Genomic DNA, 72,089 nt, shown 5'->3' with positions numbered 1-72,089 from the left:
AGAGGGAGCCTCCGCCGCCTCCGCCCGCCGTCCTAGTCGCGAGGAGCTCGTCGCCTCCGCCGCCTTCGCCCGTCGCAGAAGCTCCGATCGTCGCAGCCCCGCCGCAGCTCGTCGCAGCCCCGCCTCCGGCCCCGACTCCTCCTCCAGCCATTTTTATGGCCCCCTCCCCTCCCTCCTCCTTCCTCCTCCTCCTCCTCCTCCTCCCTCCTCTTTCTCCTACTGAAAACAAAAATCGAGCCACTCTTGAGTCACAAGATTCGAGCTACGAATCACTGCCGAGAACTTAATTATGTTCATATAATAGAAATTAACCTTTTTGAAATATCATAATTAATTTTCTTTCTATTCTTACTTCCCCCTACATATAAGAGAGTTAAAATTTAATTGTTACTTTCTTATGGTAAGATACATGTTACGGACATCTAAAATTTTAAATGAATAATGTTAAAAATTTTAAAAGTTTTATTAAAATTTTTATTAAATTAATTTTCATGTGAGACATTTGGTCATTTATTTGGTAGAAAATTTGGTGTCCCTAGCATTACTTTGGAGCACTAATTAGTGCTCCCACTAATTAGGTGGCAGTGGGTCCCGCCATTAATGATGTGATGTTTTGGCCTTGGAGTTGTATTTTTTTTTTTTACTTTTTTAATGCATTAATACTATTAATGGTGATGTTTTTAGTGGGATGAATCATTGTTGTTAATAAAATATTTAACGAAATTTTTAAAATTTCTAACCTTTTCCATTTAAATCCCGAACATTACTGCTTATGGATAGAACCTTATCAAGATGGGAATGAGTCATGGTTAATTCTTGCTCCCAAACGACCGTGCATTTCTGATGGGGAGGCAGAGCACCTTTTTAAGAGATTGGACAGACTGTTGGGCATCATGTGACTCGTTTCTCTTGTCAGAAGATATTGAATAAAATATGTTGTAAAATTTTAAATTAATCAAATATTAATATCATCAAATTATATTTATATTTAAATTTATACTTAAAATTAAATTTATCATTTAATATTTTAGATACAAATATATCTTGATAAAAAAAATATCAATATTAGTTTAATTTAAACTTTCATAAATATATTTTATCTAATATTTTTTAAAAATTAAACAATTCAAATTGTTAAAATAAGATGAGAAAAAAACACTACTAACAACACAACAGTGACTCCTAAGCATGATGGCAGCAGCCTTCCTAGCGCCCTTTTTAATAGCTTAGGTAGGTAGTCCAATTGAATTTAGAGAAAATATCTTGAATAAGAAAAAAAATTAGAGAAAATATCTATATTTTAATTAGAAAAAAAAAATTAGTCCAATTGAATTTTAATTTTAATTTCTTTAATAAATTTGTAATTATTTTTTCAAAATATCTATATTTTTCTCTTAAATTTATCCAGCCAATGTTGCTTATGTATCCTCTTTTTAATAAAATTAAGTACACAATAATGTGGATTATCAATAGAGCCTAATATTTGGATTTAATTTCCATCAAATCTTATTGAAAATAAGTCCTAGAAAACAAGTCGCTAAAATTAATTTTTTATAACAATTTTTTACATATGTTGCTAAGAATTAACTTTTTTTTGTTACGATTTTTATAAATTGTCACTAAAAATTATAATTAGTGACTTTTTCTGTGATGAATTTTTAAAATTATCTTTGAAAGTTTTTAAACTGTCGCTAAAATTTATAATTAGTGACATTTTTTGTGACAATTTTTAAACTGCATTGAAAATTTACAATTGGTGATTTTTTTTAATAATATTTGATAAAAAAAATGTTATCAATTATCATAGAACATATTGAACAATAAATTTACTTATTAAAATCTACACTAAAATAGATAAAGAACAAATTTGTAGTCCACAATAAAGTTCAGGTCCAGGTCTATAAGTGTCCAAGTCCATAATCTATTGATCGATAGACTTAGGTCTCGTTTGACAACCTTGAGTATAATTTAATTTAATTTATCTTATACATTTTTCTAATATTATTATAGAAAATGATAAGATTCAAATTCGCAGCTATGTTTAGTTGAGTTAAGAAATGAAAAAATAAAAGAGTATAACGTTGTATTTGGTTAAGAGATTTGAATAGGGATTTAGAAAAAGAAAGGGAAGAGGTGTGAAACTAGATGACATTGAAATCTATTTTATTCACATTTCACATATTTTTTTCCATTTTATTTTTCAATTCTCTACTCAAATCTCCCAATCAGACACAACACAAGTGAATCAAAAGACAAAAAATGGGATTGTATCTCCCTCTTACTGCCTTTTCTCATATATATTTTCAATTATAATCAAACAAAAAATAAAATTACATTTTTTTTCTCTCATTAAATTTTCTAATCAAACACACTATTAGGAAAGCTAATTTGACTAGGAGTGTCTCACTTCATACGTACTTGGAATAGTTTTGGTCACGTGGTGATAGAATCAATTTCACTTTTGATGGGGATAGAAATACCAAATTTTTTCACCAAACCACCCTTTCTCATCGCAAGCATAATAAAATCTTCGTCTTGAAAAATTCTAATGATGCCTGGGTGTATGAGGTTGACACCATTAAGACTGATATTGTTTCCCATTTCAAGGATTTGTTCACTTGCTCCCTTCTCTCTTCTCGTCGTGATGACTTGACCTTTCAACTTCTGCCTTCTATTGATTCAGTCCATCACACTGCTCTTGTGGCTACACCTTCTCTGGCTGAAATCAAGAGGGTGTTATGGTCTTTCAAACCTTAGAAGGCTCCTGGGCCTGATGGCCTCCGCCCTATTTCTTTCCAAAATTTTTGGAATACTCTTGCCCTATCGGTTGCCAAAGTGGTTTCGGATGCTTTTGGCTCTGGTCATATTGATCCCGAAATAAATAAGACCTTGATTTGTCTCATTCCTAAGGTCCCCAATCCTGAAGTGATTACTCAGTTTTGCCATATTGGTCTCTGCAACACTATCTATAAACTCATCACTAAAATTCTTGTTACTCGTCTTAGACCCCTTATTGATGATCTCATCAACCCACTTCAAACTAGTTTTATTCCGAGCCGAAGATGAGTGGATAATGTAGTTATTATGCAAAAGGTTGTGCATAGTTTCAAAGGAAAAAAAGGCAGAACGAGTAATATGTTGATCAAGCTTGATCTCAACAAAGCTTATGATCGGTTAGAATGGAGTTTCATTCATACAGTTCTCAGGTCCTTTAATTTCCCGTCCCTCTGGATTGATCTCATCATGTCTTGTGTGACTTCTAGCTTGTTAGCTGTGTTGTTCAATGGGAGAAAAACTGAGGAGTTCACCCCGTCTCGTGGAATCAGACAAAGGGATCCCATCTCTCCCTATATCTTCATTCTTTGTTTAGAGTATTTATCCTCTAGGATCTCCAAAGCTTGTGTCAGTAATAACTGGACTCCTATTCGTGTCTCGCGGAATGGTCCTCTTTTGTCTCATCTCTTCTTTACGAACGATCTCGTTCTATTTGAAGAGGCCTCTGAGGCCAATTGCCATTGCATCTCTCTAATTTTTCAAGAGGTTTGCTTGCTGTCTGGTCAAAAAATTAGTTTTGGTAAATCCAAAGTTCTTTTCTCCTCAAATGTTTCAGATGATAAGCAACAACTTCTTGCATCGTTCCTTAGGATCCCCGTCTCTAGGAATCTAGACAAGTATCTAGGATGTCCTATCCATCATTCCAGACCTAGTAAAGCGTCGTTCCAATTTTTAATTGGCAAGATTCAAGGTAAACTTGCTGGGTGGAAGAGCAAGATGTTATCCTTTGCCAGTCGTTCTACTTTGATTAAAGCAGTGACTGCGACTATCCCTGCCCACATTATGCAGTGTAATTTCATCCCTAAGTCGGTGGCTCATACCATTGATAAACTTAATAGGGACTTTTTGTGGGGATCTTCCTCGGAGCATAGAAAAATTCATAGTATTGCTTGGGACTAAAAATCTTGGTGGACTAGGCATTAAACAAACCTGTTTGGTCGACAAAGTCTCAATGGCCAAGTTGAATTGGCGTTTGTCGAGTGAGGATACTTCTCTTTGGGCTAGAACTCTGAAATCAAAGTATGGTTGGACTGGGCGACCTCGTAGTAAAGCTTCTCCAACTTGGAAGAATCTGCTTAAGGGAGTGGACATCCTTGAAAAAGGGTCGAAAATGCTTCTTCACAATGGTAGAACGACTCGTTTTTGGATAAACGATTGGGCTAAGTGCAGTCCTTTACATGGTTGCATTGTAGGGCCCATGTCCCTTACTGACTCCTCCTTATGTGTGGGTGACTGTTGGGTCGATAACGACTGGGACTTTTCCTGTATCTCTTTCGTCCTACCCCCTGAAATCCTTGCTTCTGTTAAAAGCACCTCCCTATCTTGGTTTAACTATGGTGATGATATCCATGTTTGGAAATATTCTACCAATGGCAACTTCCGTAGCAATTCTGCTTACCTTCTTTCTAAAGAGTTCCGCAGCTCTCCTCCCATTTCCAACTGGAGTTGGGTGTGGGCTATTCCCGCTAACCCACGTATCCTCTACTTTGTTTGGCGTGTTCTTCATCAGAAACTTACCACTAAACCCCATCTGTTCCATAGGAAGATAGTGGATGATTACCTCTGCCCAGTCTATAGGTGCGTTCCTGAAACCATCAACCACGTCCTCCGTGAATGTCCCTCTGCCACCCACTATTGGTCTTGTGTTGGCATTCCCTCTTATGTCATCCCCTCCTCTTCCGTCTCATATTTCTCATTCCTCTTCCGTCCGCTAGGCTATCTTATTTCCCTTTGTTTGTTGGGCCATTTTGTTGAACCAAAGTTATATTTGCTTTCAAACCAACCCAACTCCTTTTCGGGCATCTTTGGTGGTTGCCAAAGCTTTAGATTGGCAACATATTTCTGATCAAGGCAAACCTTGTAAAGACTCTATCCATCTCTATATTGGTTGGAAACCACCTATCCATGGAACCTTCAAGCTCAACATTGATGGTGCAACTAAGGGCTCTCCTGGTTTAGCTGATGGAGGTGGGATTATTTGTGACTGCTTGGGCTGTTGGGTTATAGGTTTTGCTCATAACTTAGGAGTTGCCTCATCTTTGGAGGCAGAGTTTTGGGCTCTCAGAGATGGCTTTGAAACTGGCAGTGGACTTAGGATTATCCGGAATTTGTGTTGAGTCAAATGCCAAAACTGTGTCCGACCTAGTTCTGCAAGAACCTCATTTATATTATCACTTCAGTAACATCATCTTTGACTACAGGCACCTCATGAGTGAGCTTGGGATCAAAACAGTTAATCACATCTTTCAGGTAGCCAACAAGTGTGCGGACATTTTAGCAAATCAAGGCAATATTACCATTGAAGGATTTCATGTTTTTAATTATGCTCCTTCCTTTTTATCCAATTAGTTGTATGACGATGCTAAAAGGGTTTCATACCCTAGAACTTTAACTGTTTAATTTATTTTAGCTCTCAATTTTACAAAAAAAAAAAAAAAAAAAAAAACACCAATTAGGGAAAACCGATCTTATAGGCTTAATAAATATGCCTCATTATAACGATATACACGTGACATTTTCAAATTGGTCAACAGACTAAAAAATTATTCTCTTTACGTGGATTGTTACTGTGAGAGATGGATATACACAAACAAAAATGGTTAAAACTCCCAAATTTGAAAAATTCTATGACTCATAAAATGACTTGGATCATTTATGTATTTGTTTATTTATTTATTTGTTTGTTTTTATCTCTCTCTTCTGTGGTTATCTTCTTCTTCAAGCACTAACTTAATAACCAGTTGATTTCTAGAAGGATTTATTTGTAGGTGCTAGCAGATATTTTTATATTATAATGTGTTCTAGATTATGTTGTGTGTTTGGGCTCCAAGCAACTTGTTCTCCAAGATACCTTTCTTTGCCTCTAAGAAAAGTTTTTTTCCCTCCAAGTTATCTTTTCTTTTCCTCCAAGTTTCTTGCCCGCCAAGTTTCCTCTCCTCCAAGAAAACCCTTTTCTTGCTCACCAAGTTTCTCTTCCAAGAAAACCTTTTTCTAGCCCACCAAGTTTTCCTCTCCTATAAATTGAGCTAACATCTTATCTTGAGTATGAAAAAAAAGAAGAAGTGTTTTGTTATTTTATTATTTTTGTGTGAGATTATCAGGCAAAGAAATAAAAGGTGTATGTGATGAAACTTTGGGTTCAACCAACTGTGCAGTATTGGTGAACCATACGACTTAGTCGGGCTGTTGTATCCTGAGGAGGACAAGTCAAGATTTTTTCTACTACACCGGTGTGAGGTTATGCCTAACCGCAGAGGGCTTGAATCTCCTTAAAGAGAGCGAATTTCTCACGCCTCAGCCCTTTCAATAGTTATTGTAATTTTTATTATTTGTATTTTCTGGTGTTTTATTTGTAATTATTACCAAGTTTCTTGCTCGCCAAGTTTCCTCTTCTCCAAGAAAACCCTTTTCTTGCTCACCAAGTTTCTCTTCCAAGAAAACCTTTTTCTGGCCCACTAAGTTTTCCTCTCCTATAAATTGAGCTAACATCTTATCTTGAGTATGAGAAAAAAGAAGAAGTGTTTTGTTATTTTATTATTTTTGTGTGAGATTATCAGGCAAAGAAATAAAGGGTGTATGTGATGAAACTTTGGGTTCAACCAATTGTGCAGTATTGGTGAACCATACGACTTAGTCGGGCAGTTATATCCTGAGGAGGACAAGTCAAGATTTTTTCTACTACACCGGTGTGAGGTTATGCCTAACCGCAGAGGGCTTGAATCTCCTTAAAGAGAGCGAATTTCTCACGCCTCAGCCCTTTCAATAGTTATTATAATTTTTATTATTTGTATTTTTTGGTGTTTTATTTGTAATTATTACCAACAATTTTAAGGAGATTCAAACAGTAAAATTCATGGAGCCAGTATTGGAGAAGCCCAATGAGAATACTAGCAATCTCAACAAGCCCTTCTGGTTCAATAGAGCCCATTTCAAGAGATGGCAAGGTAAGGTGTTTTTCTTCCTCAGTCTCCTCAAGGTGGCCTATATCCTGACCGAGAAAAATCTGAACAAAGTCCCCACTAAAGAGATGACTGACGAGGAGTATGTCGCTCTTCTTAAAAAAATCAAGAAAAACGACACAGCTAAGTATAAATGTCGATATTATCTTTTGAATTGTCTTTCGGATCAATTTTATGATTATTATGATACTACTTACACCATTACCAAGAAAATTTGGAAAGCCTTGCCAAAAAAAAATATGATACTGAAGAAGCAGATGCTAAAAAATATGCTGTAAGCCATTTTTTCTGCTGTTAGACGATAGATGGAAAATCAGGGGTGGGGCAAGTTCAAAATTTTTCAGATGCTAGTAGCTGAAATTAGATCCGAAGGCATCAAAATTGGAGACAATCTTGTTATTGCAGGTATTATTGACAGACTACCATTATCTTGGAGGGAGTTTCAGAAGTCAATACGTCACAAGCAAAAAGAGATGTCCTTGAAGACTATAATCACACGAATTCAGGTGGAGGAAGAAGCACGAGGACAAAATGCGCTTATGACACAAGAGTATTCCACTGCAAAGGTAAATTTAACTTCTGGAAATACTTTACCTAAAGGTCAATTTCATAAAAATAGTCACTTGAAGCCAATTAAGAAAATCTGAAAAAATACTGGAAGGCCACAAAATAAAAATTACCCGAGGCAAAAGAAATGGAACCAAGAACCCCCTTCACAAGATCTGACAAATGTGACATGTTTTGTGTGTGGCAAAAGTGGGCATATTGCTCAAACTTGCAAATTTCAGAAACAACAGTCTCGACTACAAGCTAATGTTACCGAAGAACCATTTGTGGCTATGATTATAGATATTTTATGGTTCAATCAGTGGAAGGGTGGTGGGTAGACTTTGGTGCCAACAGACGTGTCTGCTATGTTAAAGATTGGTTCAAAGATTTTAATCCTTTTAATGAGGAGATGACCTTTATGCTTGGTGACTCCAATTTAACCAAGGTACTCAGGTATGGAGATGTTGAGCTGAAATTTACTTTTGGACGTGTGCTTATTTTAAAATATGTGTTATGCACATCGTCTATGAGAAAAAATTTGATGTCGAGTTATTTACTCAACAAAACCGGTTTCAAGCAGACTATTGAATCTAACCAATATGTAATCACTAAAAGAGGCATATTTGTGGAAAAAGGATATGCATGTGATGGAATGTTTAAATTAAATGTTGAGAATAAGAAAACACATATTTCTGTTTACATGTTGTCTTCTATGAATTTTTGGCATGCTTGTCTATGTCCTATTAATAGCCGATATGTGGGAGTCATAAGTAGCTTAGGATTAATTTCCAGACTAACAAATAACTTTGAAAAATGTGAAGTTTGCAGTCAAACAAAAATAACAAAAAGGCCTCATAAAAGTGTGGTGAGAAATACTGAATTGTTAAAATTAATTCACACTGATTTATGTGAATTTGAAGGAATTTTAACACATGGTGAAAATAGATATTTTATCACTTTTATTAATGATTTTTCAAAATACACTTATCCATACTTGTTGAAAAATAAAAGTGATGCTTTTGAAAAATTTAAAGAATTCTTTCTTGAAGTTGAAAATCAATTCGATAAAAAGATTAAAAGATATAAAAGTGATAGAGGCCGGGAGTATGAATCTTTTGGATTCAACTCGTTTTCTCAGTCTTTGGGAATTATCTATGAAACTACTCCACCATATTTACCTGCATCTAATGGTGTTGCAGAAAGAAAAAAATATAACTTTAACTGACTTAACAAATGCTATGCTAATTGAAGCAGGTACGCTTTCAAATTTGTGAGGAGAAGCAATTTTAACTGCATGTTATATTATGAATAGAGTACCACATTAAAAAAAAAACAAAAACAAAAACAAAAGTTACACCTTTTAAGTTGTGGAAAAGGCATAAGCCAAATTTGGGATATTTGAGGGTTTGGAATTGTCTAGCTTTTGTTAGACTTGTAAACCCTAAAAGACCTAAATTAGGTGTGAAAACTGCCACTTGTGCTTTTCCTGGATATGCAAGAAATAGTTCAGCCTATAAATTTTTTGATATTGAAAACAAAATAATTTTTTAATCAAGGGATGCAATTTTTCATAAAGAAAAATTTTCTTTTAAATCTAAAAATGGTGGGGGTCAAAATTATCAAGAAAATATTTTATCTGAAACCGGTTCCTCTACTTTTCTTTTACAAAACCAAGACACTATAGTTTTTCAACCTAGGAGTAAAAGAGACAAATTAGAAAAAGATTTTGGCCCTGATTATCATGTTTTTAACGTAGAGGAAACTCCATTAACTTTACAAGAAGCTTTGACATCTCCTGACTCTGTTTTTTGGAATGAGGCTGTAAATAATAAGATGGAATCATTATTATCCAATAAAATTTGGGTATTAGTAGATTTACCGCCAGGTTGTAAAACTATTGGCTGTAAATGGGTTTTGAGGAAAAAACTTAAACCTTATGGAACTATTGATAAATATAAAGTAAGGCTTCTTGCAAAAGGTTTTAAACAAGCATATCTTGACTCTTTTAATACATTAGATTATTAATCATAGTGGTTGCAATTAATGATCTAAAAATTCATCAAATGGATGTTAAAACAGCCTTTTTAAATGGAGACTTAGATGAAAAAATCTATATGGATCAACCTGAGGGTTTTGTGGAACTCGGTCAAGAAAGCAAAGTGTACAAGCTAGTTAAATCCCTATATGCCTTAAAACAAGCCCTTAAACAATGGCATGAGAAATTTGATTCCAGCATGATTAAGAATGGCTATAAAACCAATGAATGTGATAAATGCATCTACTATAAATCTGAAGAAAATTCACATGTTATTATTAGCCTCTATGTGGATGATTTACTTATGTTTGGCTCTAATTTGCATATCATCGTGGAAACTAAAAATATGCTTAGTAGTCATTTTGATATGAAAGATCTTGGTAAGGCTAATTATATTTTGGGAATGAACTTTTGATGGTATATTTCTTAATCAGTCGCATTATGTTGAGAAAATCTTGAAAAAATATAATTTTTATAAGTGCAAACATGTTCTTACTCATTTTGATCCTCATGTGCGTTTATTTCCTGCTGAAAATGTTGAGGATGTAATTAATCAAAAGGAATAGACTAGTATGATTGGTAGCTTGCGTTATGCGACTAACTGTACTAGACTTGACATTACCTATGCAGTTGGAATACTTAGTAAGTTTACTAGCAAGCTCGGTAGTGATCACTGGCTAGCAATTAAGCGGATTATGAAACATTCATCTGATACTATAAAATATAGCTTGTTTTATAATAAGTATCCTGCAGTACTTGAAGGTGACAGTGATGCCGATTGGAATACCTTGTCAGGTGATTCATTATCAACCACTAGTTACTTATTTACATTTGGAGGTGGTGCTATAAGTTAGAAATAATAATTAAAAAAAAACCATTATTACTAATTCAACAATGGAGGTTGAGTTTATTGTTTTAGCTACAGCTAGTGAAGAAGCAAATTGGTTGAGAGATTTGTTAAATAAAATCTCTTGTTGGGAAAAACAGATTCCACCTATATTGATTCATTGTGATAACACCACAGTAATTAGTCGAGTTAATAACCGTTATTATAATGGTAAATCCAGACCTATTAGAAGAAAACACAGTATTGTGAGATCTTATATGAATAATGGCATCATAAATGTGGATTATATTAAATCTGGTGATAATTAAGGCTGCAAATGAACTGAGTTGTTCATGAACAAGCTCGGCTCGTTAAGGACTGGGCTCGGCTTGGCTCGTTTAGTAAACGAGCCGAGCTCGGGCTCGCATAAGCTCGGCTTGTTTATCTTTATTTAAATTAAATAATAAATATATTATTTATATATTAAATAATATATAAATATGTATAAATACATTATTTATATATTAAAAATATATAAATAATAATATAAATAATATTTTTTATTTAAATATTTATATTTAAATAATATAAATAATATTAAAAAAAATTATCGAGCCGAGCCGAGCCGAGCTCGAGCTCGATAAACGAGCTCGATAAGTAAACGAGCCCGATAAGTAAACGAGCCGAGCTCGAGCTTAGCAAAGCTCGGCTCGGCTCGGTTCATTTGCAGCCCAAGTGATAATCTTGCAGATCCATTAACTAAGGCCTCAACAAGAGATAAAGTTTGGAATACATCGAAGGGGATAGGGTTGAAACCCATTGAATATAGCAGGAGCCATGTATGCGAATACTCAACCTAGGACCAGAGATCCTATAACTGGGTTCAATGAGAGGAATGATCATATGATGACTGTGAGAAATGCACTAAATTAATTTTTACCCATCCTTATGATGTAAGTGCATTTATCCTATGACGTTGTAGAGGTTGAGTTATTAAAAAAAACTCTTAATGAATTTCTGTAGCTCTTATTGAATGGGGTGTTATAGTTACAAAAGCACCCTTGGCAGAATTCACTTATGCGAGTGTGGTAGTGGGGCCGCTATCTATGAGATTTGGGCTAATTCTCAAACACACTCATAAATCCTAGGATCGCACAAGGCCGTAATGTGCTGACTGTTAGAACACCTAGAATATTATGTGTGTGCAATAATTATTTATTTCTCTTAAGCAGTCATAGTTCAATGCTGAGCATACTATTGGCTCTAAAGTGGGTATTATTGTTTCACTAATGGAGGTTCAATGCAGAGCACACCTACTATGATGCATAATATCTTTATTTGTCTAATAATCTCAGGTTTTATTACCTATAATATTAAAATAGGTGGGGGAATGTTAACAGATATTTTAATATTATAATGTGTTATAGATTATATTGTGTGTTTGGGCTCCAAGCAACTTATTCTCCAAGCTACCTTTCTTTGCCTCTAAGAAAAGTTTCTTTCCCTCCAAGTTATCTTTTCTTTTCCTACAAGTTTCTTGCCCACCAAGTTTCCTCTCCTCCAAGAAAACCCTTTTCTTGCTCACCAAGTTTCATCTCTTCCAAGAAAACCCTTTTCTTGCCCACCAAGTTTTCCTCTCCTATAAATTAAGCTAACCTCTTATTTTGAGTATGAGAAAAAAAGAAGAAGGGTTTTGTTATTTTATTATTTTTGTGTGAGATTATCAGGTAAAGAAATAAAAGGTGTATGTGATGAAGCTTTGGATTCAACTAATTATGCAAGATTGGTGAACTATACGACTTAGTCAAGCTGTTGTATCCTAGGGGGGACAAGTCACAGTTTTTTCTGCTGCACCGATGTGAGGCTATGCCTAATTGCAGAATTCTTGAATCTCTTTAAAGAGAGCGAATTTTCTGCGCCTCAACCCTTTCAATAGTTATTGTAATTTTTACTATTTGTATTTTTTGGTGTTTTATTTATAATTATCACCAACAATAGGTTTTAGGAGGAAAAAAAAGCTCATCTCAGAATATTTAGAGCTTAATCCATTTTAATCAGGAAAATTATTTAGTATTCCTGGAGCACCATGTTTTCCATCCTAGGTGGTGCTCCGGGCCAATCATAAAATGCCACAAAAGCTTAATGTAAGTGAGCTCCCACATAAGCAATCTTGAATGACACAAATCTCTTGCTTGAATGAATGTTAACAGCGCTTCTTTCCGTTATATCGAAAAAAAAAGAAAAATGTTAATAGCGCTAATGTTATTGTTGAAAGATGAATTTAGCTTTCAATAAAAATTCAAATTCCCGCTTCAAATCCAAATATGAAGAGTTAAAACTTGTTTTAAATTTGAAAGATATAACCAACATAGATCTGGACATTCTCCTCTTGCCTATTTGTTCTTTCTCTCACTGTAAATTGTTCATCACTTATAGCACCACCGAAGGCTGTTGTCGGTACCATTGCAAACACAGCCGCTTTGATGATCACTGACTCCAATCGCCACCATCATCACTCATAGCACCTCCGAAGGCCATTGCTGGCACCATTGCCAACACCGCCTCGGACCACTGGCCCCAATCACCACCATCACTGTAGAGACCCTAATTTTTGGTAGTTACACTTGAAACCCTAAGCCTTAGGTTAATTGCATTTTAGTCCCAAATTTCATAAAATTTTACAAAATGGTCCAATAAAGAATAAATTTTCTATATTTTATTTTGTATTATAGTTAAATGCCAGAACACCACTTTATAATTGGAAATATCCCAAAACTTGGTTTTTATTTATTTACCTCCTAGTTTATAAATTAATTCATACATTTTATTTTTATTTCTATTTTTGTTTTTGTTGTTCTTTCATTTATTATTTATTTGAATATTTATTATTTATTTGAATAGAATATTATTGTTTATTTGAATATGTACATAGGTGTGATAAATAATATTTTGGTAGAAAATTGGTTGAAAAACAAAATAAAAAAATATCTAGATATTTAGACCTTCCTTAGTCATTAAGTTAGGACCCAAGCTTATTTCCTATAAATTGAGAGCCTTGTCTCAATTTCACACATACACACATATCAATAGCCAAGGAGAGGGTGAGAGAAGGAGAGTGTGATTAGGGAGAAGTAGAGAAGAAGAAAAAAAGAAAAGGAAGAAAAAGGGTGTCTTCTTGAGTCAAGGTAAGAACACTTCTTCCCCTTGTCTTCTCCAATTCTTTCACCATCCCATCCTATTGTTAGATGCCCTCTTGTGTTGCATATTAATAGGAAATAGGGTTTTTGATGTATATAAGAGTGGGTTTGATTTAGTGACTTTGCCTTACAAATTTGTAAAATTAGGCACTGCTGTAACTTCTCTAATTTAAAAGAAATATCAAATTTATTTATTTCTTCAATCTGAATTTAATGTAGGCTATTTTGTGTGTTTAGAGCTTGTGGTAATTTTATTAGCCCCTAATTGTGTGTTTTCAGGGCTTGCATACTTTGTTTAAAAATCTGGTCCTAAGTCTCTAAAAAACAGTCCACTTCTTGCAATTTTATAAAATTTCAGAAAAATCATCTCAGGTTGGTTCTTTTATACAAATTTATGATTTTGAGTCCTCTTTTCAATGGAATTTATTTGGGTGAAAATCATTGGATAGATTGAGAGCAAAGCTAGTTTTCTCAACGGGTGACAAATCTGGACAGGTTTTCGAATATAGCTTGTATATGAATTTCTAGAGGTGCTATGCACATTCTGTGAATTGGCATTGCAACTAGACAGGTTAATTATTATTTTTGTGAAATTTCAGCCCCTAATTTGACCTAGAAGTATTTTTCCCAAAGCACTCTTGTTAGCCCTGCAGAACCGAGCAGTGCCGGAAATGGTGTTTTGTTGTGTTGTTTGTCTCTAAGTATTTTAAAGCATGCCTAATGTTATTTGCTTGCCTTACCATACCTATGTATGATTATCATGGGCTATATTTCATTTCTTATGTTTGTCTCGTGCTCTTTTATATTACCGAATTACCGAATGTGACTAACTTGCTTGGCAATAGATCTAATAAATGGGAAATGGAAAGGGGTTGGTAATGGGTGACGTTCACTCCTATGCTTCAGAATGATTTATGTAATATACATGTGAATGGGATTAAAACCAACTGAGTTAAGTCTTGCGCAAGTGGTCTAAGCGAGGCCCTAGGTTGACACGGAAGTATTCAGACTCTATGCGGTGTTTCAGGGTGTAAGCGAGCCCTTTGGTATGGTATGTGCAGGGTGTAAGCGAGCCCTAGACACGATTTGGTATGGTATGTGCAGGGTGTAACCAAGCCCTAGGCACGATTTGGGTGTAAGTGAGCCCACTTGTTTGGCCGTCCCTTTTGAGGTCCATCAATGTCATTGACCGGTAAATAGCTGGGAGGAGGGCATAGATGGTAAGGTCTGCAAAGCAGCAAAAGGGGGAGTTCTGAATAGTCCGGTGTTCAATCCTTGTGGTTGGGTAGAAGGATCTCTTTGGGGGATTCTACTCGTCTAGTCTAACTACTAATTCATAGAACCTTGTTGTAATATTGTAAGTTATGTTACCCAATTTGTTCTGTGTATGGTTGATTGGTTGATAGAAGATATGGGGGTGTATGTGTTTTTACTGGGCATTCCAAGCTCATGGCGTATCATGCCAGGTGATGAAGCAGTTTACAATGGTGAAGGTTATTTTGAAGGCAAATAAGATAAAGTGTTGGAGCTGTGGTCCATTTGAAGACTTAGACTAGTTGTTTTGTTTTTTTTCCTTTTGACCTTTGGTTTGGCAATGTTTTGGTAATCCTGTAATGGAACATAAACGAATTACCTGTGATATTAACTTTGGTTATATATGCATATTAAGATGTTTTGGTTATCTATCTTACTTGTGTTGTATTATTGTACGTATTTAACGGCCCGAAAGTTGGGGCGTTACAATCACACTGTCACCGTCTAGACCACCACTGTGTTTTATGTTGTCCACCAGCAGCACCACTGCGACAACCAGGAATTTCTCCAAGTATCAATCGTAATTTATGCTTATAATTTCTTGAATGTTGTAATAAACTTGAAATTTTCTTTTGCTTGTATGGACTTTATTCACGATATGTTTGTGTAAATGCTTAAGAGATGTTTTTCTCTCACACGACACAAAATATTATTGTATATTTTCATATTTGTCTGATGACATTTCATTTGATTTTGGCTGGGCCCATACTTGATAAAGAAGAACAAGCTTTTCCTCCAACTGAAGCTGATCAATAGATTTGCATTATTTCTAATCCTATCAACATTTTCTAATTGTAACTTACAACTTGAAGTAGCTATCTATAAGGGCTTGGATATAACATTTTCTGATAATGCCAAAGTATTAGCTAGGGATGGGTCGGACTGATCCACGTGCTCCATGGGTCTATTGGTCTTCATCTTCTCGATGTACGCTTGTAAAAGATCCAGTGGGCAGGTACCGAGACTAGAGTGGTTTCTCCCCGTGGACTCTCCGATGATTCAGTTAGACAAGAAATGGTATAAAAAAAATAGAGCAGTGAAAGTTGAGGGTTGAGGGAGAATATTAGCCGTTACCAAACGTACTTTAGAAGCTTCCTTATACCCCTTACTAATCATTTCCTTGTCTATTCCAAATTGTCTCATTAGCTGAAAGTTTATAGTCTGGTTGTCATCGGTCACGGTGATTTTGCATATTTCAGTGTGAGAGGTTTTGCCGCATTTAATGTTATGACAACCTCATTTAATGCCTGATGTGTGAGTTCAATAACTCTGCAGGATCTCTGTCTGTCACATGGCTGACTCCCTATCTGACAGATGTTTAAATGTTACTGGACCTGGGCCAGTATCGGCTTCTCATTGCTATTGGGCTTTAACCATGCAACTATCTAGAAGGCTTAGGATAAAAGTGGGTTGGGCCTTCATGGGCCATGGGATGGGCGCTCCTGGGCTACGCCCATCATTTTCTTTTCTTTTCTTTTCTTTTGTTTAATTTTCTTTTTCTTCTTTTGCTTCGTTAGGAACAAGAATTTGAAAAACAATTGTAGATTAATAATATCTTTCCCTTGTTCGTGAATTTTGAGTGGTGTATAATGTAGGCTCACTGTTGCTTCTATTTAGAAATTGAAGTGCCCTTCTATATATTAAAAAGATTCAGTATATATTTAAGGCATTTTTTATTTTTTGATAAATAGGTAATAATTATTCATTGAAAGAAAAAAATACTTAAACCCACTTCAAAGGACTATTTGTATTGTATTTCATTTGCATCTTGCCCAGTTGAATTACAAATTCAATGTTTCAAAAGATTTTTATATTATATTTGATAAATATTTTATCCAGTCAAATTACAAATTTTAATATTCTAACACTTTTTATATTGTTCCTTATACTTTTGTTGGTGCATTTTCAACTAACAAAAGGTATTTACAAATAAATTTAATGTTCTAACAAGCTCTTTAAATTGAGTCGAATATTCACACAAAAATTAAGATGATCGGATATCGATAACTATAAATTTTAATCACATTTGTTTCAAAAAGATAGGCAACAATTATAATTTTAAGAGTAGTCATACATTTTTTATAATACGAATGTGATATATAGGTCCCGATATTCAATCATCTTAATTTTTTGTATATATATTTTACTCAACGAGCAGAAATAAATTTTGTGTGTATTTTGTACTAAAATATTTTAAAATATATTAAAATCTCAAAACAATGATATAATAGTTTTTCAAAACGTAAGCACTTGAAATCGTCTTTGGCAATTTTGGATGAATAGATATCGAAAAAATACATGAATTAAAAAAATATATCCAAAACGAACCACCGAACATTAAGTTATTGCTTATTGAAATCTTAACTATGATATTTTCAGCTTCAGTCATCTTATGAATTCTGTAGTCTATAAAAAGCAAATATATGATGTTATGTACAAAATGATCTATAATATCATATAAAACTTTGTTATATTATGCATCTGTGGCGGACTGTATATTTGTGGCAAGCATCATCTCTTGGCATATGTTTCAATTTGAGTAATGTCAAGGATTCTGTTTACTCCGCTTGCCATGAGAAACCTGAGAAAATTCAACAATTTTAAATTATCGATGAGAACCATAAATCCATGGAGAGGACTACTATATTTCACCAATTGGATTTTACTCCTTTTTTTTCTTTTAAATTTAGTAATTTTCGGTACTTATAACTGCTATTTAGACTCAAAAAATATTGTCTGATCCAAATTCATTTAAGTGTACAGTGTTGATAAATTTACACCACACTTGTTGATCCATGTGAGGACTATCCGGGTTTGTTTCTATGATCCGAATTATTTATTTTATAAGATCCTTTGTATATATCCTTTATCCAAAAAATTAAATCAATCAAATACTTGTAACTTATTCAATTTATCATATGTGTCTTTAAAAAAATTAACAAAAAGTGCTTTTGAAAATAGATCATTCATATTTTTTTGGTAACAAATTCGATAAATTAAAAAAACTATAATCGATCTAATTTTATATATGAATGTTATACACGTAGCAGGCCGTTTCAAAATATTGTGAGATGGAGAATGTGACATATAATACCTGTCTCTAAGAGTTGTTGTCATGCTTTTGCAGCCACCAGGAATCGTAGACTGCATATTTACAGCGACATTTGGGTTGTGAATACTCTGTCGAATGTGAACCCAACCATATTGCCCATGTTCTTCGTCTGAAACTTTAGCCCTATAAGTGCCACAATAGCCAACTTCATTTAGGATTTAGCAATATATATATATTTATAACTCAATACCCGGCCCATTGGACCAACTAATTTTGGAGAACAATCCCACCACCCACTTATAGAGTAAGCTTAGAACCTTAGAGTAAAGGGGATTCCAATTAAAGCCGGGGCAAAAATCCCGTATAGGCTGGCCTTATGAATTGTTTACACCTAAAAAATTTTGAACTTGAAATTTTGAAAGGAACACACTCCTAAATCCTAAGCCTTAACTACCGGGCCAACCCTTGAAGTTGTAATATATGTAGTTATATGACATAGATACCTGTACATGTGAGCATCAATGGCAGTCGGTTCATCATTTGAGTCTACAAGACAGCCTTCAGTGACCCAACAATCTCCACAGGAGTCCAACTCCCACCCTGGTATCCTTCCTTCCTACATTCAAGTGAATAAATAGTTTCTTAGAAGCTTATTACTACTAATTAAACGTTTAATTCATTTTGAATTTTCTGATTTGGCCAAGTGAATCCACTAATTTGATTGAATTTTGCTTTGAATCTGCCAATTCCTGTAATAGAGCATGATTGACCTCTGTACTTTTAGGCAATGTTTGTTTGGGTGGACACGAGCTTGGATTGGACTAATAGTCCAATAAAATTATTAATCCGATGGTTAGTTAAATAATTGAAGTACGAACTAACAATTCATCCGGATATGGTATTCCATATATGATGGACTATTCAATCCTACAGAGGGGGTGAGATATAAATTGGAAGATTAAGCCAAAGTTTAGACTATTAGTCCATCTTTATAATCCTAACTCAAACCAAATATAAGATAAGATACACAATCCAAAAGAATTCGTAGTCCTAGGACTATTAGTTATGGGAATACTAATCCAACCTAATTCAGTCTGCCCAAACAAACATGGCCTAAGAGGAATTAAGTTGTTCATAAGATTTATTGTTTGCTCTAATATCATATTATTGACCACTGACTCATTTAAAAACTCAAACTATTAGAGAGAAGAACAACTTTATTATTTATATTATATTTTCAAGAGTCTCCCAAGCAACAGTCACTAGTAACTAGAAATTCTCAGCAATAGAATCTGATTTGAAGCACTAGAATTGATAATTGTGTGAATTTTTTGTTTTTTTGTTTTTTAAGAGCTTGATTTACAGGTGTTCAGTGGTGGTAGCTACAGAAAATAGAAAAGATGGAGGTGAGAGTGAAAGGAGAGGTGACCACAGTATATTTGTGAAGAATAAAATTCTGGCAGGGCTCACAAATTAACTGACATGGTCTATTTTTATTGATTGTTTTTATATCTTACATTTACAGGACAGCCATATAAAACTTGTTCTTAAAACTTGTATTTTGTTATTGATGCATACCTCAACGTAGTTTCTAAATACTTCAATAGCCTCAATAGCTTTTGCCTTTGCATGTCTAGGCTCAGAGAGGACATTCATCCTTAGCTCTATAGATTCCAGTGGTTCTTCAAGATCTTTGATCAAACTACCCACGCCTTCAATTGATCCTTCAAGCTTCATGCGTACCATTTCAATGATGATTTTTACCACCATGTAAGCACCTAAAACATATTTTAATTATGCACATTAGGATAATATAAGCAACATGAAAGTAATAATAATAATAATCTACTTGGTTAGAAATGCTAAAATAATCGGTACTTGTACGGCGGACCAACAACTAAAACATTGGGGCCAAAAGAAAAATATGAGATTGTTAGAATAGGACTCTGTAATAATCTCTCTAACAATAATCCTTACAATGCTAGTTTAGGGGGTGTTTAAGGATTGTTTAAAGATGATTTCTAATTAATTGGGTAGTTAAACCGTTGTAAGGAATTTTATAATTTATTGTAAAGATTTTTTTTTTTTTGATTAGCAAAGAAGAGGGAAACTTTATTGATGAATAAAGATATAATTACATCAATAAAGAATAAGGGGAAGGAGAGTGCAAAAAGTATCATAGCGAAAACAAATCAGTCCTAACTAGGTTGGCACCGATAAGACTGCCCAATCATATGCTAGCACACCGCCCAAAGTTGGTGAGTAACCAACCACAAACACCAAACCCAACCCCAACCAAAAAAGCTAAACAGCCAAACCAAAGCCAACAGATACAGAGTCAAAAGCATTAGTAATAGTTGGTAAACTCAATAGCCACAAACAGCATCAAAAAAAAAAAAAAACACAAGCAACAACCGCAGAAGTAGTAGTCTCAACTGGATTTTCTGCCCTCATAGCCTACACTAGCAATCAAAAAAAAAAAAAACTCTTCCCATGTACTCCTTTTGATCTTAGAGACAACTTCTCACCTACTGCATATTGAAAGCAACATCCGTGATAGAAAATGAGTAGCTTGGATCAAAAGATTTCCACCAGATATCTACCCGAACTTTAATAAGATCACATAATTCCACCAGATTAGGTTGTATACTAGAAAATAAGCAATCATTCCTACATTTCCAAATTGGCTATATCACAGCTGCTAGAATAACTCTCCAAACTTGACTTTCCTTTTTCCTAAATTTCTAACTCATCCACCATTGTAGCAACCCTTCCAATGACCCTGGAACTACCCATGGCAACCCCCATCACTGCAGTATATTTGACCAAATTTTCCATACAACATGACAGAAAAGAAGGATGTGATTCAAAGACTCCACTGCCTCCTTACAAAAAACACAAGATAAGGCAACATTGCCCCTCAAGACTCCAATTCTACTTAGAAACTCAGTTGTCTTTAATCTACCTTTCCATGCTAACCAGATAATAAACTTGGGTTTAGGTGGAGCAAAAGTATTCCAAATTAGTCCTGTGGAGATTGATGCTATACCATTTGCCAATTCACACTATTTATAAGCAATATTCACCTTGAACTCCCTAGTTGGATCTGCCTTCCATCTCATAGAATCACCTTGTTCCAGATGCAGACATGGACCAGCACCCAACAGAGCAATAAGCCTTGAAATTTCATCCTCTTCCCAAGCATGAAGAGATCGTCGAAAACTAAAGCACTGTTCATTAGACAAGGCTTTCCTTGATAGCATCATACTCAATGAGATCTCTTTCTCTTCTCTCAACTGGTACAATCTAGGGAACTTAGAGCCAAGGCTAGCTTCTCCCTTCCATACATCAACCCAAAATATTATTCTCCTACCATTGCCAATTGTAATTTCTACATTCTCCCTATGAAAATTAGATAGATCCGGGTTGCTATGTGCTAATCCCACTATATATATCCTTCTAGCTTTTAGATACACTACCTGAATCTGGGATCAGTGGCGGCCACTGTCCTCTAACAGATCCATATATACTACACACAATTGCTTTCCACAATGCACTCTCCCCTAAAGCAAACCTTCACCACCATTTTAATAACATACACTAATTTGCCAATCTTAAATCTCTGATTCCCAAACCCCCTTGTTTCTTATTCATTAATACTTCTTTTCATTGTACCAAATGAACTTTTCTCTAGGTTTCTATATCCCCCCACAAGAATACTACTTGCAATCTATCAATCTCCTTAGCAACACACTCTGGTATCTTAAATAATAACATGTAATAGATGAGCAATGAAGACAACACTGATTTTATCAAAACCATTCTACCTGCAAATGACAATAGTCTTCTTTTCCATCCTGCCAATTTCTTCTTGACCTTGTCAATAATTGGTTTCCAAGTTTGTCTTCGACTAGGATTGGCACCAAGAGGCAGCCCTAAATACTTCAAAGGAGTTGTTGACCTAAACAATTTGGTTTACCTGCATACTCCTGCACCAACTCGTCAACCACACCCACTCCACAAACTACACTTTTATGGAAATTTATTCTTAACCCAGATACGATTTCAAAGCATCGTAATACTTTTTTAATTGCCTCAACTTTTGACTAGGCAGCTTCACAAAGAAATAAAGTATCATCCGCAAACTGAAGATAGGAAACATTAATCCTTCTAGAACCCACTTCCACCCCCTTAATAATTCCCAACTCATTTGCTCTCTTCACTAAAATGTTAAGCCCTTCAGCTACAACATTAAAAAGAAAAAGTGAGAGTGGGTCTCCTTGCCGTAACCCTCTTTGTGGACAAAATTCATCAGATAGAGAACCATTCACAAGCACAGAAACTCTTGCTGAAGAAATACATTCTTTCATCCACTCCTTTCATCTAGAGCCAACCCAAAATTCTCTAACATTTGTAGCAAAAAGTTCCAATTTACCGAATCATATGCCTTTCAAAATCCAACTTTAGAATTAATCCCTTTCTCTTAGACTTTTTCCACCAATCTACAACCTCATTAGCAATGAGAACTGCATCCATGATGTTTCTCCCACCCAAAAAAGCAGACTGTACACTGTCAGTGACAGAAGCCAACACTTGCTTGAACCTATGTGCCAATACCTTGGATAAAATTTTATAACAGAATTTATCAGGCTAATTGGCCTGTAATCACCAAGAGATGATGGGCAGTCCTTTTTAGGGATCAAAGTAATAAAAGAGCAATTAACTCCAAACCGCAATCTACTGTTTTTATGAAATTCACTCATGAACATCATTATATCCTTCTTTATAATTTTCCATCCCTTTTGAAAACATATCATGTTAAACCCATATGGTCCAGGGGCTTTGTTGTCATCACACTCTTTTATTGCTCTCCACATTTTTTACTCAGAAAAATCTTTTTCCAATAGCTCATTTGCTTAATTATAGTCCACCTTCTTGAAGACCCCACCAATTCCAAGTCTGACTCTCCACTTCTCTTCAAAATGCACCTTGAAATGGCTATAAGCTGCTAGTTTAATCTCCCTTGGCTCTTCTAATATATTTTCCCCAACCTTTATTGAATTAATCATATTCCTACTTTGTTTTAATGTTGCCATGACATGAAAGAACCTTGTATTCTTATCTCCTTTTAATGCCTAGTCCACCCTTGATTTTTGTAACCATATCCACTCCTTTCACTTCCTGAGTTTCCAAACCAGACCTAGCACCTCTTTTTTCCTACCAACCTCTTCCTAGTTAAAGGGTCTAGATTCAGCCTGTAGGTCAATTGAATGCAATTCTGATTCAGCATCTTTAATTTGCGACTCCACATTCCCAAACACCTCAGAGTTCCAATTTTTCAAGTGTAATTTCAATGATCTCGGTTTGGCAATGATGATGCACCTAGCCCACCCAACCAATTGTGTGTTTTCCTACACCTTTTGAATTTCCTACAGGAACATGGGATGATGCACCCAAGCATTAATAAACCTAAAGGGTTTGGGCCCCCAATCTCTATCATCCTCCATTAACACTATGGGGGCAATGTTCAGATAGTAATCTAGGTAAACCCCACACCTTAAGTTTGAACCACTCCAACCATTCCGGGTTTACTAAAAATCTGTCGATTCTACTCCAATGCTGTGAATTACCACATGTATACTGCCTCCATAACATTGGCATATTCATTAGCTCTAAGCTGTTAATGAAACTGTTGAAATCTTGCATTCCCCTCCTCCTCCTTAAGCAACCTTTTCTCTCTACTATTGATGAGACTTCATTAAAATCACCACCTAAACACCATGGTTTAGGAAATGATTCTTTCAGCCTGGACAACACTTCCCAAAAATGTCTTAACCTCCTCATTAGGCGCATAAATATTACAAATTACACACTCCAGACTAGAGTAGATCATACCTGCCATTATCACAAACCTCCTAAAGCTACAACAATCTTTTAAAGCAAACACATTAGGTCTCCAAATGCATAATAGACCACCCGCACTGGCTTTCGTATCCACAGGCATGAACTCCATTGAGTCAAATGGCCACAACGACCTCACAACACTTTCATCAACATCTGATTTTTTTGTTTCTTGTAACAACACCATATCCACCATTTTTTCTCTTAAAATCATCTTAATCCTTCTTCTTTTCTCCACTCTTCCAATCCCTCTCACATTCCATGATAAGATCTTCATTAGGAAACTAACAATACTCTTATGCACCCTTTTGATGCTCCACTATGCACCATCGACTTCATGTACACCTGCAACTCTTATCTCATCATCCTCCTCCATCTGAACAATCTTGTTTACTAATTCAGCCTCATATCCCCCAAAATTCAACCCCAAAGCTTTGCCTACCTGAATTGTATCATGTGCTTCCTTTAACATCTTTATCTGGCTAACTGAGTTATTGGTTAATGAGATTGAGGTTGATATTGTTGCTACAGCTCCATGAAGTAAAGCTCCACGTTGAAAACTACCTCGAAACAACATCCATTTCAACCTTGATTTCCATCTGAAGCTTGATTCCTTCTCCCTTCTGATCCCTCTGATGTCCCTATTCCCTTCTAGTAGAATCACTTTACCTCTTCTTCTTTAGAGTGACAATTCATTCTCCTGATTAGAATGGACTTCCGTCAATGATACATTCACCAAATCAGTGGGTTGTTCGGCATTATGACTATAGGAGTTAGCTCACCTTGCTGCCTATTGGTGTGCTTACTAGTCCTCGCCCCATCAATTGTGCCCTTGCTAAGCTCCTCAAGCCTAAATCCTGACATATCAGGCTCAATACAGACATCACGAGGCTTGTCATTATTTAGTACTACTTCCAATATAATATTGGGCCTACATAAATCAGTCACCCCAATACTTCTCAAAAAGCCTATCAGATCCCCTTTTGTCTCTGACTCTTCGTCTCCCCCACTCATCTGCACATTGGTCGGCACAATTAGGCATGCCGCCCTTGGAACTTGTATACTGAATTAGTGTCGTCCCCCCTACAGCTTGAGCTACCATGTTTGTATCTAATTCATTCACCATTGATAATGATGAATAATTGCAAGCATGCCCCTCATTTACCTACCTATCTTCCATTTTGCCCGCTGTCCTCCCTACTATGTCACCTTGACCGTCCAGCTCAGCCTTTTCACTTGCCACATCCTCCTCTTCCACCTCAACCTCTTTGCAAGCCACCTCAACCTTTTTGCAAGCCACGTCCTCATCTTCTTCCTTCTTCCCTTGGTACTACACAGAACTTTGATCAAAACCAGTATTGTGCCCTACCGAGTCCCATTCACGTAGTTTTCCTTTACATATGCAACGGCACTCATGCAACCCATCGCCAAAGATATTTTCCTCTACTACATGAATGGGATGAGTACTGTCCCTCTATTCTAACAGCATCATTTTATCAATTCTTTCCAACTGGTTTGTGCAGATTCTGATTCTACCACATGCCAGGGAATCCATGCTTGTGATAATATTATCCAGCTCTATTGGCTCCCCCCCCCCCAGTTCTCCTATGCATTGGAAATTTTTTGTATTCCATAAATTAGGTGGAATACCAAAACATCGAAGTCAGACTGATCTCTCATTCTCCATTTTCATTCCACATATCTATCTAGTAAAGCTCTCACGCCAGTCATAAATCCATGCTTCCATCTCCTGCATTATAACTTCCATATCAGCTTCAGAAAAAAAGGATAGAAACGCTATCCTCCTTCCACCTTCTCTAACTTTTAAATCCTTCAACCCCCTACTGATGAATTCCAACTTTAGATCCAATAGGTTGCAATGATCTCGCGATTTTAATACTACGCTTGAATACAGCCAGCCATTTCCATACTCCTCTGCTATTATTCTGTAGTCATTACCTTCGCCGCCTTTGATACCTTTCACCACCTCAGCGTGGGAGCCCTTCCTTCCGTTTCTAGTTGTGTTCAATCTCCCTAGTACTTCCGATCTCTACTTAAATGATTCATTTTTCACTTTGAACTGATCTTTCCCAATTTGTTCATTCCCATACTCTGCCCTTTTTACTTTTAAGACCTTGTCTTCACACCATATCCCATTGGTTTTCTAAACTGCCACTCCAACCGCAATGGGATAGTCATATCGTACAAAACCAAATATGGACTGTTGTACTCTCCTCTCTTATTTGTAATAAAGACATCCTTAACAACTCCAAACTTTGAAAATAGTACGTATAAACCTTTTGAGTTCATACCATAGGGTAAATCATCCACAAACACCATATGAATGGCTGCCGATGTTCCATACCTTTGTTACCGTCTTCTGAACACTAGCTTCCAACTGCCTCCAGCTTCCATCACACACCCTTCCGTTCCGTTACTACAAAGAGATTACTGTAGATAAATTATTGCAAAGAATCCAACTCCAAGATTATTGGACAGTGAGTTGGGTAGAATTTAAACGGTTTCAATAGTTATTAAATTACTATTTAATGAAGTCAATTAAACATATAAAAAATTATGCAAAAGCTATAATTGTTTCAATTTAGACCGAATACCTCCTTCTTGAAGCTCATAAAATTATTTGAATGTTACTCAATGTGTCTTAGGCACTATCTAAAAAAGAGAAGAAATTTTTTTTGTCTTATTACCAAAAAGTTTCACACATAACCCATAAAATTTCACATATAATCCAATTAAAAATGGTATAGGAACCACATAAGACATAGATTTATTTCTAGCAAAGTTTACTACTTGCAGCATTTTTCTTTTTGTTTTTTGATTTCATGTCGATCAAGGAAATTATTTTCACCTTTTATTAGAAAGCTTTTTTAGCATGTAATTTATCAATGACTTTTAACATGAGATTTGATTGAATTTTTGGAGATCCATTACATGTTGGCATTAAAACTATATGAGCAACCTCGTTGAAATTGGAATTTTAAAAATTTTGCGGAGATTGAGTTGAATTTTTTTTTTTTTTTTTTTGGGTATAAAAAAGTGAAAAAAAAAAAAAAAAAATTTAGGTGAGGAAAGGCTATCCTCGTCTAGGGACAGGGCAAGTCGCAGGTCTTAGGGAGAATTTATATTGGATTTACAGACTGTCCATCAATGACGACTGTTAACCGCAAGAATCAAACCGAAGCCTTGAAGACAAAAAGTCTAATCCTTATCAACTCAATCAACTACGGTTGAGTTGAATTTTGAGAAGTCATTACACAAGATTTAATCATTATTAAATGGAATCCCTTACCTAAAGTGGTATGTTTTAATTCTTCTCAATCACTACGGTTTCGTTTTAATGATTTAAAATATTCATTATAAAATGCTCTATATATATGTTATTCATAAAAAAATTAAATCGATCAGATAACAGTAACTTTTTCATTTTATTGCGTCTGTTTTTTTTATTTAAAAAAAAAAATAGACAACAAATATGTTTTTGAAAATATATCATCTATATTTTTTGCAATAAATATGATGAACTTAAAAATTACGATTATCAGATTGGTTTAATTTTATATAGATCATACATATGGAAAACTTTATAAAATGATGGTTTGGATTATCCAAGAATAAACTCCTAACGGGCTTTACGATCGCCAATATGGCAGATTAATTTAAATTTGAACCCATTTTGTTACTTGTATTTCATTACTATTTTGTCTAAAGGAAAATATGAAATGGAAAAGAAGCATAGGGCACTGACCATCGTCAAGAAAATGATTCTCCTTCAAAGCGCCATGGCCAGAAGTTTCCATCATGAGATGAGCTTCAACACCATCCAGATTAAGCTGAACACCCTTATCAATCACATTCCTATACCCGACCCTATACAAGCAATGCCGACCACCTCTCTCCGTAATGAACCTCGTCAACGCCATGCTCGTCCGAGCATCGGTCACAATCGTTGTTCCCGGGTGTTCTCTCAGCACAATAGCAGCCATCAAAGCAATGAGCTTGTCGCCATTGATGGGGTTTCCTTCTTTGTCAACAACACCGCTGCGGTCCACGTCGGTGTCGAAGACGATTCCGAGGTCGGCGGAGTTGGAGAGGACTGCAGAGGTTGTGAGGGACATGGCGGTTTTGTCTTCGGGGTTGGGGATGTGGTTGGGGAACATGCCGTCTGGTTTGAGGTTTAGTGAGCCGAAAGTGTCTGCTCCGAGTTTGTCAAGTACGTCCCATGTGAAGAAGCCTCCTGATCCGTTTCCGGCGTTTACTATTATCTGTATGGAGTTCATGTGAGATTTCATCACGATTTTGTTGGTTTTCTTAGCTGAAAGAAATCAATTTTGAATATATTTTATGCAGAGGGCCGTTTTATATGGAAAATTACACTAGTGTTTTCAAAAAATATTTATACATTTATCGAGAAATTTATGATTTAATGTTTTAATAATTATAAAATTTATCATTAATATGTAATTATTTTTCAAAACTTACACTGAAGAGATATTTTTTCCATTTTATGTTACGTAGTTTTTAAGTGAAACAAAAATTTTAAGGATTTATTAGTTTATATGACTTTACTTATTTTATAAATATATTAAGTTGAAAATATACACACATGTCATTTATTAGGGAGATTTGTTTTTAAATCTCTGATATTAACATTTTATAATATAAAAGACATACAATATTTTTATAATAGTTAAAGTTCTTCAACATTTTCACTGAAAAAATTTAACTCAGAGAAATTTTGTTCCGACTCAGAGAAATTTCAATTTCACAGAGAAATTTGTTTGAGAGAGAGATGCTTCACTAATTTTCTCTATTTATTATATGAATCCATATGTATATATATATATATATATATAAATCAATCCTATTCATATCGTGCCAAATCATTTTTTCTAAAGGGACCTTTAAACTTTTTTTTTGGGGTGGTATATTGCAAGAACGACTTTATATTGTAAGAGATTGGCATAGAGGATGAGCACTATGGTTTGATTTTTAGAAATTTATTTCAGAATTTTTTTAAATTAAAAATCAATTTAGTGAAAGAAAAAAAAAATCAAAAATACTTATTATTTTTATATAATTTTGTCTTTTGGGTGGTCATAAATAATTTTTAAAAATTTAAAATAAATTTTTTGATATTTATTTTTATTAAACTAGTTTTTAATTTTACAAAAAAAAAAATCAAAATACAAACAAAACAAGGCCGAGATGTTTCAATACCGTATTATTATGAATGCAACTTTATTTTAGGAAGAATTACATATCAGTGAAATGTAGGAAAAATATTTACAAAAATGTGAAAAAAATTGTAATTATAATTATTAATATTTATAGTATTTTTTATGCACCCCACTGATATGTAATTCTCCCTTTATTTTCCCTTTATTTTATCTGTTCTCATTCAATCAATTTAAAAATAAAAAATAATAGAAAAAAGAAATTCTATGGTGAGGGGAAGGGGATTAAACCTTGCATGATGTGCTCAACCATTCAAAAAGAAAATTACTTAGTATTATTGGAGTAAGATCGTGGGCTACTTAATTTTATTTTTATTGATTTAAACAGTGAAACTTAGCATTTTTATATTACTTTCTTAAAGAAAAAGAACAATAATAATAATAATAATAATAATAATAAAAGGTGACAAGTTTCCCGGGTTAAATAGTGTGGGGGCATTTGGATTGGATGGAGTTTGTTCTTGGGCTTGGTTGGAGAACCGAAACCAACCAGGGCCTAGACATTCTGGCTGTTTTGTGAAAAGGCTGGGTTAATTTGAGTGTGCAAGAAAGTCATGTAAATGAAACCAGGCTAAAATCCAAGCGTCGTCATGACTCATATAGCCCATGAATTGAATTGTAAGCTTTTGCAATATGAACAAAAGACCCATTCATTGTTGTACTTTCCAAAATACAAAATTTGGATAAAATTCAAGGCAAATGGGCGAGGGCAGACCCAGGGCTGGGCATTAGTGGCTGCAGCTCAGTCCAAAATTTAAAAAATTTGTAGAATTTTTTTTCTCAGCCCAGCCCAACCCAGCCTTCAAACCTCTCCCAGCCCAACCCTAAATGAGGGCTAATAGTTTTTTTTTATTTGTTTTTCAGATAGGCAGCCCAATAGCAACCTAATACTTATCCAAAAAAATAAATAGGCAGTCCAATAGGTTTGTATTTATTTAAGAATAGATCTTTCAAAACAATCCTCACATCTTCCAATAGATAGGCAACGACCCTCTCTCTGTCGTCTGCAGCAGCTCGCAACAGCACCATTTTCCTAACATTTTTTGTAAGCGTAATTAACCAATTATTTTATTTCTTTGGTTGAGAATGGATTTGATTAACAATAGTTTTGAAATTTTGTCTTTATGCAACAAATATTATATTGCTTTTAGTTTTTTTTTTTTGTTTTTTTTTATGATACTGCCTTGTTCAATGTTCTATATTACTCTTAGTTTTTGAAATTTGGAGGAGTTTTTTTGGACATATATAAAAAAAATAAAAGCCTAAATAAAAATTATTGAGGATATATATAAAAATCTTAATATTTAAAATTATTGCGAATATACTCTGGTTTAATATTAAATATAGCTATTTTTTATTTTTATTTTTTTAGGTTATAAATGAAAAAGACAAAACCTTTTTCTCATTCTATCAATCAAAACAGAAGTCTAATATTACAACATCCAATATTATTGAAATCTCATTTTCTAATGTGCAACTGCCTTCCATGCCTTAATCAAATAAACCAAGCGAATTTGATTCAACTGTTATTGAACGGAATCCTGGTTTACGCTTACAAATTTGTAAATATCCGATTAATCAATAGGATGAAGTTAGACGAATTTATGGGAATTTGGGGCCTTATCAACCTAAACTTGAGTATCCTAGGTCCTTCATTTAGAAAGCAAAATCGTCGACTCCAACATATTTGGTTTAAACAATTTTCTTAGCTAGAGTATTCTCCGTCAAAGGATAAAGCATATTGTTTTTCATGCTTTTTTTTTGATCAACCAAATAAGTCGATCAGTCATTTTGCGCTTGTTGATGAGAGGTATAACAATTGGAATAGAGTAAATCATGAATCTAAATGTGTTTTTTTGCTTCATGTCAGACTTGCATCTCCATCGCATAGTCATTGTGTTATTAGTCATGACAATTTAAAGAAATCTTCCCAACACATTGAAAAAGTGTTGAATGCGCAATCAAAAAGAAGAGATTTTGACGAATCGAATACGGGTAAAGGCAACAATTGAAACCATTCAAGTACTTGTTCGTCAAGGACTTGGTTTTAGAGTTCATAATGAAAGCTCAACTTCATTGAATGAAGGTAATCTAATTGAATTATTAAAGTTCACGGCAAGAGGGAATAATGCACTTGAGAGCATTATATTAAAGAATGCTCCCCACAAAATGCCAAATACACTTCTCCGAAGATCCAAAAGGAGATTTTGCATATACTTGCTACCAAAGTTAAGAATATGATTTTCGATGAAGTTACAAGAGATTGTTTTTGTATTCTTATTGATGAATCCCAAGGCGAGTCTAAAAAAGAACAAATGGCACTTATTTTGAGATACGTCAAGAATGATGGTTTGCTAGGGGAACAGTTCTTTGATATTGTGAGTGTAAAAAATACATCTGCATTGACTCTAAAAAAAAGAGATATCAAATATCCTTTCTCGATTTAATCTCCCTATTCAAAACATGTGTGGTCAAGGGTATGATGGTGCTAGCAATATGCGTGGCGAATGGAATGGACTTCAAGCTTTATTTCTTAAAAATTGCCCATATGCATATTATGTACATTGCTTTGCACATCGTCTGCAATTAGCTTTAATTGCGGCAGCAAAAGATAAGCCTAATGTTTGGCAATTTTTTTCTCACTTGAGTTATATTGTCAATCTTGTTGCATCTAGATTCTATAATCGATGAATTTGAATATTTAAAGACTTGTCAAGCACAACTTAGATTGTTTCTAATCAATAAATTTAGATATTAATCTAGATTATATTATTAAATTCTCTTTTTTCTTATGTGGTTATACTTAAAATATATTGTATAATTATACCTTAATATTAGCCCACCCTATCGACAAATCCTGGGTCCGCCCTTCAATAGGGATGCAATTTATGTGCGCCATACACATGCAAAGATTCACAATTTATCAATAATGTTCCGGTGACCAAATTTGAATACAATATCGTCAATTTATTGACACAAGAGTAAAGAATTTAATACTCAAATTTGATCGCCATAACATTACTGAAAACAGAAATGGAGGTGAGAGTGGAAAACCTGAAATCCTTGTAGAGGAGTGTCATAGTGGAGGGGATGGTTGATTCTGTCTTTGATAATGTCACGGAGGTGTTTAGAATAAGCGCTCATGAAATCAACTCTTGTTGGAGTGATAGGAAGAGTGGTTGATACTTTAGCAAGCCTATTAGCATACTTACGAGCTGCTCTGTCACATATATCCTCAACCTCCAGCGATGTGAGGCCCCCTTTCCTCGTGAAAAATTTGAGGCCGTTGCGGGTGTAGGGTAGGTGAGAGGCTGTCATCTGCAACCACAACCAGATCGTTCATTCTCAATCTTATTTTTCATTTTAAATGTCTAACAAAATGAATGGTTCGAACATCGAAATAAGACCAGTGATAAGCACTACCAACATGAACAACACCCTTCAATCCATGATCTAAACTGAAGAGAAACCAAGTCCTTCTGATTATAACCCAAAACTGAACGGAGATGGTATAGACGCACCAAAGGGATGTCTATTTTTAGTTTTATTTTTTATTTTTTATCACTCGTTAAAAATTACATTAATCTAATTTAAGGAGAAAGGGAAATATGATCATTCCAATGCCCCACATGGGCTCGAACCCGCAACCTCTCTACTATAAAGGTTCGAAAAAATATCACTGTGGCACGAGAAAATTCTTTTGACTTGGAACAATTGTCCCAAATTTTACCCATAGTGTATATATGTGGTAAAAAATTGAATTGGCGTAGTGTAAGGTCTAAGTATGCAATGAATTCAAGTCATACATCGATATTTTTGAATAAAATTCAAGAAAACATTTCTGAATTTATAATGTTTTGTGTACAAAAAAAATGTATGATGAATGATGTCCTTCGAGTGTGCACAACAAATATGTACTAGGGACATATAGTAGCATGGCCCAAATCAAACATATAGAAAAACAATGCTAACCGTCAAAAGTTTGGGGCAGGCTCTATTACACTACCATTATCGAAGCATTATATTCAAACGGAGCCAACAAAGTACTCATGAAACAAGCTGGTGTGGTTGCTAATCCCATGTCAAACGCCACACATCCCGCTCGAGCCAGCCCTGCAAACACAGCCACACTTAACAATGCACCGGAGATACGGGGATCCCTCCCCAAGGACACCTTAACATCATCTTCCCCTTCCCTCTCCAACCCATTCATCAACCACTCTCCAAAACTCTCCGCAATCGCTTCCACCACTGGTGGTGTCAAGTCCACCGTCCTTCCTTTTTCGCCTTCCACTGCCACGCCCCGAACGTCTGACCCGTTTTGAAGCCTCCTAATCTTGTCCATTTCTTCATCTAATACAACTTCATTGTACTTTGTTGTGCTACTACTAATAGAGGATTTTATGCTTGTTTTTATGAGTATGTTTGAGGGTAGTGAAATTGAAAAGGTGAGGTTTGTGTGGAATGGTTTTGGTGGTGGCAATGATGGGAAAGTTGTTTTCCGGGCGGCGGTTTGGGGAGATAGTGAAGATGTTGCCATTGGTTTTCTGGTAGAGTTGGTGCCTTTGGGGGGTTTGAAAGATTATAAAGGTAGGTTTGTTTTGGACCAAAGAAAGAAACTTGGGAGGATAAGAGATTTTTACTCAATTGAACCATAACCCTACAATTCCAATAACTATATATATCTTGGCCAAAAATATCTGTAAACATACTTCCAAAATTTTTTTTTTTCCTTTCTTTGAGGCATTCTTCGTGTTGGTGGCATGTTTAGAATGTGCAGTTTACATATAATTCTTCATATGACAGAGAATAATGGTATATTCCAGTGTTTTACACATAAAACCAAAAATGGGATTCTGGAAACTTCATAGGGAAACTTGCATTGACCTCTTCTTCTGAGTACTAAAAACTTACAATTAACTCAAAAATTACACCGAACTCTCTTCAAAAAATTACAAAAGATTTCACAAAAGTCATATTGTAAAATATATTACACTTGCAGAGACCTAACGTTCTAAGGTTGGTAAGCGGCTAATTATTTTGGGGACTAAAAACTCAACTTTTGTAATTGGCTTTCAATTTTGCAGCTGTTACGTATCAATTCAAAATTTCCCCATGTTCAATACAGTGAAATTTCACTGTGTATAAATTCATGATGATGAAATTTCACTATTACTTTGTTTTAAATAAAATTTTGTTACCCTATAGATCAGTGAAATTTCACTTTGAACCGCTAAACATTTGCAATTAACCGTTAATTTGGTAATTGTTAGACATCAATGCAAAATTTCACTATGTTCAAACAATACTGTTCTAAAGTGAAATGAAATTTCAACATCCAAAGTGAAATTTCACTAATTATGATTTCTTTTTAGACAATGAAATTTCTTTTTCGACAACAGCAAACATAATAAAATTTTGTCATTTTATTTTAGAATTTCATATTTATCATGAATCTTATATTATAGATTTTGATGGTACAATTCTAAAATTACAAAAAGTTATTAAATTTTCAAATGAGTTCAAAAAGTAATAAGGGTTACCTAAAGCAATGATATGGCGATATTTTTGTCGAAATGTTTTTCTGTGTTTTGGAGGACCTAAACTAGTATAGTTATTTTTGTCCTTATTCTTCCAAAGAAATATTTTAAGGGGGAAAAAACTATTTTAAAACCAATTCGCTAAATAAACTCTTCTTTTTTCTTTTTTTTCAAAAAATAAAAACACAACCAAGTATACTTTTATTTGAATTTTTTTTTTTTTTTTTGGCGCTCTCCTTTTATTATAAAAGGAAAATTACAAACACCCCTCTCGAGGTTTGGTAAAAATACAGATTCCTCCTTGAGGTTTGAAAAATTACATCCCACCTCCTAAGGTTTATATTTCCATAACAAATTGTCCCCTGAGATTTTTTTTTTCATACAGATTTCTCCCTAATTTGTTATGCAAATTTGACCTTCATGGGGCAATTTGTAATTTCTTAAACCTCAGGGGAAAATCTGTATTTTCACCAAACTTCGAGGGGGTGTTTGTAATTTGTCCTATTATGAAAGCCCTCCACCTTTTTTATTTTTATAAAGAAAAATTACAACAAATCCTTTACACTTTTGTCAATTATATCAATTGCTCTCCCTGATATCTTTACGCTGTGTTTGGTTAGAAGATTTATGGAGGAATTTAGAAAGGGAAAGGAAAAATGTGTGTGAAACTAAGTGAAATGTAAGTATATTTTATTCACATTTCACCTATATTTTCCATTTTCATTTCCAAATCTCTCCTCAAATCCTCCAACCAAACACACCATTAAAGTTTTTTTTTTCCTGTTTAAATAGGGAAAATTTAAACAATTGTATTAAAAAATGCAAAAAATAAGGAAAAAAAACATCATTCAATAATCACAACCACTACAATATCGTCCTCCCTGTTGGAAAATTTATAAAGAGATAGTTGTGAATTGAAATAGACTCCATTTTGAATGAAAGAGTGTAACCTTTAATGGTGTCTTTTTGTTTTAAAGGAATGGTCAAACCTCCATTTGAATGAAAGGGTGCAAACCTTTCATAGTGTCTCTTTATTTTAAAGGAATAGGTATGTCCCTTCTTCATACCTTTTCTATTCAAATTGAATAGGTGCCAACAAAGCCTATATAAAGGCAGCCCCATTCCAATTTTGATTAATCCGAAAAATTCAGTCTGAAATTCTTGTCTCTTTGCTGTCCATTTTCTTTTAGTGCATTATTCTTCATATAAAATATTATGAATAAATTTCAGAGAGTTATAGAATACAAGGTTCTAGTTCGCCGGACAAATTTGTTTGAAGTGCTTCTACAAATTTGTGAAGATCATTGTATCCTGGGAGATAGACGCCACTCAGCCGTAAGCACCGTAGTGGGGCGAATCTGTCTTAAGGACAGAGTGTCACACACTCGACTTGGTCTTAATTTTAATTCGATACGATAAATAAATCCGGTATGTTATTTATTTATTTTGTTTGAATTATTTTAAGTTATTTTATTTACACAGAAGATTGTTCCAACAATCTTAAGACAGATTCGAATTATTCTGCTTATAGAAATTTTCGTTTGTTTCCTTTTTTTTTTCATTCTTTGTAAATAATTTTGGAAAAAAATTATTTTCTGTAGATTTACAAAATAATGTTCTGGTTGGAAAAACAAATTGTGATTATATGCTATTTGACAGATAGTAGTAATATACTGTCTCTTTTCTTTGACAACAACTAGTAGTACGATACTGGTGTCATTAACAATTCAGAATATATTTTTGTGAAATTTTTCAGAAATTAATTTTGGGTTTTAGAAATTATTTTCTGAGTTTTCATTACTTAAAATTCTGTTTTAGTATTTTAATTATTGAAGTGCTATAGAAATTAATTTTCTGTGTGGAATTAATTTGGTTGAATAAAATTTTATTTTATTTCCAAATTAATTGAAAAATAAAAGTTATTTTCTTATTTCTTTTATTTTACAGAATTTAATTTCTTGTGTGGAATTAATTTGGTTAAATAAAATTTTATTTTATTTCAAAATTAATTGAAAAATAAAAGTTATAGTTTTTATTTCTTTTATTTTACAGAATTTATTTTTCTGTGTGGAATTAATTTGTTTAAATAAAATTTTATTTTATTTTCAAATTAATTGGAAAATAAAAGTTACATTCTTGTTTCTTTTATTTTTACAGAATTTAATTCTGTGAATTTGGTTTAATTTTCTGTGTAGTGAAAATTCTAATTATAAATTTGTTTTATAAATTAGAATTGATGGCTACTGAAACAAATGCCCAAACAAGTACTACTGTGGTGGCTGCAATTGCACCAACCCCCTCTCCTGTGATGACAGTACCAATAAATCATGGAGAGAAGCCAGAGAAGTTCTCAGGAACTGACTTTAAAAGATGGCAACAGAAAATGTTGTTCTATCTTACAACTCTGAACCTGGCTCGTTTTCTCCGTGAAGATGCTCCTATCCTGAAAGAGGATGAAACCGACTGGCAAGTGGTTGCTGCGGTTGATGCTTGGAAACATGCCGATTTCCTTTGCCGGAACTACGTCTTGAACGGACTTGACAACACATTATACAACGTCTACAGTCCAATCAAGACAGCAAACGAACTTTGGGAATCGTTGGAGAAAAAGTACAAAACGGAAGATGCAGGCTCGAAGAAATTTGTGGTTGGCAGATTCTTGGATTTTGTAATGGTTGATTCAAAAACTGTGATCAGCCAAGCTCAAGATTTCCAACTCATTTTGCATGACATTCACGCAGAAGACATGTCTCTCAGTGAATCCTTCCAAGTTGCAGCCTTAATTGAAAAATTACCAAAAGGCTGGAAGGAGTTCAAGAACTACCTCAAACACAAGCGCAAAGAAATTTCTATGGATGAATTAATTGTGCGTTTGAGAATTGAGGAGGACAACCGCAATTCTGAAAAGCGGGCTGGTAATCATCCTATGGAGTCTAAGGCAAATGTGGTGGAACATGTTTCAAAAACCAAGAAACGAAAGTCTTCTGGAGAAAGTTCATCACAAGGCTCTAAAGGGGGGGATAATAAAAAGTACAAGTTTAATGGCAAATGTTACATCTGTGACAAAGAGGGACATCGGGCCAAAGATTGCCGTAGCAAAGGCAAAAGCAAAAGAAGAACAAGCAAGAAGCCTGCTCAAGCCCACATGACTGAAGTGGACAATATTTCCAATGGTATAGATGATATCAATCATTCTACAGTTGTTTCCGAGGCAAATTTTGTCGGAAATCCTAAAGAATGGTGGGTGGACACTGTTGCTACTCGCCATATTTGTGTCGATAAAAAGATATTCACATCTTATTCTATAGTGGACAATGGTGAACAACTCTTTATGGGCAACTCCTCAACTTCCAAAGTTGAAGGACAAGGAAAGATTGTACTCAAGATGACATCTGGAAAGGAACTCACTCTCAACAATGTGCTGCATGTACCGGACATTCGCAAGAATTTAGTTTCCGGATCTTTGTTGAGTAAGAATGGGTTTAGGCTAGTTTTTGAAAGTGACAAACTTGTACTTACCAAAAACGGGATGTATATAGGAAAAGGTTACATGTTTGATGGCCTTTTCAAGTTAAATATAATGACCGTTGTACCTTCAGTTATTAATAATACTACATCTTCTTCTTACTTGCTTGAGTCTTCAAATTTATGGCATGGTAGACTAGGACATGTTAATTATGGATCTTTGCGTAGATTAATTAATATGGAATGTTTACTTAAATTTAACATTGATTCAAATCATAAATGTGAAATTTGCGTTGAGGCAAAATTATCTAAAACTCATTTTCATTCAATTGAAAGAAGTACGGAACCATTTGAATTAATTCATAATGACATTTGTGATTTTAAATCAATTCAAACTAGAGGTAGGAAAAAGTATTTTATCACTTTTATAGATGACTATACTAGATATAGTTATGTTTATTTAATTCGAACCAAGGATGAAGCTTTGGAAACGTTCATTCAATATAAGAATGAAGTTGAAAATCAACTTGGTAAGAAAATCAAGAAACTTAGAAGTGATAGAGGTGGTGAATATGAATCACCTTTTGGTGAGTTTTGTAAAGAACATGAAATAATTCATCAAACCACCGCTCCTTACTCACCTTAGCAAAATGGAATTGCTGAAAGGAAAAATAGGACTTTAAAAGAAATGATGAATGCCATGTTAATCAGTTCTGGATTACCTCAGAACTTTTGGGGGGAAGCAATACTTTCTGCTAATTATATTTTAAATAAAGTACCCCGAAAGAAAGTGAATCAAACACCTTATGAAATGTGGCATGGTAGAGTACCATCCTACAAATACTTAAAAGTGTGGGGGTGTTTGGCTAAAGTGGCTATTCCTAGTCCTAAAAAGACTAAGTTAGGTCCTAAGACCATTGATTGCATTTTCATTGGTTATGCCAAGAATAGTAGTGCATATCGGTTTTTGATTCATAAATCAGAACATTCCGAAATACATGTAAATACTATTATTGAGTCACGGAATGCGTCATTCTTTGAACATGTATTTTCAAATAAAACTGGACAAGAGGCTAGTAATAATAAGAGATCTTTTGATACTATTACTAGTAATGATCAAGAACATGATCAAAAGCAAGAGTTAGACCAAAACGAGGAAGAAGAACCTAGGTGTAGTAAACGTGCTAGAACCTCAAAATCTTTTGGTCCAGATTTTCTAACATTTTTATTAGAAAATGAGCCTTTAACTTTTAAAGAGGCTATGTCCAGTCCTGAAGCTCCTTTATGGAAAGAAACTGTCAACAGTGAAGTTGAATCCATCTTGCAAAATCACACTTGGGAATTGGTGGATTTGCCACCAAGTTGTAAACCTCTTTGGTACAAGTGGATTTTCAAAAGGAAAATGAAAGCAGATGGATCAATTGACAAATACAAGGCAAGACTTGTGGTCAAAGGATTTAGACAAAAAGAAGGTCTAGACTATTTTGACACATACTCACCGGTTACTAGAATAACATCCATTAGAATGCTAATTGCCATTGCATCTCTATATAATCTAGAAATTCATCAAATGGATGTTAAAACCGCTTTCTTAAATGGTGAGTTAAATGAAGAAATTTACATGGAACAACCAGAAGGGTTTTCTGTTCCAGGGAAAGAAAAGAAAGTATGTAAATTGATTAAATCATTATATGGTTTAAAACAAGCGCCAAAGAAATGGCATGAGAAATTTGACAAGGCAATGATGTCAAATGGATTTAAAATTAATGAGTGTGACAAATGTGTTTATATTAAAAACACAGATAAAGGTTATGTCATTGTATGTCTTTATGTAGATGATATGCTCGTCATTGGTAGTAATAATGACATGATTAAAACTACTAAGAAAATGTTGAATAAATATTTTGACATAAAGGACATGGGCATTGCTGATATAATACTTGGTATGAAAATTACCAAAACATCAGAAGGATATGCTTTGTCACAATCTCATTACATTGAGAAAATACTTGACAAATTCAGCAAAGATGATGATCATCTTGTAAGAACACCTGTAGATATTCATTTGTATCTTTCTAAGAATGTACAGGAAAGTATTTTTCAATTAGAGTATGCCCAAATTATTGGAAGCTTAATGTACTTGATGAACTGCACTCGCTCAGATATAGCTTATGCAGTAAGTAAATTAAGTAGATATACGAGTAATCCGAGAGTAGAACACTGGAAAGCAATTGTAAGGGTTCTTAGATATCTCCGATTTACTCGTAACATTGGACTTAATTATACTAGATATCCAGCAGTACTTGAAGGATACTGTGATGCAAATTGGATATCGGATACAAGAGACTCAAAGTTCACTAGTGGGTATGTCTTTACTCTTAGTGGGGCAGTTGTATCTTGGAAATCTTTCCAAACAGACTTGTATTGCTAGGTCTACTATGGAATCTGAATTCATAGCTTTAGACAAAGCAGGAGAAGAGGCAGAATGGCTTCGCCACTTCCTTGAAGATATTCCAATATGGCCAAAATCGGTGCCTGCTATATGCATACATTGTGATAGTCAATCAACAATTAGTAGAGCACAGAGTCATATGTATAACGATAAGTCTCGACACATTCGTCGTCGACATAATACCGTAAGACAACTACTCTCTAATGGAATTATGTCCATAGAATATGTTAAGTCTAAAGACAACATAGCGGATCCACTAACCAAAGGGTTAGCAAGAGAGTTAGTTGAGAATTCAGCGAGGGGAATGGGACTAAAGCCTATTAAATAAGAGTTACCACAATGGCAACCCAACCTAGTTGACTGGAGATCCCAAGATCTAGGTTCAAAGGGACAACCGAGTTGTGAATGACTCAGAAGGATCACTGGGAAGTTTATCTCCTACCCATTTCTTTGATGAAATAATGATGTCTGCAGCAGTTTAGGTTAAGTAATACTTTTAATGATTCTTATATCTAGGTAAACCTAGTGGAGTATGGCAGGATACTTTTCATAAGAATCACCTATATGAGTGTGAACTGAGCCGGTTCTATAAGATTTGTAAAGGGCTATAAGTCTTTAGAGCACTCATGAAAGACCAGGTTGTTCAGGGCCAAAATGAACACAATAGTGAGAACTAAACTGTGTCTGGAGATATACTATGTGAGTTCTATTGTCTTAGTTTACACAAACGGCTGAACAGTTCAAGACATCATGTTCACTGGTTAGCTAGTAAATCCGATAGTGTCTCACAAGGGAAGGTTCAAGGCTAAAAGCTACCTATCCTTTGCAGAATATTTCCAATTTCTGTACTCTCTGTATTTACATCATGTTGTTGCATTTTCTCTCTGTCAATTTCATTCATGTGGGGGATTGTTGGAAAATTTATAAAGAGGTAGTTGTGAATTGAAATAGACTCCATTTTGAATGAAAGGGTATAACCTTTCATGGTGTCATTTTGTTTTAAAGGAAGGGTCAAACCTCCATTTGAATGAAAGGGTGCAAACCTTTCATGGTGTCTCTTTATTTTAAAGGAATAGGTATGTCCCTTCTTCATACATTTTCTATTCAAATTGAATAGGTGCCAACAAAGCCTATATAAAGGCAGCCCCATTCCAATTTTGATTAATCCAAAAAATTCAGTCTAAAATTCTTGTCTCTTTGCTGTCCATTTTCTTTTAGTGCATTATTCATCATATAAAATATTAGGAATAAATTTCAGAGAGTTATAGAACACAAGGTTCTAGTTCGCCGGACAAATTTGATTGAAGTGCTTCTACAAATTTGTGAAGATCATTGTATCCTGGGAGATAGACGCCACTAAGCCGTAAGCACTGTAGTGGAGCGAATCTGTCTTAAGGACAGAGTGTCACACACTCGACTTAGTCTTAATTTTAATTCGATACGATAAATAAATCCGGTATGTTATTTATTTATTTTGTTTGAATTATTTTAAGTTATTTTATTTACACAGAAGATTGTTCCAACACTCCCAAGAGGAGTCAAATTCATCAATATCTCAAAACAATAGTGCAAATAACATGGCGAACTTCTAACATCATATAACTGTTAAAATATCATCGCTGTTACATAGTCAAAATCATAAAATATGACTCCAAAGTCAGTTTTGTTCTCACAAACAGACTGATACATTGGATTAGTGCATTCATAGTAAGAAAAAGTACTACAAACATATATAAGATTACACATATATTTAGTCTAATACCAACCTATGTATCACATATTGCAAGCACATACAGAGCATATACCTCAACCCTGGGAAACTTTACGATCAACCCACTCAAGCTGGACTTCTACTTCCCCACGTTCTACGTTCCTCAATTTAAGACGCATGTCTTGGTAAATTTTACCTTTGTTACAGACAATGCTACTCTCTTTGGCTAAGCAATTTTTCTCGTTTGGCTGAACTGTTTTACCAACTTTAATACACTCTACATATGGCTGAATGTCTATCTCTGCATCGCCCATTTTATCGTCTCTAGTGAAAGTATCTTCATCATACACACTCTGAAAAGAACCAAAATCAAATGTGCTGTTAATAATCTGCAAAATGTGGTTGCAATTTGTCTTCACTAGCAAAATTCAAAAATAAATGCAAATGAATTCAGAATAACAATAAATAAGGGTAAATTACACTGACACCCCCTGAAGTTTCTGTTTAATACAGATTCTCCCCTCACGTTTGAAAAATTACACTTGCCCCTCTGTCAGATTAAAAGGACACATTTACCCCTTAACCTTTATACATATAAAATAATAAAATAATACCGATATTTTGTTCATGTCATTTAAAGATAAATAACAATCATCTTCTTTGATTTAACTCACACAAAAATTTAAATTTTTTTATTTTTCTTATTTTTTTTTATTTTTACTAATTTTTTTAGTAGTTTAAGCAATTTTTTTATTTTTTTAGATACACCTAATCTAGATATACTTAAGAAGTATAATATTTTGTATTTTTTTTTAAAATTCACCAAATACAAAAAAATAAAAAATACAGTACTACTGTAATAAATGTGAATGATAGTATTTGGTAATACTGCAATAAATGTAGGTGAATAGATGAAAAAGAAAAATGATGGTGGAAATAAAGATGAAAAATTCTATTCATATATAAAAATTTATATAAAAAATATTATAAAAATATTGTGATTCTGATGTTGTTGTAAATATAAATCATGTTTATGAGTGTTTTGTTTTGAAGTGAAAGATCACCATTAAATTATATCATTGTGTTTGAAAATTTTATATAAAATTTATGTTTGTATATCATCACTCAATAAAAATATGTTTAACTAAAATTTAATGATAGAAAGTTATAGAATGTAGTCATGATGATAGGAAGAAGAAATAGTTGAAAAAATGACAAAATAGTCATTTAAAAAATTTTAAGGTATGACATCAACAATTCGGAAAACAATTTGTAATGAGATTACAAATCTCAGGGGGGGAATGTAATTTTTCAAATATGAGGGGAATCTGTATTAAACAGAAACCTCAAGGGGTGCCAGTGTAATTTACCCAATAAATAATATAAAATAAAAAAGCTAAAAAAAAATTCTTACCCAAAAAAGAAAACTACATAAAAAAAGTAGAAGAGTAACTTACTAGGATCATGGGAACAACTGGATTCTTCATTGAAAGAGTTAGCTCTTCATTCCACTCAGGATTACAATTGTTGTGTACAACCCTAGTCTTTACTGTCTGCATCAATGCATATAAGATCAGAGGAAGAAATAATAGCTACAACTGCTTTGCAAGAATTCAAGCAACTGAGAAAGAATGTTGTTAGCAATCAAACCATTAGAGAAATGTGCAATAATCTCAACAACTAATCAATTTGTCCATTAGCCAAGGTTAAGAGAATGCTATTATAAATGAACTACTAGAGTTTATCTTTCATGCATAATCTCTAATTTAGTCCAATTTGGAGTTAAATCATTACAAGATCAATTTCAGATGGAAAAATAGTTAATCAGAATTGAAAATTAGTCGTATTCTTCATTTTGGGTATAATTGTGAAGAGAGAGCATAATCAAGCTTCTGAGTTTAAATAAATAAATACATAATTATCCCCTTCCCCAGATAAGGTTTTTGCTTCCTGCTAGCTTCTTGTTTCAGACTGTAAAAATCTTATATATATATATATATGTATGTATATATATAGAAGAAATTTCTACTTTTCGTATAATTAGAACTAAAAATCATCTATAGGAAATCAAGACTTCAACCAGTTTGCTTGGATCCTCTCCAACATAATAAAACCAAACTATTTGCTTAAATGAAGTACGGATACGGATACGGATACATGGCACGATACGGATACGATACGGAAACGCCGACACACTAATTTTCAAAAAATGCAGGACACAACACATGAGGGACATGCGTAAAATCTATAATTTTATATATTTATTATATATTATATATATGAATATATCATTCAAAGATAATAAAAAATTGTAATATGACATTAATTCCTATAAATTTATATAAGTTTTGTTTTATTATTGTATTTTAAGTTATTTTGTTCAAACTTATAATTAGTTTCACCGGTGTCTAATCGATAGATATGTGTGTTTAAGCGATAGACACATGTGTCATCTAAGTGTTCAAAGAGTGTCTGGACCTTTAAAAAAAATTAAAAAATATGACACGTTTTGAAGAGTGTCGGACATGTGTTGGGGAAGTATCGAAAGAGTGTCGGCATCTAATACAAACACGACACAAATACGCCACATTTTTAGAAGTGTTCGTACTTTTTAGGCTATCATATTTTACAAAACATAATTATTGCTTTCTTTTTTATTATATTGCCCTTGTGTTAAAATTTGAAAATTAAAATATTTGCGTCCCTTTCACATGAAGATTTTTTGTTGGAGAGTTGTTGAAAGAAAAAGTGCTTACTAGAGATGTTTTTCTTAGAGCATCTGCATCAACCTCAGTAAATTTAGAGTCAAATTATAATTCAAAATTCACTTTTATATTTTAGCTAATCTTTTTTTTTTTTTATGTACACACTCCATCAAACTCTCTATTCTAAAATTGTATTTCATTAAAATATTATTTTTTATTCCTTTATCTTTTTCAATTTAAATATATTTTTTCCAGTCCACTATAGCAACAACAGAGAGCAGCAGCCGAAGGAGACAAACCCACTGAGGGGCGGTCGACCAGTCAGGCCAAAATTTAGCAAAACTTCCTTCTCTGCAGGGACATCTGGGTGGACATCCTGAAAGACGTCCGGTGGATGAGAAAATATAATAAAAAATAGATTAATCTGTCTCAAAAAAATAAAAAATTATTAAATAACTAATGAATAGTATTTCAACAAAAACTACATTTGGTGAGGCTAATGTAGATGCTCTTAATAGAAATATTATGATAAATTCTATCGATAAAAATATCTTTTTTGTTTGATTAGTGAGATATTCTTTGAAAAAAGCAATATTTCCAAAAATATTGAACTAAAGATTTCACGAAATTGTTGAGCTAATCAAAGTGAAAATCACTACGCTGTATTTAGTTAGAGGATTTGGGAAGTGATTTACGAAGGAAAAGGAAAATAGTAGGTGAAATATGAATAAAATATATTAATATTTCACATAATTTCACACGCCTTTTCCCTTTTCCTTTCCAAATTCCTTGCCAAAATCTCCTAACCAAACACAACATTAGGTAAAATCTTAGAAATTAATTTTTAAATATAAGATTATAAGCACACGAGATAATATATAGAATATTAAACAAAAAGGGTATACTCAAGGTAAAAATACTAAAATTTGATAAAACTCGGTTAGAAAATTATTTTTAAAAATTTGCCATTATAAGGGCACAAAACGTTATAATTTTTAGACTATCTAACTAATTATTAGTATAATATGAGAATTTTTTTCAAATATTTTAGTGTGCAGTCGCCTTCTTCAGATTCTATCCTTATAACTTTCTAGTCTTGTTAACCCAAGTAGTTTTCTTCAAGAAAGAGAAAAAAGCAACAAAAAATCCACACATGGTTTTATGACCAGGAAAATGAAAAATAAAAATAAAATAAAATAAAATAAAAAATTGTTAATCAATCCAAGCAAAACCAATTCATTTTCACCAAAACAAAACTGATCATAATGGTAGCCATGAGACAAAAAATAATAGCTTCAAAGGCATGCGAATGATCATTATATCATATCATTAGTAAAACTCAAAGGCACAACACACACACACACACACATATATATATATAAAGCAGTGATTTAACAGGCCTGTCCTCCCATGGTGATGACAACATAAGGATCGCTGGTAAATATATCGCGAACAGCAAGATTGATGCCTCTGCGTACTCGAATCCTCATCAAATCCTGATTTCCAGAAACAGAGGATGAATTATTATGTACCATCACTATGAATATGGCTTGTGTTGTTTTGTTTCACTCAAACTAAGGTTTAAAATAAAAATTGGAAAAGAAAAATTAAATAAGGAAAGGTTTTCTTGGAGTGCTCTGGTGCAGACTCTTAGTCATCCCTTCCCTCTTATATAGAGCACACAACAAAACAAGAGTTTGCAATGGTCAAATAAAAAATAAAAAAATTTAGGAATTCAGACTTTCTTTCCTAGATTTGTGTAAAAGATGAGAGTGTGGTGGAAATTAAAAGTGTGTATTATGAAGTTTATATATAGAATGAATCTAAATCATATACTATTGTTTTTTTGATGAATTCAAAATAAAATTTCTGATTTTGTAGTATTACTGTTAAAAAAAAAAAAAAAATTATTTGTTAAATTTTAAAATTTTAAATTTTTTTGGCATGTGGTGTGCCACTTAGAGCATCAATTAATATATGGTCACCATCAAAAGGTGGTTGAAAATCATGACGGTGATGATCCATTCATTAGAGAGTAGCCACAATGCACTAGCTGTGGTCAGGTGGTGGTGGTGGTGGTGGTGGTGGTGGGTGATAATCGGATGTGGAAGGTAAAAGGAAAAAAATGAAAACTTGTTTAAAAAACAAGTGAAAACACATTTTTTGTATTTTCAAAAATTTTAATATCAATTTCATTATTTTGAAAATGAAAATAAAAAACTAAACAATTTTTCATTTTCAATAAAAATAAAAATAAAAATATTAACAAACAAGCCCTTACCAATCAACTATTGATTTTCTTTCCTATCAAAATCTGATAAATGGAATTTATTTTGGGAAAAATACAAATCAGTTGTAGTTTTTTTTTTTAAAAAAAATCAAATTAGTAATAAACTTTATCAATTTTAATAATTAAAATTATAAATTTTTTCATAAATTTATAAATATTTTGTGAAGATCCCATTTAAATGTAATTTTCTCATTTATTTTTGCATGGGGTGCCACTCAGAAATAAGCATTTCATTAATTGTTTAATCCTAAATAATATTACACGTGAAATGGGACAGAACCAAGGCTATCCACATGGAGTGGGAATTTCTCTACCCAGATACTTTTGCTTTGGTACTTCTGCTTTTGGTCTTATGTCTATCCACATTCCAATGCCTCAATGCGACTCGTGGGTCATGTTGGTTTTATTCCATAATCAATAGGATTCCATTATTAATGGGATTCGATTACTAATTTTCTCAGTCTAACAAAAAAAACATATGCTTATTTGAGAAAAAGCTATGGGATTGTAAATGATCTTCAAGGATACGATTAGAATTTTGTGGAAAAGATAAAATTGTTCATTATATCTCATCAGATTCGAAACGAAAAGATTACTTTGCTCTCATTTTATAAAAATAATAAAAGAAATTTTACATAATTTTATATATTTTAATTCTAGAGTATTGTTATTTATTTATTTATTTATTTTTATCAGAGAGTATTGTTATTCAGACTAAAAAATTAGACTTACTTTTTAGATCTAGTGATGTGTCAAGAAGATGATTGGTTGATAATTAAATATCCTCTAATTATCAACTAATTATCTTCTTGACACATCATAGTCTCACATTACCCTATTATAATGATATACAAATTTACCTTTTAGACTCACTTTTGTATAATAGCCTTTACGAAGTTATATCATTTTCCTTAATTCTAATCAATTAATACATCACACTAGCTCATAAACATATACAATTTATCTTATAGTTTTAATTTTGTATGCATAATTCTAGTCAACTAATCCAACAATCAAGCTGACATTGGATTGTTGATATACAAAAAAGTTAGAACAAATTACAAATATATCTTTTGAAATTTGTTAAAAATACGGATTTCCACTCATATTTTGAAAATTATAAATACCAATTGTCAAAAAAAAATTGGCAACTAAAAAAATAATTATCCAAATACCATCTAATGCCGAAATGAAATTATCATATTACCTTCATTGTCATTCACCAACCTCTCTCTCTCTCTACACTATTATAATATTCTTCAATCCTCTTCCGTAACACACCAAATTGCATGTAGACAATAATGACGATCGTGTTGATCAAGAGTGGGAGAGGGTGGTTTGATAGTTAGAGAAGGTGGTATTATTAATTGAGAGGAAATAGAAAAATATGGAAAGTGAGATAAGAAAATAAAATTAATAAAATTAAAGTGTATAACTTCATAAAGTTTATATAGGTATTTCTATAATAATAATAAAAAATAAAAATAAAAATAAAAATAAAAACAAGACAAAACAAAACAAAATGTTACTTATGCCATACACTATGTTTAACTTAGCAATTGATTAATGGAGGGAATTATTAGTTATGTGTTAAGAAAACTTAAGGAGTGATATGGTGGTTTGATGGTTTGGCAAAATGATATTACTAATTGAGTGAAAATGCAAAATAAGAAAAGTGAGATGAGAAGAAGAAAAAAAAAATGTCTGACTTGGTAATGGTTATTATAGTTATTTTTCAAGAATTTTTTTTTTTTTACTTATATCATACACTCTATTAATTTAACTTAATATTTAATTAATAGATGGGATCATTTATTATGTATTTAAAAATCTTAAGAGGTGAAATGTAATTTCTCAGATATAAGAAGAGAATTTACTTTTAATAAACTTCAAGAACTGTATTTATAAATTATTCAAAATATTATATTAATAATTTCATCATTTAATCTCACATTACTAATAATCCTAATCAACTTAATCTAAAAAGCACACATGGTGTGAAAACCCACATTTAATTATTCTTAAAAATAATTAATTAATTTTATCCAGAGTCTACCTAAAATGCATATTAGTGTAAAAGTTAGTTTTAAATTGATCCAATTCAATCACTAACAAAGACATTATTAAGAATAATAATTTTGTGGGTGTTCAATATTTGTTGTTTATAAATTATTTTAATTAGGATTCAATATGATAATTATTCTTACTAAATACCTTAGTTAAAAATCTTAGTGTATCAATTTTCAGAAACTCACACAAATACACACACAAAAAATAAAATATAAATAAATAAATAAAACCAAACCTTTGTAGATTTTGGTGGCAACTTTCCACATGTTGGTTTGCATGTTTGTTTAGGGAAGAAGAGCTCGTTATGCTTTTGGAATTGAGGGAAAGAATGCTTAGAATGAAGAGAGAGAAAGAAAGACAGAGAGAGAGAGAGAGAGAGAGAGCCTCAGAGAAGTGGCCTCTATATATTCATACCACACACAGTGTTTATACATACTATGTTCGTAGACTAATCGGGGAAAAAAAACAAATATATATATATATAGAGAGAGAGAGAGAGAGGGAATTCTTGTGGAAGAATAGGAGGAGGTTGAAGTTGTATATTTTCCTACCATTTCATTATTCCATTTCAATCTTACAACTAAATAAGAAAACCCTCCCAACACTCTCATTTTTTATTGTTGAAATTTTCAGATTTTATTCATATGATAAAATGACTAATTTATAGATAAAATTTTATATATATATGTATGTAAATTTTGTGATGTGTATATCAAATATTTGAAGATATTGATAGTCTTAAAATCATGGTATTATTGTAAAAATAGCTTGCATGTGTAGTTCATACCATTATAGAGTGAATTGAAGAATTTATTTGGTCCTTGAATCTGTTAGAAAATTTGTACGAATTTTTAGACAATTTTCTACTCAAAATTTGAAGAAGATTTATTCTACAAAGTTGTTGAGAATGATGTCTAGTTCATCCACAAAATGTTTCAACAATTATGGAGTTTTTTACGAATTTATACAAATTTTTAACCAAATCTGGATCTATAGGCAGATTTTATTATGCGTTTGAAAAATCATTAAAAAATTTATATTAAACCAAATTTGGTAATTTCTAAGCAAAAAATGAAATTTGAGAAGTATAGTTTCATAATAAATTTTTAGATTTATAAATTTAAGTATGGAATTAATTTAAGAAAAGTGATAAATCTGTGTCATGAACATTCTTGGAATTTTTAAGAATTATTTATAATTTATTTTTGGAAAATTCTTTCTGAAAAATGACCATAACATGTTTATTAAGTATTCTGTAGATTTATATAAATTTTAGAGTTGTATAAGTAATTTATTTATAATTTTATTTGCAAGATATACATTCTGAAAATTTTGGCAGATTAAGAAGGAATCAAAAATTATCTCTTCAATTGTTTCTTTGGACTAAAATTTAATATTGTGCTAATCTAATCTTGTAGATTAAAAATCCATGCATGTGTGTGATTATGATTTATTTCTTCTTTTTGGTATCTACATTATTATTTCATACCATGGTTTAAATAAATTATTTATTTAAATTTTGTACATTTGTTTACTATTATGTGACATGTGTAATATTTTATGTTGGGAATTTTAATGAGTTGGTATAACATTATTGGTAATTAAATGTTGAATTATTGTGAATATCTCAACAAGTAAAGAAACACGAAATTTAACCAATGATACATTAAATTTTAAAAATGACGGGGTGAGTCTGATTTAGAATCTTGCGCAAGTGAATTGCAAACCCTAACATGGCACGGGAAGGTATTTCTGCTCTTATCGGTGTAGGCGATATAAGGTTGGTGGTGAGGGTGTCACAACATAGACCGTTCCCTTGAAGCAGACCATGATGTCACGACTCGGGTACGTAACCCTGGTATGTGGGCATCATTGGTAACATTTAAATATTCGACCAAGGGGGAGTCAGAATTGCCCGTAGCCATTGCTTAGCGGTTGGGTGAAAATAGTACTCCGCGGGGAGTTACTTAAATTTATCCGATAAACTAAATCTATGAAAATTTTAAAAGAAAGGTGGGCATATTCCTTATGATGAAATACTGCTTCCGTTTGTTATATATTTTTTTAATTGATTTATCATTATCTATTGTTATTATTTCAACTGATAACATTCCTTTTATGCATACTAAATGTTACTTGTTATTTTGTTACTACACATTATTCATAAATTGTGAGTATTATTATCGGGGTGAGTATTTTCGGGTTGTAGTATCTTATTGAGCTCGTCGCTCACAGGCATTCTCATTGCCCTAGCGTTTTATGCCAGGTACCGAAGAAACCGAAAGAAACACCGAGGCCTTGCAAGGCAACACTCAACCTTGGTTAGCGTGAGGAGTGTCAAGTTCCATGAACTATTTTCTAAAATTTCTAGTTTTTCTCTAGTTTTCTTTTTATATTTGTGTCATTTCTTTTATGTACTAAGACTAAGTTGTGATGTAAGAACTTTAAATTTTGGGTTGTTAATTAATGGATGTTAGTAATATTGGTGGCAATGTTAATTTTAAATTCTAAATCTTATTATGATGTCCTTAAATTTTGGGGCGTCACACATGGTGGGTGTTTGGCGCAGCTTAAAAGCTACTTATTTGAACTTTTAGTTTAATTTAAGCTAAAACATTGTGTTTTGTGCAGCTTAACTCATCAGATTATAGCTTAAATTAAGTGGAAAAAACAACTTTTTCTTGAAGTGGCTGAGGAGTTACTTTGGAGATTATAGCTTAAGCGGGAAGTTGGTTTGGAGGGGCAAAATTACTTAAACGCCCCTCATCAAATTCCGGTATTGCCAAATACTCCGTTTATAAACCACACTCTCACACTATTCACTCTGAAAGAGAGAGAGAGAGTGGCGATTTCTGGCGAGGATGGCAATTTCCAACGAGAGTTGAGGTTTCTGTCAATTTCTAGTATCCAATTGGTTTGATTTTCAGAAAAAAATTTGAAAAAAATTCTCTACAAACAAATTTTCAAGAGTAGTCAAACTAAACAAATTTTTTCAAAAAAAATCTCAAAATTTTGTTTGGTTATCTACTTTTCAAAATCACTCTCTCTCTCATACACATCAAATCAATCACTTTTTTTAAAACTCTCTCCTCAAAATAATTTTCCAAAACCATTCTGAAAAAAGACAAGCCAAACAAGTTTTCGTACTTTTTATCTGAAAAACTACTCTACAAACACAAACCAAACACACCCATCTCTCTCTCTCTCTCTCTCTCTCTCTCTCTCTCAATCGACCTTTTGCCGTCGCGATCACAATTGAGAGGCAAAACCCTAACCGTCACGATCGATCTCAAACCCTTGAGTCGCCGATGACAATCTGAAATCCTAGCGCAATCAATCTCAAACCCTAGATCACTTAGTGACGATCTGAAACCCTAGCGTAACCGGTAATGATATCAAACCCTAGTGCGATCGATCTCTTCTCTCTCTTCTGCGATCGCTTTCTTCGCAATCTTTTCGCCGGTGGAGAAGAAAGAGGCAACCTCCGGTGATAATTCAGCGTTGCTCTCTCAACGGCTCTCTCTCTGTGGATTAATCTCAAACCCTAACGTCGATTCGTCGCCGCTGTCCCCGCCGGAGCTAGGGTTTTCAGTTTTTTTTTTTTTTTTTTGTAGAGGTTTTCAGTGTTTTTTTAATAAAAAAATAATAATAGATGCTAATTAAGCCATTAATTGACACTAATTAATTTATAATAAAAAATAAAATAATTTTATACTAATTGATACTATTAATAATTTTAATATTAATTGATGCTAATTAAGCCATTAATTGACATTAATTAATTTAAAATAATGCTATATGCACTAATTAGTATATTAATTAGTGTACCAATTGATGATGTGGCATAATTGAAGAGGTTTTTGATATTTATAATGTGATTAATGGGAAAAAAAAATTATACTAATTGATACTATTAATAATTTTAGTATTAATTGATGCTTATTAAGCCAGTAATTGCCACTAATTAATTTATAATGAAAAAATGAAATAATTTTATACTAATTGATACAATTAATGAAATAATAGTTTTTGTAATACTAATTATATTAACTTTTATTAATGAAATTATTTTTTTAAAATTAAAATTAAAAAAAATGACAAAATAATCATTTTTATATCATATAAGGGCAAAAAGACAATTACACAGTGAAAAGTTATGTTACAGTTTATTAACCAAACACTACTCTCCTATTTAAATCTATAATCTCACAACTGCACCAAATAGATTAGCAGCTTATGTTCACAGGTATAAGTCATAATTTATTAAGTTATAATTTATAATCACTTTTTCACAACTCTACTAAACGGGACCATGATCTTGAATTATTGATGTACTAAAACGTTACATCAATTATATTTTTTATTATTTATATTTAGAAAAATAGGTGGTAGCTCGAAATGGGTGAAGGTCGAATGGCCCGAAATTTGAAAACCACGTCGTTTTGCGATTTTCTTCTTCTTCTTCATTAAACTTCGTTGAACACAGGAGAATAGAGGGGAAGAGGAGGACAGAGGGAGAAAGAGAGAGAAGAGGAGAGAAGAGCTCGTCGCCTCCGCCGCCGCCTCCGCCTCCGTCCGCCGTCCTCGTCGCAGCTCGCAGCTCGTTCGTCGCCTCCGACCGCCGTCGCAGCTCGCAGCTCGTCGCCTCCGCCCGATCGTGCCTCCGCCCCCCGCCTCCGCCTCCGCCTCCAGCCCTAATAATTGGGCCCCCTCCTGTCCTCCTCCTCCTTTCTTCCTCCTCCTCCTCTGATTTTCTACTTCTTCTGGAAAAAATAAAAAAAATAAAAAATAAAAATAAAAAAATGACACCAAAGGGAGGGGATGAACGGAGCTCTGTGTGTGTGTGTGTGTGAGTTTTCCAGAGGGAGGGGATGAACAAAGAGAGGGTGGGTGTACAAAGAAAAGGAGTGGGTGTACAAAGCAATTCGGGCCTTTCGACAAACGCCATTTCGAGCTACGAAATGGGGTTGTTATATTTATCATTTACTGTGATGCATTCTATAATTCTTAAAAATTATTAATGATAATAAACTATATCACATCAAACGATAAATGTGAGTGATCAAATCAAACAAAGTGGTATATCGCATCAAATGATAAGTGTGTTGGGCTAACCGCTCAACCACCATCAAGTTTGATTATAATCCAATACAAAACAGCTTCTCTCGGTCCGATTTCAGGCCGAAACGTGTTGTTAGATTTTATATTTATAGAACTCATATTGATAAATTGAAATATTTAATATGTACAATTTATTGAGTATTTTATTTGTATAAAAAATTACGTTAATCATATATCGATAGTCACTTGATCAGATTAAATTTATATTAACAGTAACTATAATTTTAAAAAAAATTATTAATACAAATGTAATCTGGTCAAATATTTATCTAATCAATGTGATTTTTTATAAAGATAAAATACTCAACAAGTCGTATGCATTGAACGGTTCGGATTATCAATGTGAACTCTGTAGTGAATTCACATAGGCCTAATAACATGCTCCAATTAAATTTTCCAACTAAAAAGAAACGTCAGCCAATCTAATATTCTAAAAAATAAAGAATTATATACCATCAAAGTTAAGTTGTCATAGATTTGAATCTGGGGAGCATTATAGATTTGAGTCATGGCAGCATTATTGTAAAAAATGGATTTTTTTTTTTTTTTTTTTTTTTGAACTCCCAAACTTTCAATTAAAGAGGACAATGGGATACATCAGAATTTAGTATGGAAACAAAAGTAGCAGGTGGGCATACAACCCAATTTACTGGTAAAGACTTAGAAAGACAAGCTTTTGCAACCCAATGTGCTGCTTCATTGTTGTTTCTTCTTGTCCAAGAAAACAAAACAGAAGTTGGAGAAGCAAGACCTCGAATATCCATAATAACAGCATCATACTCCCATGGTGGAACTATTTCGGAAACGCAACATTTTGTTGTCACCTTGATTTCCACTTGGGAGAGATTGAGAGCTTGAGCCATGAGACACGCCATACACACTGCATGGGCCTTGGCTTGTACTGCAGATGAAGCCTTGATAGACTTAGCACAACCATCCAGTAGATTTCCCTTTGAGTCTCTAAGAATCACAGCCATTACAGCTGATGAAGAATGTTCGCAAAAAGCTGCATCACAGTTAAATTTGACTCTACTGTGGGAAGCTGGCTGCCAACCTAATCGGGGATTATGGTTGGGGACGGCTAAGGCCTGATGGAGAGGGTTGAATTGGCCAATCAGATCATCTTGTTCCTTCCGGAAATGAGTGATCTTTTGCAAAGTGGCATGAGGGTCCACCACTTGATGATTAAAGACAATCATTTCTAGATTTCCATATGAACCTGGCAACAATAGCAACTAAACTAATAAGGCGTTTGGATTCATTTTTTGAATTACCGCCTTGCAAATGATCGTTGGTCCACTTGGTCACATTTGTTATCGAGCCTTGATCCACTCTCATATTTAAAGAGCTGCCAAACCAAACAGCCTTGGTCCAGGGACAATCAAACAGAAGATGCTCCATGGATTCATCACATTTTCTCCAAATAGGACATTCACTAGAAGATGCACACTTACGCCTAAACAAACCCAGCTTTGTGGCCAACAAATTATTTCAGACTCGCTACCAAAAGTGTCGGATTTTGAGTGGAACATCAAGATCCCAAATTGAACTCCAAAAATCTATTCCAAGGGTGAGAGATTCCGAGGGTTTGTCAGAACCATTGGAGTTGTGGCAGATCTATTTGGCTAGGACATAGCCCGACTTGACTGAATGAACTCCCGATGGAGTATGGTGCCATATTAAAATATCATCTATATTGACCGCTGCAAGTAGGATGGCAAGAACAACCTCTAAATCTTCTTTCAAAAGCCACTCGTTGAGAATTTCACGATTCCAGGTTTTATGTGTGGGGTCAATAGCTTCAACAACTTTTTGAACATTACAATAAGGTGGTTTATGCGAAGCAATTTTGAAATCTTTAATAGAGGGTACCCACTTGTCCTTCCAAAAGTGTGCAAGTTTGCCATTTTGGATTTGCTACTGGAGCCCATTGGAGGAGTTCCCTACCTTTGAGAAGGCTTGACCATGCCCAAGATGTTCTCTTACCCTTGGATGCTTACAAGAAAGTGGAATTTGGAAAGTAAAGGCCTTTATACACATGAGCTCAGGAAAAAGTGGGGTTCATAAGGAGACGCCAACCTTGCTTAGCAGGTAAGGCTTGGTTAAAAGCTTTGAAATCTCTGAAGCTCATACCTCCTTGATTTTTGGGGGTTGTCATATGATCCCAACTTGCCCAAGGGATGCCTTTGTTATCCGAATCTCCTTTTCACCAATGGTTTTGAGCAAGATAATTTAACTTAGCACAGAAAGATTGTGGCATTTCAAAATAGGACATGGCATAGGAGAGCAAAGCCTAAACAACAGCTTTGATTAGTGTTTCCTTACCCACTTGAGATAAAAGCTTACATTTCCACCCTTGCATTTTGCCCAACGCTTTTCCAATCAGACTCCCAAAAGCTTCAGCTTTAGATCTGCCCCATGAAGAAGGTATAGGAATGGCAACGGGGCGGGGCCGGGCCGGGGACCACCCTCCCCGTCCCCGATCCCCGATAGTGAGAAATTTCCCGTCCCCACCCCCGATCCCCGACGGGGACCCTATCGGCCCCCCCACCCCGCTCCCGATCGGGGTTCGAGTTTCCCCGACCCCGAAAATCCCCGACCTGTTAAAAAAATATTCAATGAATCTGTTGTATACATAAACATATATATACTCAAAAATCTATATATATATATATATATATATGAATCTATTGTATTGAATATGAATATATATACTCAAAAATTAAAAAACCTGTTGTATTGAATAGATTCATATATACATATATATCTATATGAATCTGTTGTATTGTATATATATACATATGATTCATATATATATATATATGAATCTATCATCATCATCAACAGCAACTTAAAAAAAAAAAAAAAATCTGAAATGGCGACGGAGGCAGTGGTGGTGGAGGATCTATCATCATCTATCATCATCCACTTAAAAAAATAAAAAAAAAAATCTACAGATCTGTTCGTCAAGCTGCAGCGGATGATCGGCGGTGTTGCGAAGAGGAAGCGAAGAGGCGGTGTTGCCATGGCGACGGAGGCGGTGGTAGTGGAGGATCGGCGACGCATCTGTTGAGATCTGTTTCGATCTGATCTAGATGATGAGGAGAGAGAAAGAGAAGGAGAGGAAAGGGAGGGAGAGAGAGAGATGAGACTGAGATTTGAGTCATTGAGTGAGGGAGAGAGAGATGAGGGCCACGGTGAGAGAGAGACACACAGAGGAAGTGAAATGGGAAAATAGGTTTGGTTTATATATATTTATAGGAGGGGTAAAAGGGTATTTTCACTTCGGGGATAATTCGGGGACGGGGACGGGGACGGGGCCGGGCCGGGGTTTGAACACTGATCATCGTCCCCGGCCCGAAACAGATCGGGGATTGATTTTCAAATACCGTCCCCTCCCCGTCGGGGGTATTTTTCGGAGAAAAACCGCTTAAATCGGGGTCGGGATCGGGGATCCCCGTTGGGCCGGTTTCAAATTGCCATCCCTAAGAAGGGAGGCCCAAATATTTAGCTATAAGATTGTTAGTATATAATAGGAAATGGGGTCACTACTGTGCCTTTAGCACAGTAGTGGCTGTTGTGCCTCAATTTGAGTTATATTATGGACTTATTTTTATGATTTGAACCGTTCATTTTATAGAGTTTGTTAAGTATTTCATGTCTATCAAAAATCATATTAATCGGATATCAATAACTATATGATCGAATTACATATTTTTTTATGCTATTTTGATTGTCAATCATATAGTTATTGATATCCGATTAATATGATTTTTGATAGGCATGAAGTACTCAACAAACCCTACAAAATGACTGTTCGAATCATAAAAATAAACTCATAATATACCTCAAATTGAAGCACAACAGTGAAATCCTTCTCATCATTAATTAATTTTTTTTAAAAAATGGTAAAACGTCTGACTCTATTATTATTAAAATAAAAAATGAGTATATAATAATGGAGTAATTTCATTTCAGTGCATATTTAAAAAAATATATGTTTATAGATTAATAATAAATTGTATACATATTAAAAAATAAAATTATAAATTTTTCCACACATTTATAATTAAGTTTTACAAAATCCCTGACATGTTATTTTCCCTACAATAATGTCTCCAAACAATGGATATATACCAAACTTTCGAGAATATGTTCAAAACTTGAGAAATAAGAACTGTAAATAAAATATCAATCATTAAGACTATATTTGATTTATGAATTTAAGAAGATTTTTAAAAACTAAAAAAAAAAATTAAGTGAAATATAAATTAAATATAAATATATTTTACCTTTATTTTCTTTTTTAATTTTCTTCTTAAATCCATAAACCAAACAAAACTTAAAACTCTGAACGACGTGACAGAATTACTTGAAGCAAAACACATTATTGTGTTTGGTTTGTGTTTTGAAATAAATTTTCAAAAAAAATTTGAAAAGAGAGTTTAGAAATTTTTTAAGTTTGTTTGGTTGTATATTTTGAAAATAATTTTGGAGTTTGGCATAATTTGATATTTTATGATAGTTGAATAGATATGTGTAAGAGAAAAAGTGATTGACTGAGAGAAAGTGATTTGGAAGAAAAAAAATTCAAAAAATTTCCAACCAAACAAAATTTTGGAAATTTTTTTCAAAAAATGTATTTTGAGAGTTAAACCAAACAAGGCCAACTGCAGAAAAACAAGAACACCCACTATGGCGAACAACCTTTTTTCGGAATCTGTTTTGCTATCACTTTTCATTCAATCTCTGTTTGATTAGAAAGAAAATTTGGTAAAAAGTAAAAATCAAGTAAAATAAAGTGAAAGAAAAAAATAGAAAACTTTGAAAATTTAGTTATAGGCAAGTCGTTATACATAATATATGTGTGTGTTCAAGTCGTTTATGAAAGAGAGACAGAACACAATGACCTGTAGGCAAGGAATTTCTTATTATTACAACACAGAACTACAAAATTCAAGCCAATTGTTAGGTCACATGACATGGACATGGAAGCACTGCCAATGCAAAACATCAATCTTGTTCTCACAAACAGACTGATACATTTGATTGGTGGATTCATTGTAAGATAATTACTATAGAGTACCGACATAAAAGATTACAAGCCGATACAAAGCATACCTCAACTCCGGGAACTTTTATGACCGTGAAGATCAATCCACTCAATCTGGACTTCTACCTCCCCACATTCTACGTTCCTCAATTTAAGACGCATGTCTTGGCAAATTTTACCATTGTTCCAGACAAAGCAGCTCTCTTCGGCTAGGCAATTTTTGCTGTTTGGCTGAACTCCTTCACCAACTTTAGTACCGTTGGGGAGGTTCTGAAAGCCCATCTTCATACAGTCTATGTATGGTTGAATATCTATTTCTGCCTCACCCATTTTGTCATCGTTGGTGAACGTGTCTTTATCATGCACACTCTGATAAACAAACAAAACCGAATGTGCTATTAATAATAATCTTCAAAATTGGGTTGTTGCAATTTGTCTTCTTCACTTGCAAAATTCAAGAGAAATGGGAAATGAGAACAAACATTATTACATGCTCTATCATTTTTGGCAGATAAAAATTTGAAAAAAAAAAAAAACAAACAAATAGTGGTTCTGTAGCTTAAATTTATGATCACTAATCAAGTTGAACATTGTTGGTGATGCTATTCATATCATTACACAAAATAAAGATTTGCTTTTTAGGCCGTATTTGGTTAATGGATTTGGAGAGTGATTTGGAAAGAGAAAGAAAAAATGTAAGTGAAATGTAAATAAAATATAATTAAATATCACCTACATTTCACATACTTTTTTCCTTTCCCTTTCCCTTTCCCTTTCCCTTTCCCTTTCCAAGTCCATCCCTATTTCCATGAACCAAATACAGCCATAGTAGTAAAAATAAATTGCATAATCACATTCATAGCCAATCATTGCATAGTGAAAGAATAAAAATAAGTGGAAGAGTAACTTACTAGGATGATTGGAACATTTGGATCTTTAATTGAAATAGTTAACTCCTCATTCCATTCCGGATTACAATTGTTCTTTATAACGCTAGTCTTTACTTTCTGCATCAATTCATAGAAGATCAGAAGAAGAAATTCACCTGAGCAAGAATTTTGTTGTCAATTAAACTCTAAGAAGCACGGACGCGGATATGGACACGACACGAATATGCGGACATACAAATTTTCAAAAAATAAGAGATACGACGCGCTGGGGATACGCTCAAAATATATAATTTTATCTATTTATTGTGTCATAAAAAAAATTAAGGAGTAATAGAAAATAACATGAACAAATATTTTAAAATATATATCTACGGCTTTTCATCAATTTCAGCACTTTACCTAATAAATAAATTGAGCAATTTCAATAAATTTATTTTTTTTTCAGATAAAAATAATTTGCTCTATGCATGTTAGGGCCAAAGATGAATATTAAAAAATAGAGAGGTTGCCAAATTTTTGTTCTTATCCAATAGCTGACCTCATAAAAGGGGTTCAAAAAATATATAATTAAAGAGAAAAGAGAGAAGAAAAAAAAGAGAGAAAGAAACAGAGGAGAGAGAGAGAGAGAGAGAGAGAGACTAAAAAACAAAGTCTAAAGGAAGAAAAAAAAAAAAAAGACAACGAAGTAGAGAGAGAAGAACGAAGACAATGAGACGAAGAGAGACCAAGAAAAGAAGAGAGAGAGAGAGAGAGAGAGAGAAACCTACCTGCGAATCTCTGATTACTTCAATAGGGACCTTCAAAAGCTTTGATAGCTTCGTCTAGGGTTTACAAGTGAGCGACTTCTCTCTCTCTCTCTCCTCTCTGAAGGCAGTGTATGGGTGTCCGACATGTGTCGGACACAGACACACGTCGGACACGCCGTGGATGCATATCAGACACTACCTAATGTGTTCCCCTTTTTTTTAAAAAAAATTTCCAACTGGACACGTTGTGGACACGTTAAAGACGTAGAGAGAGAAACCCTAACTCAATGAATACGAAGAAAGAGAAACCCTAACTCGTTAAATACAGAGAGATAAAAACCCTAACTAATTGAATACAGAGAGAGAGAAAGAGAAAGGGTAAAGAAGAACGTGTTGAAGCCCTAAATCGAGGTATGTTCTTCGAATATGTCTTCGTTTCTTCACATCTGTTATTCTTCTTCGTTTTTCTTCTTCTTTTCTTTATTTTTCTTCTTTTTCTGTTCGTCTCTCTCCGTGAGTCTATGTTCGCCTCTCTTTCTCACTTTCGACTTTGTCTGTCGCTTGTGTTGAACTCATCGACTCTGCCTCTTTGACTCTCTCTTCCTTCTGTGAGATCATCTCTTTTTTCTCTCCTCTATTCTATTCTTTTTTTTGCTCCCCTTTGTCCCTGATATTATATATATATATATATATATATATATATATATATATATATTTTAACCAAAAAATCCCTTCTTTTTTTTCTTCTATATTTTTTCTCCCCTTCTATTTTTTGAGTATTCTTGATTGCTCAACTTAAACATACATAAAATAAATTATTTTTATTTGTAGGAAAAAATTAATTTGTAAATGAAATTTGATATTAAAGTAAATAAATAAAAATAAATAAATAAAATTATATATATTAAGCATGTCCCTAGCATTTGGTATCCCCCATTTTTTGAAAATTTGCATGCCCACATATCCGTGTCGTGTCCCGTGTCTGTATCCGTGTATCATAGCCCTCAAGTGTCTGTGAGCGTGTCCGCAAAGTGTCCAATTGGAAAAAAATCAAAACAAATTCTAGACACGTTAGAGAGAGTGTCCGACACATGTCCGCCGCGTGTCCAATACGTTGCCGCCAGAAAGGTGTCCGTGCTTCATAGATTAAACTCAAGTACTTGTGTTTTGAACAGGGGTAAGAGCTCAAACCACTAGAGAAATGTGTAATAATTTCATCAACTATTCAATGTCTCTATTAGCCAAGCTTAAGTGAATACTATTTTAAATGTGTAATACTATCTTAGTTTCAGTATATGCTCTGACAGTTCAATTATTGTTCCCATTTTTGTGTATTTCAAACATTGTTTCATGTTTCTGCAGCAGACCCAAAAAGACGGTCCATCTACTCTGATGTGCAACTTAGAAACTTTTCAGATATCAAACTCAGTCTCTGGGACCAACTCTAGCTTATGGAAGAGTATAAACCTAAATGGGATTCACTAAATTTGTTGACAGTGGATTCCAAAACACTAGCATTGCTTTATATAATTGGGCAATGTTTCAGTACTTTATTGGGCACTTGACCTTTGTCCTCTTGGACAAACTCTCATCAGAAAATAAATTGTTCTGTCTAAAAGCATTTACTTCATTTTATTTTCTTGTTTTTCCCAGATAGTTAAAAAATGGTAAATTTCACTGACCTCCTTTGTGATTTGGAGAAAATATAGCACATTCCACAGTTTAAATATATTTACACCGACCTCCCTTTTAATGAGATTAGAGAGACCGAAACTAATGCATATGATGTAAACACACAAAGACTAACAAGAAAAAATATATACACATTTCGGTATAAAAGATACAATTGCGTATTTTTCCCATCCATTGGACTAACAAATTATCAATAAAAATGAGACAAACTATTATGTGAATTAGAACTTTAACTCTTTGTTTGATTGGGAGATTTGGGAAGGGATTTGGAAAAGAAAAAGGAAAAAGTATGTGAAACTATGTGAAATGTAAATATATTTAATTCACATTTCACCTAATTTTTCTCTTTTTCCTTTCCAAATCTGTTCCTAAATCCCCCATCCAAACACAGCAAAACTGTAGAATTTGTTCTATTTCCTCCAAACCACCCCCCACCCAAAAAGATAAAAAATAAATAAATTAAAAAAAAAACGCATAAGGAAACCCGAGTAATCATGTCAAAACTGTAGAATTTGTTGTTCTATTTACTCCCTCCACCCCACAAACAGCATAAGGAAACCCGAGTAATCATGTCAAAACTGTAGAATTTGTTCTATTTCCTCCAAACCTCAAGGAAAGACAGTATTTTGGATGAAAATAATTGACATTCTCATTACCAAGTCCTTCCACGAAAGATTGATTGAAATTAATTATTGAAACAAAATGTCACTAGCTAGAGATCCTCTCTTCTCAAAATTCTTATTGTTCTGTCGCGTAATTTAATGTGACTAAGACTGTATTGGGACCAGGGGATAGTGATTTTAGGGACAAAACATATGTAGCTTCAAATCGAGATAAAAGCAACAAGAATTCCAAACATGGGTTTTACGACCACGAAAACGACAGATAATGAAATAAACATTTGTTTGTTTTACTCAGCAGCTGATAAAAAATAGGAGAAATTAAAACGTTTAAAAAAAATCCAAGATTTAGGCCAAGTTTGGCATACACAAAATAATCTATCTTTTTATCTTTTTTCTATCATATCACCTCTCTACTTTTCTGCACATCTTATCATAAAAAGACAAAAAATACAGGTCATCCAAACAACCCCTTCACCTTGATAACAAATCAAATCCTAATTTTTAATTGTTTGAACTTAAATCTTGAATTTTAAATAATAAACCATTTTTTTGTTCCTTGGACAGCCACCTCACATTTACCATTGTCCGTCAGCCCCCTCCTCCATCTCTTTTTCCCTTCCTAGTCGACATCCACCCTCACCATCCAACACCACTGACAAAAAATTATTAAATTGTCATTTTAAAATGGTTAGAATTAAAATCATTTGAAAATTCCAGAATTTAAATTAAAATAATTTAGGATTTTATTTGTTACCGGGATAAAATCTAGATTTTTTTTTTTTTTGGGTCCTTCAAAAATAATAGGTGCAAAAAGGCATGAGAATGATCATTATATGATCATAAGAAAAGAAAAACTAAAAAACGCAATATAAAAAAATAAAAGAGTGTTGTAAGAAGACAAGCCTGTTCTCCCTTGGTGATGACGAGAAAGGGATCACTGGAAACTGAATCGCGAACAACAAGATTGATTCCTCTGCGGACTCGAATCCTCAGAAGACCGATCATATCCTCCATTCCTCACCGACCCGATCAATCAATTATGAGTTTTGTTGTTTCTTTCTTTCTCTCAAACTAACTAATGACAACAAAAATTCAGAAAAATGGAGAAAAGCTTTCTTGGGAGTTCATGTACAGTGTGCAGAGGTCCACACACTGGTTTTATAGTACATGACGAAAACAAGACTTGTGTATTCTGTGGGCACACCAAAGCGGTTTTAATAATTTTGTAAACGACTATTTCACTTTTACTCCTTTCGTACTATTTACCTTCTGAATTTGAATAGAGTTGATCAGGTTCCGAAACATATCATTTTAATAATTTTTTTTATCTTCTATATTTTTTTAATTTTTTAATTAAAATATTTAGTGAGGAACAAAATATAAAAAGATAATAATAATAAAATAAAATAAATTAATGATATATTCAATTTAAAGAGTGTCTAAAGTATTAGATTCAATGGATATTTTTTTATTCAAAAATGGTTTTTCCTCCGAATTTTTCTTCCCCGAATCCCCCGACTGCCCAAAACGACGTCATTTTAGGCAGTTTCCATTTTCTTTTCTTTTCTTTTCTTTTCTTTTTTTTCTTTCCTCCAGTCTGAAACGCAGAGAGAGAGAGAGAGAGAGGGAGAGAGAGAGAAAGAGAAGAGAGGGGAAGAGGCCGTCGCCGATCGAGGGTCTAGGCCATCGCCGATCGCCGCGCCTCCGCCTTCGCCTCAGCCTCCGCCGATCGAGGGTTGAGGCCGGCCATCGCAGCCCAGTTCTTCTTCTTCTTCTTCTTCTTCTTCTTCTTCTTCTTCTTCCTTCTCTTCTTCCCGGTTGATGTTGGCCCCTCTAGTCCTTCTTCTTTTTCTTCCTTTTTCAAATTCGGGGAATTCAGAAAGGGGCTCTTTCGAGCTACAGATCAGTTCTCTTTTTTTATTAGTGAGTGGTTCACGCTTTGTAAAATAGTTTCATGAGAAATTTTATAAGACATTTTATTTCTAATTTTATCCTTGACTGTTTTTTTATTTATTTGACTTTTCGTTGACTATTTGTTTAAATTTTTTTCTATCTATTCAAATTTTTTACCCTATCTATTCAAATTTTTTCTATTTGTTTAATTTTTTTAATCTTTTCAATTCAAATTTTCCTTATCTATTTAAATATTTTTCCAAATAAAATTCTATTTGTCCAATTTTTTGTTTATCTATCCAATTTTTTGTTTATCTGTTCAATTTTCCACCATATTTGAACATATTTGTTGTCTTATCTGTTGAAAATCAACTATAACAGATTTGTTTAAAACAAATCTGTTCTATCTGTTCAAAATGTTATTATTTTCCTATATATTCAAATCTCTCATCTTTCTATCTCTTATCTATTGCAATCTTCTTCTTCTTCATCACCAATTATCTGTTAAAATCATTCCACAAACAAAGATTCATCATCATCACAGCATAGATTCATCATCATCGTCATCATCAACAACAACAACTAAACCTTAATCAACAACAACAAATTGTAAAAGTGAGGCGCAAGAGAAAACGCCATGAACATAAACTGTATATGGTGCTTACCATCGATAAACCGACGTCCATCGCAAAATATGTACGATTAAAAGGTTCATCTCTGTATATGTATACATACACATACATATATACATACATTCAAAGCTAAATACTTGTATATCAAAGAGATAGGAAGAGAAGAAAGAGAGAGAGTTCTACGTCGCTAGATCTAGTTACTCCAATAGATCCAGATCCACCTTGTCGTTGGGGCGTGTCAATAAAACCTTGTTGAGGATATGAAAATGGGGTCTGAAGCTACCAGATCTGCGTAATGGAGGATGTGTCGGTGAAGAGGCGAGGTAAGGTGGAGATGATAGCTGGACTACGCATGCAACACCGAAGCAGAGACGGTGATGGTGGTTGTCATGACCCAAACCCACGCCTAAAAGTTTGGCATCGTAAACCAAAGGCCTAACTGTACAAATCAAATAAGCGGGGCTGGCAGAAGCTAAGACATAAGAAAGTAAAACGTCCCACGAGCTGTGAACTTACATGAGACAAAAAGCATTGTTATAGATATATATACATATGTACATCAAGGTATCACAAGTTTGTCAAAATACAACTAGAAGAGGGAAGGCCTTCCCATCACAACGGATATAACACCAGTGACAACCAACCATAACACATGAGTGATTTTCAAAAGGCCATTCACTGGCTACCCAACGCTTCAACAGAAGGGAACCTCGCTGAGAGGCACAAAAGGTAGCTTGACCAAAACGGAGACGAGATCGCTGCCACTACACCCCCTCTTGAACTGGATCACCTACATATATATACATATCCAAACGTGAGCCAGAGCTTAGTGAATAACAACTGTGTAAAGAGGTTCCAAATGATGTCCTTACTAAAAAGCAAAACCATAAACTGTAACAGATTTTTCTTTCATATAGGGACATAAATGTTTACATGGTACATCCCATAGCAGACTAGTTCAGGCGGTCTTAAAGACCAAACAGACAGTCATGAAGACCAATAATCTAATGTAATGGCCATCAATATAATAAATAGAAGTTCCATGAAATGGAACTAACAGAGATCTCTGTAACAATGTAAACAGGTGCTAAGGATGCCACGAAATGCAGTATAAAAATATAGGATCATCATTCATTAAACATAAAGATAAGCATGTTTAGAACAGGGAAAAGATAAAGTAGAAAAGAGATACTTAAGTTAAACATATCTTTACAACAGTGTTATTCACAATTGGCTCCGCGAAAAACGTAGTTAGGACGTGGCTCTTGACCTACATAGACATACATAAGCATAACACATTCATTCACCGTGTAACCAACTAGTTGTTCTATAACTTATGGATTGGTTGGTTTAATTATTCCTCATTCACTTTAATGTCTATGCAATGCACATGATCGTCAAATATATGCGGAAATCATGCTAACAGAGGCTCGAAAGATGAGGAAATGAAGCAAAAAATGACACTAGGTTTGCCAAACACAGCCGCACGTGCAGAGCCCCTTGGCCGCACGTGTGGGACTCACACTACACGTGCACCGGATAGTACAATTATTTCAGAATGCAAGGTGCCTCTGTCCCTATTTTCCGCACGTGCGGCCTTCTTGCCGCACGTGCGCCATAACTCCTTACACGTGCAGTCCTTCCTACCGTATGTACGATTCTGGATGTTCCAGAATCGAAAATTTTGCTTTGTTTAAGCTTCAATTTTCCAGAAAAACAAACCCAATTTTGAACAACCTAAGACTCAAAACTGACTCAAACATGGTAAATGAGCAAATTCCAAGGCCAAATCACAATCATCTACAATTATGGCTTCCAAGTCACAATATTAAAACTTACAATGGAGGAAGACACAAGGAGTATGCATATGGTAGCTCTATACTTCAAAAAGCCATAAAAATGCCTTCATGAGCAAGTCAATACCTAGGAAAGATGACATATATAACAAGGTTTCAAGCCATCTCCTACAAATTCCCCTCCTTGGGGTTTTAACCTCAATCCCTCACCACACAACTTTCTTAAAAACTAGAAATCCATGATTTCAACCATAAAAACAACTTAGATTTAAGAAATGGGAAAGGATTCTTACCTTCAAGGGTTAATTGGTGAAGATTTGCCCTAATCTTTCTCTTCTCCTCCTTCTTCTCCAAAGCTCTACAACTCTCATTCTCTCTCAGGTTATATCTCTCTCTTCTCACTTGATTTCCTTTAAGTTCAAACATATATATAAATATCTAACTTATTTGACTTGGATTAATTAAACTACAACCCTTGCAATTAAACTATTTCTTACTATACCCTAGGTTAACTTAACCCTACTTTATCTGATTAAGGTGAATTAGACTCTAACCACCTAGTCCATTATTTAATTTGTAACCTTACAATTTAACGAATCAAACAGATCTTTTCTACAAATTAACGTATCTATCAAGCAGGACATATATAGCGCGTAATTAGCACACAGATAAACATCAAATTCACATAGAAACACACAATGAGGGTAAACCACAAAATTAACAGTTAAATAGGGAAGCGGGTGTTATAGTGGTAACCATGAGAGAGACATCAATTGGAGCTTGTGGAGCGATTCCACCGTTGGTATCATTGTTGATGTGATATCAACATTGTACAAGCTGTGTATGGTAAAGGTAAACAAGGAAAAGGGTAGTGAAGGCAATGGTGGGGCTGGTGGTGGTGACGATGACAACGAAACATGGCGATGGGCGGTGAGGTCGGAGAGAAGAGAGAGAGTGTTTTGATTTTTATGTCATGGGTTTGTGTATATCATATATATAAGGCATTCTAGTCATTTTACTTGAGGTTGTCCTTTTAAGCAAAGTATTTTAGAAAATGATCTTTTGGCTAAACAAAATTATAATTTGGACTTTTAGAACGAGTGCGCTAGAGTAAAAAAATTAGTTTATATTTGGTTGATATTTTTCTCAATTTTTTTTTTTTTTTGAATTTTTAGCTAAATTTATGATCCAAATACATCCTCAAACTATCACCATTTTTTTTGTATTTTTTTCCTTTCACTTGTTTTGTTTTGTTTTTTTTTTCTTCATCTAATCCAATTAAAGATGAAGCGTAATTTAATATTTTTTAATGTGCTTTAAAATTTGAACAATTTAAATCTTATAATACAACATTCATTTTTTTTTAATTATTATTATTTCGGACATACTGTACCCCACAATCAATTTAATAAGTGTAATACAACGTTTTCAACTGGATAACATAGACAAAAATTAAAATTTTTAAAGATTATATAGGCAAAATTAATAGTTTAGAAATGAAATAGAAAAATTAGTGATACAGTGTGGTTTAAAAGTGAAATGAACCATTCTGTAAATATAATTACATTATGTTATGAATAAGATAAATCCGAAGAAAGATTAAATACAATTTTAGTTACTCACCTAAGTATTAACTTGGTCCTAAATTATAAATTGTCTTTTTATTTCGTCCAAAATTTAATGCCATCTAAAATTAATAACTAAATCCGAGATTGAAATGTCCAATGTTTTCAATTATTAAGATAAAATGCATAAAATGTTCTTAATTTTAGTTTGGACAGTGAGGCCTCGGGATTAAAGACATGTACTTTAAGATCAAATTAACACAATCAAAAAATTAGAAATTTGTTCAGAAAAATATAATAAAATTATATAAGACACATATTTTAAATATTAAAAATATATTTATAATTAATTATAATGATAACTAAGTTCACGAAACTTACCTTTATTTTTTAAAGATTTTTTTTTTCCATTAAACGTAATGTTTAATAATCAGACACATAACATAGGCTAGGACGAAAAATTATTGAGAGGTTCAGGTGCGTCATTGTAGACGTCCTTCGAACGCTCCGGGAGGACGAGGTCCCCCGTTCTGTTCGATATTGGGCTCACTACAGTTCGGACTCTCAAATTGTCACGGTTCTAAGTCTGAACCAAAGAGTCCAAATCCGGCAAATCGTTTTGAGAAAACAGATTTTTGAAAGAAGTGCCAAACATGGACTGCTTTGCCAGATACAGAGTCGCCACCTAAATGTTTTATTTAGAGAAATTTAGGAAACCCTGACTCGTTTGCCTAAGGCCACGTGTCCGTCATCGCCAAAGTTGCCTCGGCTCGGGAACTTGGGTACGATTGGGGAAGGTCACTTCGTGAGCACCCCCGCTCGCCCGATCAAAGATCGGCCTCTACTAACCATGATATCTATTTTTGAAAACATTATGCGTTCTTATTCCGGTTATTAACCTAGATTTACTATGTGATGCGCACAGCATACAAGTATAGACTGGTTCGTCTGAATTGGAACAAAACATTTCATGTTTATTTTTTAAAGTGGTTTGATGGTGCTACCCGCAAGTAGGTTAAGACGTGGATTTGCCACCCTCGGGTGGGCTTAGAAAAACATGATTTTGCCACTATCTAGTGGGCTTAAAACACACATTTAATGAATTGTTCCAATTCAAATAACCCAACCTTCACCCACAGGCATTCAGGCAGTTATATCACATAAGCATATAGCCTCATGGTAAGCATGCTATTCATGGCAGGCACTCACACGCATGCAAGGATGCTAAAGCATAAAACTTACCGAGTACTCCAAGCCAAAACAGAAGCTAATTAGAAATCCATGCATGATCCTAATTATACGGAGATGCCTAATGCAACACATGCAAAAATGCAACTATAGCAGGCTCGGCTATTCTAAACATGGCATATGAAATGCTACAGCTAACATGTATTCAACTTGGAATTGAAAATACAATGCAGTTAGTATGATGCGCCGAGCCCGGTGCATGCAAAACAGATGAATGAATGCAAACATGCTATCATACTGTATGCTAATTGAAACATACCCTAATCTAACCATTATAAGCGGGTAAATAAAAGGGAGAAAGACGTGGGGTTGGAAGACATACATCACACACACGCACACTTATTACAGTTGTGCCCTCGCGCAGAGGGTCCGAATAAATAATATACAGTCCCAAATGAATATTACAGTCCAAATATGTACAAAACTCTAATTAATTAACAAATTAAATTAGAAAAGCAATAAATTGGTATGCAAGCCAGGGACTGCCTCAAATCTGCTCCGGATGATGAATGATGCATGCTCAGGTTGCCTTGTGCGGAGAATCCCTCGCGATGCTCGGTTTGCCTCTGTTTGCAATTGTTCTTGGAATGCGTGCCTAGCTCCGAAAGGCTGCCGATTTCTGATTTGCTGCAACAGAGAGCAACAAAAGGGCATGGCAAAGTATTTTCACATATATATGCATGACCACTCTTCAGGGAGTGTAGTCCTCGATCCTCATGCCACCAATCACGCATATCGATGCATGATGGCCGAGGAGTCGAATTGCACGACTCAATATGAAATGAATGCACATATAAACACAACAAGACCTAAACTCCATCATGGATAATCCGGTGTGTCGGTGACTGGGAATTGAGACACATTGCGTCACTCGAAGTACGAAACGTCTCTCGTTTCCCGTGCTCGGGCTAACTCTTATCCCAAACACAATGCGATATGCATGAATGCAACTAATATACAACCTAGCATGCACAATGCTATGGAATGGCATACACGATGCACGAGGTAACATGGCATACACGATGCGCTAACATGCAACCTAGCATACACAATGCTATGAAATGAAATGGCATACACAATGCATGATGGACTTACACTTACATGAGTGGATCTCAGCCGCACTCACATCGGAGGCCTTGAGATGAAAAATGAGACACTCGAAATGCGTGCACACATGCACGCAAACCGAGGACCGATCCTAAGGCACAAATGCCACTCTAACAAGGCATGGTAAGGCACGAAATATGGCATACAAACATGCAAGTTTCAACACTGAAATGTGATGCAAAATGATCCCAAAACATGGAAACATGGCACCCGATGCATGGAATGGCCCCGAAACACAAAATTAGGTACATGGAATGACCTATGGCTATGCAAAGCATGCATTATTTGAACACGAAGTGTGAAGACAGAATTAAGGTAGTCCCAAAACAAGCATATTTACAGTTTTAA

At 34.0% G+C, this 72,089-nt stretch overlaps 3 protein-coding genes and 1 long non-coding RNA gene across 5 annotated transcripts; 1 reads left to right on the top strand and 3 right to left on the bottom strand.

The window, feature by feature from the left end:
- Nucleotides 1–17,248: 17,248 nt before the first annotated feature.
- Nucleotides 17,249–33,802, bottom strand: LOC114316553 (phosphoglucomutase, putative / glucose phosphomutase). Of its 2 annotated transcripts, none has more exons than XM_028263226.2 (7): nucleotides 33,149–33,802; nucleotides 32,197–32,460; nucleotides 27,654–28,170; nucleotides 19,565–19,764; nucleotides 18,490–18,602; nucleotides 18,029–18,169; nucleotides 17,249–17,515 (listed from the first exon to the last, which is right to left on the bottom strand). In XM_028263226.2, the coding sequence occupies exons 1-7, from the start codon at nucleotides 33,680–33,682 to the stop codon at nucleotides 17,446–17,448; spliced, it is 1,839 nt and encodes a 612-aa protein (XP_028119027.2). In that variant the 5' UTR covers nucleotides 33,683–33,802; the 3' UTR covers nucleotides 17,249–17,445. The 2 variants fall into 2 exon arrangements, with proteins under 2 accessions (XP_028119027.2, XP_082726811.1); XM_082870685.1 differs by having other exon boundaries at nucleotides 33,115–33,291.
- Nucleotides 33,803–42,176: 8,374 nt separating this feature from the next.
- LOC114270523 (protein C2-DOMAIN ABA-RELATED 7) lies at nucleotides 42,177–46,550 on the bottom strand. The gene is made up of 3 exons (XM_082870687.1): nucleotides 46,414–46,550; nucleotides 43,768–43,861; nucleotides 42,177–42,663 (listed from the first exon to the last, which is right to left on the bottom strand). Exons 1-3 carry the CDS (start codon nucleotides 46,548–46,550, stop codon nucleotides 42,406–42,408), a joined length of 489 nt encoding a protein of 162 aa, XP_082726813.1. The 3' UTR covers nucleotides 42,177–42,405.
- LOC145791040 (uncharacterized) lies at nucleotides 43,546–46,608 on the top strand. Its single transcript, XR_014330669.1, has 2 exons — nucleotides 43,546–43,861; nucleotides 46,414–46,608. It is a non-coding gene; the product is annotated as an uncharacterized LOC145791040 (long non-coding RNA).
- A 12,799-nt stretch (nucleotides 46,609–59,407) lies between these two features.
- Nucleotides 59,408–64,735, bottom strand: LOC114270522 (protein C2-DOMAIN ABA-RELATED 7). The gene is made up of 3 exons (XM_028212060.2): nucleotides 64,404–64,735; nucleotides 60,461–60,556; nucleotides 59,408–59,918 (listed from the first exon to the last, which is right to left on the bottom strand). Exons 1-3 carry the CDS (start codon nucleotides 64,512–64,514, stop codon nucleotides 59,619–59,621), a joined length of 507 nt encoding a protein of 168 aa, XP_028067861.2. The 5' UTR covers nucleotides 64,515–64,735; the 3' UTR covers nucleotides 59,408–59,618.
- Nucleotides 64,736–72,089: the final 7,354 nt, after the last annotated feature.

Source organism: Camellia sinensis, chromosome 5 (genome assembly GCF_055761805.1).
Source record: "Camellia sinensis isolate YWXY chromosome 5, ASM5576180v1, whole genome shotgun sequence".
NCBI classification, from domain to species: Eukaryota; Viridiplantae; Streptophyta; class Magnoliopsida; order Ericales; family Theaceae; genus Camellia; species Camellia sinensis.
The sequence above is the reverse complement of the archived record's forward strand: the minus strand, read 5'-3'. Positions and strand labels throughout refer to the sequence as shown.

What these genes read in the sequence shown, in the direction of transcription:
- LOC114270523 (XM_082870687.1), bottom strand. Translation starts at nt 46,550, where the DNA reads ATGGTACATAATAATTCATCCTCTGTTTCTGGAAATCAGGATTTGATG. An exon ending in ATCACCATGGGAGGACAGGC is followed by an intron (nt 43,862 to 46,413) that starts CTGTTAAATCAC and finishes ATTGATGCAGAC; the next exon opens with AGTAAAGACTAGGGTTGTAC. An exon ending in CAGTTGTTCCCATGATCCTA is followed by an intron (nt 42,664 to 43,767) that starts GTAAGTTACTCT and finishes GGTTCTTTTCAG; the next exon opens with AGTGTGTATGATGAAGATAC.
- LOC114316553 (XM_028263226.2), bottom strand. Translation starts at nt 33,682, where the DNA reads ATGGCAACATCTTCACTATCTCCCCAAACCGCCGCCCGGAAAACAACT. An exon ending in CTCCTCTACAAGGATTTCAG is followed by an intron (nt 28,171 to 32,196) that starts GTTTTCCACTCT and finishes AACTCCATACAG; the next exon opens with ATAATAGTAAACGCCGGAAA. An exon ending in GAATCATTTTCTTGACGATG is followed by an intron (nt 19,765 to 27,653) that starts GTCAGTGCCCTA and finishes AATATGTTTTAG; the next exon opens with GTGCTTACATGGTGGTAAAA.
- LOC114270522 (XM_028212060.2), bottom strand. Translation starts at nt 64,514, where the DNA reads ATGGAGGATATGATCGGTCTTCTGAGGATTCGAGTCCGCAGAGGAATC. An exon ending in TCATCACCAAGGGAGAACAG is followed by an intron (nt 60,557 to 64,403) that starts GCTTGTCTTCTT and finishes GAATTGATGCAG; the next exon opens with AAAGTAAAGACTAGCGTTAT. An exon ending in CAAATGTTCCAATCATCCTA is followed by an intron (nt 59,919 to 60,460) that starts GTAAGTTACTCT and finishes TTTGTTTATCAG; the next exon opens with AGTGTGCATGATAAAGACAC.